Raw genomic sequence first — 72,089 nt, 5'->3', positions numbered from 1 at the left:
AGAGTTTACAAAAATCTCCACACCTGACTAAAGGTGTGGAGGGTAAATCTGCTTCCCAGAGCTTCCAGCTTAACTGAATTAATCCATACTGACAAGCTGGACAAAAACATAGAATGTACCGAACAATGAAGTCCACAACAAGTGGACAGAAAAGAGCAAGCAAGGACTTATCTTTGCTGAACTGGTCAGGATATCAGGGAAAACCAAGCAGATATGTGAATCCAACCAGGAACCATTGACAAGCAGCACAAGCTGAAGGGGAGAGCCAGGCTAAATAGCCGAGCAGAATAGACAATTAGTGGAAGCAGCTGCTGACTGCTAAATCCAAGGAGCAGCCATTCCACTTAAAACCACCGGAGGGAGCCCAAGAGCAGAACTCACAAAAGTGCCACTTACAACCAACGGAGGGAGCCCAAGAGCGGAATTCATAACAGCTCAGTGACTGCAGACAGTGTCAGGTCGGTGCCGTTATACTGATTACACTGATACCTGTGATCAGGAGTGAGCTCAGTGACTACAGACAGTGTCAGGTCGGTGTCGTTATACTGATTACACTGATACCTGTGATCAGGATTGTGCTCAGTGACTACAGACAGTGTCAGGTCAGCGCCAATATACTGATTACACGGATACCTGTGATCAGGATTGTGCTCAGTGACTACAGAGTGTCAGGTCGGTGCCGTTATACTGATTACACTGATACCTGTGGTCAGGATTGTGCTCAGTGACTACAGGCAGTGTCAGGTCGGTGCCGTTATACTGATTACACTGATACCTGTGGTCAGGATTGTGCTCAGTGACTACAGACAGTGTCAGGTCGGCGCCGTTATACTGATTACACTGATACCTGTGATCAGGATTGTGCTCAGTGACTACAGTGTCAGGTCGGTGCCGTTATACTGATTACACTGATACCTGTGATCAGGATTGTGCTCATGGACTGCAGACAGTGTCAGGTCGGTGCCGTTATACTGATTACACTGATACCTGTGATCAGGATTGTGCTCAGTGACTACAGGCAGTGTCAGGTCGGCGCCGTTATACTGATTACACTGATACCTGTGATCAGGATTGTGCTCAGTGACTACAGTGTCAGGTCGGTGCCGTTATACTGATTACACTGATACCTGTGATCACGATTGTGCTCAGTGGCTACAGACAGTGTCAGATCGTCACCGTTATACTGATTACAATGATACCTGTGATGAAATCCGTCGTGTGGTTGTTGTATGAGCTGGATTTGTAGCTTTCAGTTTATGATATGCTCGTGCTCCGGGGTGGCGTGTGGGTGAAGCTTTTGGGGAGGGGCTGTGGGTGATATGTGGGCGGGTTTTTATGTGGTGTTCTGCTTAGCTATTCATACTGATGGCCTATGACAGGTCACTGATCCTTCAATGAGCCACCTTGTTTTACATACTGAATATTATATATATAGAAAAAAAATCACCTTCAGCAGGCATGCATCGGCAGTGCAGCATTATCACATGCATAATGCACATTTAATTATTTTATTTGCTGGTATAAATAAATTCAGGAAAAAAATTCTGTCTCAAAATGGCGCCGAACGCATTTGTGTAGTAGCATCTATGGGCGATTCAATATATGCTACTGCACAGGAAGCGACATCGTGCTAGAGAAAAAAACTAAAGTCTCCACTAAGATGGCGCTGCATCTGCACAGTAGCTTCTATCATATCGCTGATAGGGGCTACTGCGTAAATGCAGCCGGAGCCATTTTGAGACAATTTTTTTTTCTGAATTTATTTATTTATTTTAAAATAATTAAATGCATATTATACATGTGAGGATGCTGCAATGCCAGCGCCGGCCTGGTGAAGGTGATTTTTTTCAATACATATAATACTCAGTATGTAAAATAGGGGCGGGTCAATGTGAGACCTGTCATAAGCCATCAGTATGAATAGCTAATCAGAACACCACATAAAGACCCCCCAGAGCCCCGCACACAAGCCCTGCCCTGGAGCAGGAGAATGCCATTAAGGCTGGGGTCACACTAGCATATGACATATGATGTGAGAGCTGTTATGTCTGCTAATGAAAGGTGTAATGAAGGCAATCCAGAGACACAGTGTGCCTAGCGATCCGAGCGCACACAGTGATCTGACAAATACCCAAAAACAAAAGAACGAGCTCTGAGACGTGGAAACTCTGTAGACTGCACACCTGATCCTATCCTAAACACAACTAAAAGCGGCAGTGGATTGCGCCTAGCAACTACCTATGCAACTCGGCACAGCCTAAGAAACTAGCTAGCCTGAAGATAGAAAAATAGGCCTGACTTGCCCCCAGAGAAATACCCCAAAGGAAAAGGCAGCCCCCCACATATAATGACTGTGAGTAAGATGAAAAGACAAAACGTAGGGATGAAATAGATTCAGCAAAGTGGGGCCCGATAATCTTAGACAGAGCGAGGATAGTAAAGCGAACTTTGCAGTCTACAAAAAACCCTAAAGCAAAAACCACGCAAAGGGGGCAAAAAAGACCCACCATGCCGAACTAACGGCACGGCGGTACACCCTTTGCTTCTCAGAGCTACCAGCAAAACAAAAGACAAGCTGGACAGAAAAAAAGCAACAAAATAGCAAAAAAGCACTTAGCTATACAGAGCAGCAGGTCACAGGAACAATCAGGAGAAGCTCAGATCCAACACTGGAACATTGACAAGGAGCAGGGATAGCAGCATCAGGCGGAGTTAAGTAACGAAGCAGCCAACGAGCTCACCAGAACACCTGAGGAAGGAAGCTCAGAAGCCGCAGTACCACTTGTGACCACAGGAGTGAATTCAGCCACAGAATTCACAACAGAGAGCATCGGATGTGAAATGCTAATGACTCTCGGCTCCTGCTCTGCTGCGAGCAGGAGCCGTGTGTCATGTGTGATGCCCCAGGGTCCTGGTCGTCACAGTGGCATTGCTTTCCCCATGGGGAGAGTGATGTCACGCTTGGAAGCGATGAAGGATATCTTTCACCAGGTAATCACATACACACAACATGTTCACACTCCAGGCCAGAAGGGGGAGCTCTAAACCTGGTTCAGGGTGAACTCCCCTATAAATACAGTCTGGTCTGGAGGGAAAGGGAGATTTCAGTCAGACTGTCATAGGACAGAGAAGAGAGCAGACAGACATAGAGTGTCAGAAGGTCTAATGGGGCCATGTAGCCTGAGGTACTACAGCTCCTGGAGAAAAGAGAACTTAGAAAGAACAAACAACTTGCGGAAAGTGTGCAGGAGAGAAAAGGCACAGGAGAGTGATACCAGCGGGGCAGAGCAGTGAATTAGCTACCTCCCTGGCTCGCGCAGATTCTGGTAGCCAGAAGACTGTGGCCGTGCTGAACTCTAAGTGGCATAGCTGAAACCGGCAGGACAGCTGGACTTCAAGTTACCTGTCCACCTTTACACCCAGGAGACTGTTGTGAATTCTGTGGCAGAGCTCCCTCCTGTGGTCACAAGTGGTACTTCGGCTGATTCTGTCTGTGAGCTTCCATTGGTGGAGGAGAGTGGTACTGCGGCTTCTGAGTTTCCTTCCTCAGGTGATGTGGTGAAGTCGTTAGGTGATGCTCTATTTAACTCCACCTGGTGCTCTGATCCTGGCCTCCAGTCAATGTTCTAGTATAGGACTTGCTTCCTCCTGGATCGTTCCTGTGGCCTGCTGCTCTGCATAGCTAAGTTCCGCTTTTGTTATTTTGTTTGCTGTTTTTTCCTGTCCAGCTTGCGTATTTGTTTTTTCTTGCTTGCTGGTAGCTCTGGGACGCAGAGGGTGTACCTCCGTGCCGTTAGTTCGGTACGGAGGGTCTTTTTGCCCCCTTTGCGTGGTTGTTTGTAGGGTTTTGTGTTGACCGCAAAGTTACCTTTCCTATCCTCGCTCTGTTCAGAAAGTCGGGCCTCACTTTGCTAAATCTATTTCATCTCTACGTTTGTCTTTTCATCTTAACTCACAGTCATTATATGTGGGGGGCTGCCTTTTCCTTTGGGGTATTTCTCTGAGGCAAGGTAGGCTTATTTTTTATCTTCAGGCTAGCTAGTTTCTCAGGCTGTGCCGAGTTGCATAGGGAGCGTTAGGCGCAATCCACGGCTGCCTCTAGTGTGTGTTGGAGAGGATTAGGGATTGCGGTCAGCAGAGTTTCCACGTCTCAGAGCTCGTTCTATGTTTTTGGGTTATTGCCAGGTCACTGTATGTGCACTGACCTCTATGTCCATTGTGGTACTGAATTACCAGCCATAACAGTACTGGAAGCCCAAAAGTACTAATGATTCTCAATAGAGGGAAAAAAGAAGTTCTGAGACCATTTTTTTTCCTTTGCACTGTGTTTTGCCTTTTTTTCCCCCTAGACATTTGGGTGGTTCAGGACACAGGTGTAGCGATGGACATTAAAGGTCTGTCTTCAGGTGTGGATCAGCTCACGGCAAGAGTACAAAATATTCAAGACTTTGTGGTTCAGAATTCTATGTTGGAACCAAGAATTCCTATTCCTGATTTGTTTTTTGGAGATAGAACTAAGTTTGTGAATTTCAAAAATAATTGCAAACTGTTTCTGGCCTTGAAACCTCGCTCCTCTGGTGACCCAGTTCAACAAGTGAGAATTATTATTTCTTTTTTTGCGTGGCGACCCTCAAGACTGGGCATTTTCCCTTGCGCCAGGAGATCCTGCATTAAGTAATATTGATGCGTTTTTCCTGGCGCTCGGATTGCTGTACGATTAACCTAATTCGGTGGATCAGGCAGAGAAAAATTTGCTGGATCTGTGTCAGGGTCCGGATGAGATTGAGATTTACTGTCAGAAATTTAGAAGGTGGTCCGTGCTCACTCAATGGAATGAAGGTGCGCTCGCAGCTATTTTCAGAAAGGGTCTCTCTGAAGCCCTTAAAGATGTCATGGTGGGATTTCCTATGCCTGCGGGCCTAAATGAGTCTATGTCTCTGGCCATTCAGATCGGTCGACGCTTGCGTGAGCGTAAATCTGTGCACCATTTGGCGGTATTATCTGAGCATAAACCTGAGCCTATGCAGTGCGATAGGACTTTGACCAGAGTTGAACGGCAAGAACACAGACGTCGGAATGGGCTATGTTTTTACTGTGGTGATTCCACTCATGCTATCTCCGATTGTCCTAAGCGCACTAAGCGGTTCGCTCGGTCTGCCACCATTGGTACAGTACAGTCAAAATTTCTTTTGTCCGTTCCTTTGATCTGCTCTTTGTCATCCTATTCTGTCATGACATTTGTGGATTCAGGCGCTGCCCTGAATTTGATGGACTTGGAGTATGCCAGGCGTTGTCGGTATTTCTTGGAGCCCTTGCAGTGTCCTATTCCACTGAGAGGAATTGATGCTACGCCTTTGGCCAAGAATAAGCCTCAGTATTGGACCCAGCTGACCATGTTCATGGCTCCTGCACATCAGGAGGATATTCGCTTCCTGGTGTTGCATAATCTGCATGATGTGGTCGTGTTGGGGTTGCCATGGCTACAGGTCCATAATCCAGTATTAGATTGGAAATCCATGTCTGTGTCCAGCTGGGGTTGTCAGGGGGTACATGGTGATGTTCCATTCCTGTCTATTTCATCATCCACCCCTTCTGAGGTCCCAGAGTTCTTGTCTGATTACCGGGATGTATTTGATGAGCCCAAGTCCGATGCCCTACCTCCGCATAGGGATTGTAATTGTGCTATCGATTTGATTCCTGGTAGTAAATTTCCAAAAGGGTGACTGTTTAATTTATCTGTACCTGAGCACACCGCTATGCGGAGTTACGTGAAGGAGTCCTTGGAGAAGGGGCACATTCGCCCGTCATCGTCGCCATTGGGAGCGGGGTTCTTTTTTGTGGCCAAGAAGGATGGTTCGCTGAGACCTTGTATAGATTACCGCCTTCTAAATAAGATCACGGTCAAATTTCAGTACCCCTTGCCGCTGTTATCTGATTTGTTTGCTCGGATTAAGGGGGCTAGTTGGTTCACCAAGATAGATCTTCGTGGTGCATATAATCTTGTGCATATAAAGCGAGGCGATGAATGGAAAACTGCATTTAATACGCCCGAGGGCCATTTTGAATACCTAGTTATGCCATTCGGACTTGCCAATGCTCCATCAGTGTTTCAGTCCTTTATGCATGACAAATTCCATGAGTACCTGGATAAATTCCTGATTGTGTACTAGGATGATATTTTGGTCTTCTCGGATGATTGGGAGTCTCATGTGAAGCAGGTCAGAACGGTGTTTCAGGTCCTGCGTGCTAATTCTTTGTTTGTGAAGGGATCAAAGTGTCTCTTTGGTGTTCAGAAGGTTTCATTTTTGGGGTTCATTTTTTCCCCTTCTACTATCGAGATGGATCCTGTTAAGGTCCAGGCCATCCATGATTGGACTCAGCCGACTTCTCTGAAGAGTCTGCAAAAGTTCCTGGGCTTTGCTAATTTTTATCGTCGCTTCATCTGCAATTTTTCTAGTATTGCTAAACCATTGACCGATTTGACCAAGAAGGGTGCTGATGTGGTCAATTGGTCTTCTGCTGCTGTGGAAGCTTTTCAGGAGTTGAAGCGTCGTTTTCTTCTGCCCCTGTGTTATGTCAGCCAGATGTTTAGCTTCCGTTCCAGGTCGAGGTTGATGCTTCTGAAATTGGAGCGGGGGCTGTTTTGTCGCAGAGAAGTTCTGATTGCTCGGTGATGAAACCATGCGCCTTCTTTTCCAGGAAGTTTTCGCCTGCTGAGCGAAATTATGATGTTGGCAATCGATAGTTGCTGGCCATGAAGTGGGTATTCGAGGAGTGGCGTCATTGGCTTGAAGGAGCTAAGCATCGCGTGGTGGTCTTGACTGATCATAAGAACTTGACTTATCTCGAGTCTGCCAAACGGTTGAATCCTAGACAGGCTCGCTGGTCGCTGTTTTTCTCCCGTTTCGACTTTGTGGTTTCGTACCTTCCGGGCTCTAAAAATGTGAAGGCGGATGCCCTGTCTAGGAGTTTTGTGCCCGACTCTCCGGGTTTATCTGAGCCGGCGGGTATTCTCAAAGAGGGAGTAATTGTGTCTGCCATCTCCCCTGATTTGCGGCGGGTGCTGCAAAAATTTCAGGCTAATAAACCTGATCGTTGCCCAGCGGAGAAACTGTTTGTCCCTGATAGGTGGACGAATAGAGTTATCTCTGAGGTTCATTGTTCGGTGTTGGCTGGTCATCCTGGAATCTTTGGTACCAGAGAGTTAGTGGCTAGATCCTTTTGGTGGCCATCTCTGTCACGGGATGTGCGTTCTTTTGTGCAGTCCTGTGGGATTTGTGCTCGGGCTAAGCCCTGCTGTTCTCGTGCCAGTGGGTTGCTTTTGCCCTTGCCGGTCCCGAAGAGGCCTTGGACACATATCTCTATGGATTTTATTTCAGATCTTCCCGTCTCTCAAAAAATGTCAGTCATTTGGGTGGTTTGTGATCGCTTCTCTAAGATGGTCCATTTGGTACCCTTGTCTAAATTACCTTCCTCCTCTGATTTGGTGCCATTGTTCTTCCAGCATGTGGTTTGTTTACATGGCATTCCGGAGAATATCGTTTCTGACAGAGGTTCCCAGTTTGTTTCAAGGTTTTGGCGAGCCTTTTGTGCTAGGATGGGCATTGACTTGTCTTTTTCCTCGGCTTTCCATCCTCAGACTAATGGCCAGACCGAACGAACCAATCAGACCTTGGAAACATATCTGAGATGCTTTGTTTCTGCTGATCAGGATGACTGGGTGTCCTTTTTGCCTTTGGCTGAGTTCGCCCTTAATAATCGGGCTAGCTCGGCTACCTTGGTTTCGCCGTTTTTCTGCAACTCTGGGTTCCATCCTCGTTTCTCTTCAGGGCAGGTTGAGTCTTCGGACTGTCCTGGTGTGGATACTGTGGTGGACAGGTTGCAGCAGATCTGGACTCATGTAGTGGACAATTTGACCTTGTCCCAGGAGAAGGCTCAACGTTTTGCTAATCGCAGACGCTGTGTGGGTCCCCGACTTCGTGTTGGGGATTTGGTTTGGTTGTCATCTCGTCATATTCCTATGAAGGTTTCCTCTCCTAAATTTAAGCCTCGTTTCATTGGTCCGTATAGGATTTCTGAGGTTCTTAATCCTGTGTCTTTTCGTTTGACCCTTCCAGATTCTTTTTCCATCCATAACGTTTTCCATAGGTCATTGTTGCGGAGATACGTGGCACCTATGGTTCCATCTGTTGATCCTCCTGCCCCGGTTTTGGTGGAGGGGGAGTTGGAGTATATTGTGGAGAAGATTTTGGATTCTCGTGTTTCGAGACAGAAACTCCAGTATCTGGTTAAGTGGAAGGGTTATGCTCAGGAAGATAATTCCTGGGTCTTTGCCTCTGATGTCCATGCTCTCGATCTTGTTCGTGCCTTTCATATGGCTCATCCTGGTCGTCCTGGGGGCTCTGGTGAGGGTTCGGTGACCCCTCCTCAAGGGGGGGGTACTGTTGTGAATTCTGTGGCAGAGCTCCCTCCTGTGGTCACAAGTGGTACTTCGGCTGATTCTGTCTGTGAGCTTCTATTGGTGGAGGAGAGTGGTACTGCGGCTTCTGAGTTTCCTTCCTCAGGTGATGTGGTGAAGTCGTTAGGTGCTGCTCTATTTAACTCCACCTGGTGCTCTGATCCTGGCCTCCAGTCAATGTTCTAGTATAGGACTTGCTTCCTCCTGGATCGTTCCTGTGGCCTGCTGCTCTGCATAGCTAAGTTCCGCTTTTGTTATTTTGTTTGCTGTTTTTTCCTGTCCAGCTTGCGTATTTTTTTTTTCTTGCTTGCTGGTAGCTCTGGGACGCAGAGGGTGTACCTCCGTGCCGTTAGTTCGGTACGGAGGGTCTTTTTGCCCCCTTTGCGTGGTTGTTTGTAGGGTTTTGTGTTGACCGCAAAGTTACCTTTCCTATCCTCGCTCTGTTCAGAAAGTCGGGCCTCACTTTGCTAAATCTATTTCATCTCTACGTTTGTCTTTTCATCTTAACTCACAGTCATTATATGTGGGGGGCTGCCTTTTCATTTGGGGTATTTCTCTGAGGCAAGGTAGGCTTATTTTCTATCTTCAGGCTAGCTAGTTTCTCAGGCTGTGCCGAGTTGCATAGGGAGCGTTAGGCGCAATCCACGGCTGCCTCTAGTGTGTGTTGGAGAGGATTAGGGATTGCGGTCAGCAGAGTTTCCACGTCTCAGAGCTCGTTCTATGTTTTTGGGTTATTGCCAGGTCACTGTATGTGCTCTGGCTTCTATGTCCATTGTGGTACTGAATTGCCTTATCATAACAGGAGACACAGTGATACTTATAGGGCCTGGGTCAAGATAGAGACCCTGTAAAAAGGCCTGTCTCACCCGTCATTCGGGTTGTGTCCTAACCTTTATGGGGGAAAGAGAGGAACAGTGAGGACCTTATCAGAAGCCATAGGCAGTAAGGGACTACAACACCACTGCACTTTGAGGAAGGCTTTCATCTTCACCTGATAAAGGGGACTCTGGATTCGCTTCCAAGCCGGCCGGACCCTGCCTGTCCTGTGATCTGGTGCCCTGGACTGCGGTTGCCTGAAGCTACAGTAAACCAGGTAAAGAAACTGCAAACCTGTGTCATCGTTTTTCACTGCACTTCTCACCATCTTCACTTACTCACCCGGAGCCCTGGGGACATACTTCACCTGGGTGAAGTTATACCATCTAGCTGCCATAACATCACCCTAGAGGACCCCTTTAAGCAGCGTCGGTCCCTAGTGACCTAATACCACAAACATAAACTTTAATCAATATTCCTTTTACATGGGCGCCCAAGGCCCCGGACTGGGTCGCTGCCGTGACACGTACCCTTAAGTACTGGACCCGGTACCGAGTGCCCCCCACGGCCCTGGAGGCTTTCCACATGCGTCTGTGGTCTGAGCCTCTCGTACAGAATCGAAGCACAGCTGCGGAGGCAGAGAAATTAATTTCTCTATCTCCTCCTTTGTCGGGGTTGGCGTATATCACACAGCACTCAGATGATATCTGAGTGATGTGTGTTGTCTCTCTGGCACCCATAGGCTTATATGCGTGCGAGTGAGCCGAGACTCGGCCGAGTGTCGGTGACAATTGCAGCATGCTGTGATTTCACTCGCATGGACAATACTGCCGAGGAAAAAAACGGTGATGTGAGCTGCCCCATAGATGTATACTGGTCCGAATGCTATGTGATTTTTTTATCGCATAACTCTCGTCCGTATCCCTCTCTAGTATGACTCCGGCCTAACTGTAAACTACTAATCCAGATTACACAACAACCACAAGACAGATGTCATCAGCAGGTATCAGTGTAAGGACGGGATCACACCTGCGTCTGCATCGCATCAATACTTGGCGATGTGGTGCATGGACTCAGGACCCACTTTAACCAGTGGATCCAAGGACTGTCAGCAGGGCTGCCACTAGGAATTTCGGGGCCCCATACTGGCAAAATTTTCTCCCTTACACCTCTCATTTTTCCCCACTCCTCATTCCCCCCTAACACTTGTCATTTTGACCTCACATCTGTCATTTTCCGATCACTCCACTATTTTCCCTCACTCCTCTCATTTTGCACTCACACCTTTTCATTTTCACCTCACACCTCATTTTTACCTCACACCTCTCATTTTCCCCTCAGTATATACATGTTTGTCATCTCTCTTATATATAGTATACACCTGTATGTCATCTCCTGTATATAGTATATACCTGTATGTCCTCTCCCTTGTAAATAGTATATACCTGCTGTATGTCATCTCCTCCTGTATATTGTATATACCTATGTGTCATCTCCTCCTGTATATAGTATATACCTGTATGTCATCTCTTCTGTATATACTATATACCTGTATGTCCTCTCCTCCTATATATAGTATATACCTGTATGTCATCTCCTGTATATAGTATATACCTGTATGTCATCTCCCCTGTATATAGCATATACCTGTTGTATGTCATCGCCTCCTCTATATACCTATGTGTCATCTCCTCTTTTATATAGAATATACCTGTATGTCATCTCCTCCTGTATATAGTATATACGTGTATCATCTCCTCCTGTATATAGTATATACTTGTATGTCATCTCCCCTGTATATAGTATATACCAGTGTGTCATCTCCTCCTGTATATAGTATATACCTGTATGTCATCTCCTGTATATAGTATATACCTGTGTCATCTCCCCTGTATATAGTATATGTGTGTGTCATCTCCTCCTGTATATAGTATATACCTGTGTGTCATCTCCTCCTTTATATACCTGTGTCATCTCTCCTGTATATAGTATACACCTGTGTGTCATCTCCTGCTGTATATAGTATATACCTGTGTGTCATCTCTCCTGTATATAGTATATATCTGTGTGTCATCTCCTCCTGTATTAGACCTCGTTCACACGTTATTTGCTCAGTATTTTTACCTCAGTATTTGTAAGCTAAATCCCCAGCCAACAGGAAGCCCTCCCCCTGGCAGAATATATTAGCTCACACATACACATAATAGACAGGTCATGTGACTGACAGCTGCCGTATTTCCTATATGGTACAGTTGTTGCTCTTGTAGTTTGTCTGCTTATTAATCAGATTTTTATTTTTGAAGGATAAGACCAGACTTGTGTGTGTTTTAGGGCGAGTTTCATGTGTCAAGTTGTGTGTGTTGAGTTGCGTGTGGCAACATGCATGTAGCGACTTTTGTGAGATGAGTTTTATGTGGCGACATGTGTGTAGCAACTTTTTATGTCGAATTGCATGTGACAGGTTAGTGTAGCAAGTTGTGTGCAGCAAGTTTTGCGCATGTGGTGCGTTTTGAGTATGTGCAAGTTTTGTGTGAGGCAACTTTTGCATGTGTTGCAACTTTTGTGCATGTGGCAATTTTTCCGTGTGGCGAGTTTTCCATGAGGTGAGTTTTGCACATGTGGCGAGTTTTGCGTGAGCCTAGTTTTGAGTGGTGACTTTTGTGTTTTGACTTTTATGTGGCGAGGTTGGTGTATGTGTGGTGAAATGTGTGCTGAGGGTGGTATATGTGTTCAAGCACGTGGTAGTGTGTGGCGCATTTTGTGTGTGTGTTCATATCCCCGTGTGTGGTGAGTATCCCATGTCGGGGCCCCACCTTAGCAACTGTACGGTATATACTCTTTGGCGCCATCGCTCTCACTCTTTAAGTCCCCCTTGTCCACATCTGGTAGCTGTCAATTTGCCTCCAACACTTTTCCTTTCACTTTTTCCCCATTATGTAGATAGGGGCAAAATTGTTTGGTGAACTGGAACGCACGGGGTTAAAATTTCGCCTCACAACATAGCCTATGACGCTCTCGGGGTCCAGACGTGTGACTGTGCAAAATTTTGTGGCTGTAGCTGCGACGGTGCAGATGCCAATCCCGGACATACACACACACACACATACATACACACACATTCAGCTTTATATATTAGATTTGTAATCTTGCCTGAAGAAGGAGCCACTGTGCTCTGAAATCTCGCAAACATTGTTTTCTAATTAGCCAATAAAGGTATCACTCTGAGAATACTTTTGCCATCATTGAGCAGAAAAGTATTCACATCAATAGCTTATGTAATGCATATATTAGCGCTTTTACAGCTACATAAAGCAAAAAACAAAAAAATTAAATTTGCATGCAAGTCTGTAAAATACCAAAAAAATCTAGAAGATCAGTCATTCTGCTGGTGAAAAGATCTTTTTGCAGTGACTGGCATGGATCCAGGTGGGCTTTCCCTAAAGTTTCACTGAGGTGAATGTGGTCAGCTGGACTTTAAACCGGGCCGTCAAACCGTGGATGTAGGCTCCTTCTCACGTGTCTGTGTATGACCACCAATCACCCGGATTCAGCTGATGTACGTCTGTGTATGACCACCAATCACCTGGATTCAGCTGATGTACGTCTGTGTATGATCACCAATCACCTGGATTCAGCTGATGTACGTCTGTGTATGACCACCAATCACCCGGATTCAGCTGATGTACGTCTGTGTATGACCACCAATCACCTGGATTCAGCTGATGCACGTCTGTGTATGACCACCAATCACCTGGATTCAGCAGATGTATGTCTGTGTATGACCACCAATCACCTGGATTCAGCAGATGTACGTCTGTGTATGACCACCAATCACCTGGATTCAGCAGATGTACGTCTGTGTATGACCACCAATCACCTGGATTCAGCTGATGTACGTCTGTGTATGACCACCAATCACCTGGATTCAGCAGATGTACGTCTGTGTGTGACCACCCAATCACCTGGATTCAGCTGATGTACGTCTGTGTATGACCACCAATCACCTGGATTCAGCTGATGTACGTCTGTGTATGACCACCAATCACCTGGATTCAGCAGATGTACGTCTGTGTATGACCACCAATCACCTGGATTCAGCAGATGTACGTCTGTGTATGACCACCAATCACCTGGATTCCGCAGATGTACGTCTGTGTGTGACCACCCAATCACGTGGATTCAGCAGATGTACGTCTGTGTATGACCACCAATCACCTGGATTCAGCTGATGCACGTCTGTGTATGACCACCAGTCACCTGGATTCAGCTGATGTACGTCTGTGTATGACCACCAATCACCTGGATTCAGCAGATGTACGTCTGTGTATGACCACCAATCACCTGGATACAGCTGATGCACGTCTGTGTATGACCACCAATCACCTGGATTCAGCTGATGCACGTCTGTGTATGACCACCAATCACCTGGATTCAGCAGATGTACGTCTGTGTATGACCACAAATCACCTGGATTCAGCAGATGTACGTCTGTGTGTGACCACCCAATCACCTGGATTCAGCAGATGTACGTCTGTGTATGACCACCAATCACCTGGATTCAGCTGATGCACGTCTGTGTATGACCACCAATCACCTGGATTCAGCAGATGTACGTCTGTGTATGACCACCAATCACCTGGATTCAGCTGATGCACGTCTGTGTATGACCACCAATCACCTGGATTCAGCAGATGTACGTCTGTGTATGACCACCAATCACCTGGATTCAGCAGATGTACGTCTGTGTATGACCACCAATCACCTGGATTCAGCTGATGTACGTCTGTGTATGACCACCAATCACCTGGATTCAGCAGATGTACATCTGTATATGACCACCAATCACCTGGATACAGCTGATGTACGTCTGTGTATGACCACCAATCACCTGGATTCAGCTGATGCACGTCTGTGTATGACCACCAATTACCTGGATTCAGCTGATGTACGTCTGTGTATGACCACCAATCACCTGGATTCAGCTGATGTACGTCTGTGTATGACCACCAATCACCTGGATTCAGCTGATGTACGTCTGTGTATGACCACCAATCACCTAGATTCAGCTGATGTACATCTGTGTATGACCACCAATCAGCTGGATACAGCTGATGTACGTCTGTGTATGACCACCAATCACCCGGATTCAGCTGATGTACGTCTGTGTATGACCACCAATCACCTGGATTCAGCTGATGTACGTCTGTGTATGACCACCAATCACCTGGATTCAGCTGATGTACGTCTGTGTATTACCACCAATCACCTAGATTCAGCTGATGTACGTCTGTGTATGACCACCAATCACCTGGATACAGCTGATGTACGTCTGTGTATGACCACCAATCACCCGGATTCAGCTGATGTACGTCTGTGTATGACCACCAATCACCTGGATACAGCTGATGTACGTCTGTGTATGACCACCAATCACCTAGATTCAGCTGATCTACGTCTGTGTATGACCACCAATCACCTGGATACAGCTGATGTACGTCTGTGTATGACCACCAATCACCCGGATTCAGCTGATGTACGTCTGTGTATGACCACCAATCACCCGGATTCAGCTGATGTACGTCTGCACTGGCATTAGGATCTGGAATGGATGAGAACACACGTTTATGCACCACATTAAGTCTTTTCTGCAAGGCCTGGACATGGGCTGTCATAGCACCGTGTTGCCTTTGTAGCACCTGTAGGAAGTACAGACCAGTCTCTGGCAAACTACCAAACAGGACTTCAGAAGGACACAAGCCTGTCTTTCTATTGTGGTCTATATGGTGCATGATATGCTTGCTGTACTCCCAGGGCCTGCATGACTTCCCTCATTATTTCTCCCGTGAAGTGTGTGCCCCTATCGCTGTCTATGGTTTCTAGGACACCATACCTGCAGATCAGTTCTTTCATCAGTTTGTCTGCAGTCTCTTTAGCATTTGCACATTTTACCGGATAGGCTTCCCGCCAACCAGAGATCTACACATTCTAGGACATTTTCACACACTCCTACCTTGGGTAGTTGTATGTAGCCAGTCTGCAGTCTCTGAAACGGGTAGAGAGGCCTGGGTGCCGCTTTCTTAGGGATTTTTACTGTTTTACCTGGGTTGTGCCGTGCACAGATGAGGCATGACTGTACGAGCTTTGTGTAACTGAAACCAGGAGCGATCCAGAAGGCATCTACCATGGACACGTGACATTTTGAGGTGTGAGTGGGGCCATGTGTTGCTTGCACCATAATTAGGAACAGGGACCTTGGTATATACAATTTATCCTGATTCTCCCATACTCCTTTTGAGTTCAGCTCAGCTCCCATTCTCCCAGTGTTCCTTCTCTGTTTGGGCAGCTGGAGGGATTTCAGGACATCTAGGCTCAGTGTGGCTGGAATACGCTGACTCCCCGCCACCGTCCACTTCTCCCTAGGCCGCGTTGCTACTTTAGCAGCCTCGTCCGCCCTTCTGTTGCCCTCTACCTCCACAGAGTCACCGTCCGTGTGTGCTTTCACCTTGTCGATGCCAACCTGGACTGGTAACATCAATGCCTCCACTAATTGTTTCACCAGCTCTGTATTGTTAATGGGCTTAACGGCTGATATAAGAAACGCTCTGCTTCTCCAGATAGGGCAATAATCATGGGATATTTCCCATGCATAATTTAAATCTGTGTAAATATTAGTGACTTTACCTGCAGCAGCTCTACACGCCTCAGTGAGTGCCTTCAACTCTGCCTCCTGCACCGACATGTGAGGAGGGAGTGGTTCAGCTCGGATTACCTGATGTGAGGAGGGAGTGGTTCAGCTCGGATTACCTGATGTGAGGAGGGAGTGGTTCAGCTCGGATTACCTCATGTGAGGAGGGAGTGGTTCAGCTCGGATTACCTAATGTGAGGAGGGAGTGGTTCAGCTCGGATTACCTCATGTGAGGAGGGAGTGGTTCAGCTCGGATTACCTGATGTGAGGAGGGAGTGGTTCAGCTCGGATTACCTGATGTGAGGAGGGAGTGGTTCAGCTCGGATTACCTCATGTGAGGAGGGAGTGGTTCAGCTCGGATTACCTGATGTGAGGAGGGAGTGGTTCAGCTCGGATTACCTGATGTGAGGAGGGAGTGGTTCAGCTCGGATTACCTGATGTGAGGAGGGAGTGGTTCAGCTCGGATTACCTGATGTGAGGAGGGAGTGGTTCAGCTCGGATTACCTGATGTGAGGAGGGAGTGGTTCAGCTCGGATTACCTCATGTGAGGAGGGAGTGGTTCAGCTCGGATTACCTCATGTGAGGAGGGAGTGGTTCAGCTCGGATTACCTCATGTGAGGAGGGAGTGGTTCAGCTCGGATTACCTGATGTGAGGAGGGAGTGGTTCAGCTCGGATTACCTCATGTGAGGAGGGAGTGGTTCAGCTCGGATTACCTCATGTGAGGAGGGAGTGGTTCAGCTCGGATTACCTCATGTGAGGAGGGAGTGGTTCAGCTCGGATTACCTCATGTGAGGAGGGAGTGGTTCAGCTCGGATTACCTCATGTGAGGAGGGAGTGGTTCAGCTCGGATTACCTCATGTGAGGAGGGAGTGGTTCAGCTCGGATTACCTCATGTGAGGAGGGAGTGGTTCAGCTCGGATTACCTCATGTGAGGAGGGAGTGGTTCAGCTCGGATTACCTCATGTGAGGAGGGAGTGGTGCAGCTCGGATTACCTCATGTTAGGAGACTACTGCATATCCAGAATCGCCCATCCTGGTGGTATCTGGAGCCACCTACAAAAATAAAAACCTCAAAATCTGCATTAGGAACAGGTTTTTCATTAACATGTGTAAAACCCACGGTCTCCTGACTCATCAGTTCTATGCAGTCATGTTCGAGCGTCGTGTCAGAGTACTCTTCCTCACATGCTAATACTGTCACCAATTCCCCTTTTCTGAATCCACAGGCAGATGAGTGGCTGGATTCAGAACATTACATCTTTTGAGGGTGACGTATTCCGGAATTACTATTAGAGCACATTCAAGTCTGAGCTGCCTGGCCATAGATGGGTGTTTTGTTTGAACAGGTACGAGTATGGCATTAATGTCATGTTGGGAGTAAATTGTCAAAGGAAAAGTCAGTGTGATCTCACATGCCTAGCAGTAATACAGCAGCTCTTACAGCACGGACACACATAGGAGACCCTCTAATCACTGGGTCTAATTGTGCGGAGTAGTAAGCGGTTTTCCTCCATGCTGTTGTGTCAGCACTGCCTGTTTTCTCTCTTTAGTCAGGTGTCTTGTACCTTTAGCAATACAGTGGCCTAAAAATGTCACCTTTTGTTTGCAATACTGTAGGTTGTCACGTGAGACTTTGCAACCTTTTTCTGCTAAACAGCATTAGCAAGGAAACATTAGCAGAGCAGGAGGTCATCCATGTACTGCAATAACACAATCTGTGGATGAGGTGGTTGCCACTGCTCAAGGATCTTTGCCATTGCTGTTGAATAGATGGTAGGGGAGTTCTTTCCTCCCCATGGGAGGACCGTCCAACAGTATAGTTTACCTTCGTGAGTAAAAGCAAAAAGATACTGACAATCGGGGTGAAGACGTACAGAGAAGAATGCATTTGCCAAATCAAATATCTGTGACACATTTTAACGTTGCTGGGATCTGTGACAGTACGGTGTGTGGGTTAGGTACAATTAAGGTCATACTTTCTGTAACCTCATTAATAGCCCTTAGGTCATGAACCATTCTGTAAGTGTCAGGGGAACCCTTGGGTCCTTTTTTAGTTAATGGGATACAAATGGGTGTTGCAGAGGGAAGATCTTTGCACCAGAACCACTGCCTTAACATACTCTTTAATATCCCTGCCCAGGACCATTGATTTGACTAGGCTCATGGGGTATTGCTTTAAACAAGGAGTGGTTCCTTTTTTTAATTTTATCAATCTAATCAGTTTTTATGAAGAGGTAAGCTATAGGCTGGACCACGGTAAGTCATTGGACGTGGTATATCTCGATTTTTCCAAAGCGTTTGATACCGTGCCGCACAAGAGGTTGGTACACAAAATGAGAATGCTTGGTCTGGGGGAAAATGTGTGTAAATGGGTTAGTAACTGGCTTAGTGATAGAAAGCAGAGGGTGGTTATAAATGGTATAGTCTCTAACTGGGTTGCTGTGACCAGTGGGGTACCGCAGGGGTCAGTATTGGGACCTGTTCTCTTCAACATATTCATTAATGATCTGGTAGAAGGTTTACACAGTAAAATATCGATATTTGCAGATGATACAAAACTATGTAAAGCAGTTAATACAAGAGAAGATAGTATTCTGCTACAGATGGATCTGGATAAGTTGGAAACTTGGGCTGAAAGGTGGCAGATGAGGTTTAACAATGATAAATGTAAGGTTATACACATGGGAAGAGGGAATCAATATCACCATTACACACTGAACGGGAAACCACTGGGTAAATCTGACAGGGAGAAGGACTTGGGGATCCTAGTTAATGATAAACTTACCTGGAGCAGCCAGTGCCAGGCAGCAGCTGCCAAGGCAAACAGGATCATGGGGTGCATTAAAAGAGGTCTGGATACACATGACGAGAGCATTATACTGCCTCTGTACAAATCCCTAGTTAGACCGCACATGGAGTACTGTGTCCAGTTTTGGGCACCGGTGCTCAGGAAGGATATAATGGAACTAGAGAGAGTACAAAGGAGGGCAACAAAATTAATAAAGGGGATGGGAGAACTACAATACCCAGATAGATTAGCGAAATTAGGATTATTTAGTCTAGAAAAAAGACGACTGAGGGGCGATCTAATAACCATGTATAAGTATATAAGGGGACAATACAAATATCTCGCTGAGGATCTGTTTATACCAAGGAAGGTGACGGGCACAAGGGGGCATTCTTTGCGTCTGGAGGAGAGAAGGTTTTTCCACCAACATAGAAGAGGATTCTTTACTGTTAGGGCAGTGAGAATCTGGAATTGCTTGCCTGAGGAGGTGGTGATGGCGAACTCAGTCGAGGGGTTCAAGAGAGGCCTGGATGTCTTCCTGGAGCAGAACAATATTGTATCATACAATTATTGGGTTCTGTAGAAGGACGTAGATCTGGGTATTTATTATGATGGAATATAGGCTGAACTGGATGGACAAATGTCTTTTTTCGGCCTTACTAACTATGTTACTATGTTGCTATGTTACTATGATGGCAGCCGACCCACATCAGTTTTTTTTCCCTTTGCCCAAACGGCGTCTGGTACCTAATTTCCCTGTCCTCAGACATTCTGGTGTCAGGCGTTACTTTCACTGCTCTTGCCATATACATCATTTCTGCAATCTTACACAAGTTTTTATCTGAAAAGGGGACTTGTGACTGTAATACCCTCAGTAGAGTGCTGTATGGTGGCCTGGATAGCACTCAACACATCTGCTCCCAGCAAATTCATAGGGGTATTGTTACTAGCAATGAGTTTTGCAAGCACCTCTTGGCTACCCCCACACATTCCATAATCTCGTTAGTAATCATATCTGGCGTTATCAAATCTTTGTGTATCACAGTCCTGGCTGCCCCAGTGTCAATCAAAATCAGTCTACTGAGCGTCCTTTTGTCACATCTGTAAAAGTCTTAATTATGTATCGTAGTACGTCATCTGCCTTTGTACACTCCCCAAACTCTCTAGGTCTGCCAGGTGCACTTATATGTCTGTTGTATTGTCTTTGTCTGTAAAATGGGAAAGGTTGGTTCTCAGGGTCAGGCAATTGTTTTAGCGTAGCTAGCTGGTCAGAGGGGCTCTAGGGATACTACTCCTGTATCTGTCTTACCCTACTCACCCCTCTTGATCCTGATGTGGTTGGTTGTCTGGTGGTGGACGTAACCGAATGATCAGTGGGGGTGACATGCTGTTCTACAAATTCCTCCCTCTCAGGACTAACATCAGCCTACTCCCAAAGAGTCAATGTCCCCACTACCCACACTACTGTGTCAGCTTCTCATGTCACTACATGTGATCTTGTCCGGACAGGATTTAGTGCAATTCACTTAGGTCAGTAGCACAGGTCACCCAGTCTGGGTTGTCTAACCACAGTGTTTACAAGTCCATCTGTCTTCTCTGGGTCTCTGGTTATACAAAGGTGAGGCGGCAGCAGTAATAGTCATAGATTTTTCTGCATTAAAACAGTCATAATACACCTTATGTCCTACTGTAGTTTCTTTACTTCCATACTGTTGTATTTCCTCCGCAACACAACACCATTTATTCACTTGTTGCTCTCTTCCCTTGTCTTTTATCCAACCTCTATTCTCTTCTCTGAAACTGTGCCACTTCTATACATCCAAACATCCACACTCCGGCATGTTTGCCTTTTTTAATATTGGTCCCACATCTTTCACTGCTTCCTTTCTTTCTCTGTCTTTTACAATCTGTATAGCTGTTCTAGATCCCATTGGGGCCCTGACTGCACACAGAACAAGTTGCCCATGGCTTTAACTTATTCTCCAGACAGCTCGCCTTTATTCTGCAAATGCCCTTTTAGTGTGCCTGGACCTAGTCTACGGGTCACATGTAGAAAGTCAGAGCGAGCCTGTCAAGGAGTAGCGGGAAGGCTCCTTGCCTCTCACCTGGTAGACCTACAGGATTTAACGAGAAGGCTCTTTGCCTCTCACTCATTAGATCAGCTGACTAGCATAGGAAGGCCCAGATGTGATAGACCTCTAACCTACTAGCCCAGCTCCATGGAACGTGGGAATGTTATTTGCCTCTCACCCACAACAAAAACCCGCTGACTAAAGAAGGCCCAGATGTGTTAGGCTTCTAACCTACTAGATCAGCCGTGCAGTTGGCTACCTCCTTTTGTTCATCCTCAATTAGCTATATATCAATCACACAACTAGAAGCAGGTGACAACACACACTGATGACCAAACAATCACTTACAAGTTTCCTTCTAAAAACAGGCACCATAGTTTACTTTCAACTTCCAACTTTAACTTACAATATTTCTTTCTACTTCAATACAGTACTGTTGCTTTCAACACAAATTTCCCAGTGCGTACTACACCAAGGACAAAAAAATACAGAGAACTCACACAGCGGCATCATTCACCCTTCCCATCAGAATTTTAGAATATAGCGTCCTTCACACAGAAACAGAATGCAGCAGTTATTAGACTTAGGCCGGCGTCACACTGGCGTATTGCATCCGATGCGAGATCATCGGAAGCGATATGCTAATGACTTGGCTCCTGCTCGCACCAGAGCAGGAGCCGAGTGTCATGCGTCTGTGCTCCGATTCTCTCGCACAGGGATCGGAGCACAGCTGCGGAGGAGGCGGAGAAATGAATTTCTCCATCTTCTCCATTGCTGGGGTCCGCTTATAACGCACATTACTCGGATGATATCTGAGTGGTGTGCGCTGTCTCACTCGCACCCATAGACTTATATGGGTGCGAGTGAGCCGAGAGTTTTCCTCGGTCCGAGACAATCGCAGCATGTCGTAGCTTTTTGCGTTCTGACCCAATGTCAGATATGCCAGATCACTAGTGAGGCCAGATCAGGAGGTTACGCCCCTTCATTGACAAGCGCGAATGGAGAAAAAGTATACCGCACACGGATTGTGAGCAAGTAACTTTATCTGATCTAATGGAGCAAGAGGCAGTATTTTATACCATTTACAACAAATGTAACTCAGTGTACTTCATGTATCCCTCCTGTTACCCCAGGTCATGCTGACCTTTATTTACCATGTATCCAGAACATGTTGTTTGCTGACTATTGAAAACATATAAGAAGTATCAAATCCTTGAAGAGGAGACTACCAGACTGCTTGCACAACTAAACACTTACTAAACACATTCTAGCAATTAAAGGCAAAACATTAACCCTTCTATATGAGTGATGACGAGGAACAGGAGGAGGAGGAACAGGATTTTTTGCTCTGCACTACAGAGGGGACTCCCAATCCCAGCTTCATGCCTGTCCAGCAAGGATAGCCTGAAGAGGAGGAGGCTATGCATCATGAGGAGGAGAGGATGGTTGGTATTATTCCCGGTGAGGACACTAAACGTTTGAATCTTTGTAGTCTGCCACACATGCCAGAATTCATGAAAAGATGCCATTCCCAAGTCCCTTGCGTGAAAGACATTTTTTCTACCATGAAATACTGTCTGTGCACCTTTCTTGACCCACAGTACAAGGAGAAATTTGCTTCTAATTGTTGGGGGTACCCAATGTAACTTTGAACCCCCATATCGTCGTGAGGAAAGGTCGGAGAAACTAGCCGTGCGGCTCAATAGAATCGGGGTACATTTTACTACAAAAATATTCCTGACAGTTTGCCGGTGGCGCTTCACCTCAGAGATATAAGGGTACAAAGTGACCCTGTCCCAATATTGAAGTCTATTGCTGGGGCAAGGTCACTTTGGGGGGTCACTGAGTGTTAGTGAAACCTGACAGGAACTTATTGGCAGCCTCCTGGCCGGTGGACTTCGGGAGAAGAGGTTGCTGTAGTAGTCTCTGACTCCCATGACCTCCCCGTCATGTTGTGTTCAGTCTCGTCCTGCATCTCTGTCAGGGACGTGTGTCTGGCGTAAAGTTTCCTGAAAAAGAAAGAGTGATCAAGAGTGTTAGTGAAACCTGACAGGAACTTATTGGCAGCCTCCTGGTAAGTGGACTTCGGGAGTTAAATCGGGGCCACTCACGCATGGTACCCCCAATTTTGAACCCCCAGATCGTCGCGGGAAAGGTCGGAGAGACTTGCAGTGTTGCTCAATAGAATCGGGGTAGATTTTACTTCAAAAATATTCCCGGCAGTTTGCCAGCGGCGCTTCCCCTCAGAGATATGGGGGTTCAAAGTGACCCTGTCCCAACATTGAAGTCTATCGCAGGGTCACTTTGGGGGGTTGATGCTCAGCCCGGTTTGGGGCTATCGACCCCAAATATTCAGGGTGTGTAGAGTACCCCTAGCTCTAGTGGACCAGTAATGTAAAAATTTTGGGTTGTGATTTTGAGGGCACCCCAAAAGTTGTGCCCCCTCCCCCAAAAAATGCCCTCCCAGCCACGTTGACCCCAAAAATTCTGAAAAGTTACCCCATACTCTTGATTTGTTCCTCTACACACCCTGAAAATATGGGGTCAATACCCCTCCCCCGGTTGAGCTAGGACCCCTCAGTCTGCCTACATTTGGGGCCGCTCTCGGGTCGTATTCCCAGCTTTGAACATTTGGGGTGATTACCTCGTGTGTCAGTGTGTCACTCCTTCCTGCATTGTGTCGCTGAGCTGCCGTTACCGTGAGAGCTCCGGGACTTTGCGGTAACGTCCAGCACCTCCGACCGGGACGAGAGTTTGCACTTCGAAGGTAAGTTGTGTAGTGGAAGTGGCAGTCTCTGGGAGCTGCAGCCGCTCATTGGCTGTGCAGCTCCGTGCTATGATTGGCTGCCAGGCTGCAATTGGCCTGACGCTGATTGGTGCATCAGGGCAGCGTGGGGCGGGCTTAGAAGCTGGAAGGCGCCGCGCATTCAGGAGTGCGCTCAGTCAGTACGGATACACGCACAGGTAGGGAAGTGATGCTCTGCAGATACACGCACAGGTAGGGAAGTGATGCTCTGCAGATACACGCACAGGTAGGGAAGTGATGCTCTGCAGATACACGCACAGGTAGGGAAGTGATGCTCTGCAGATACACGCACAGGTAGGGAAGTGATGCTCTGCAGATACACGCACAGGTAGGGAAGTGATGCTCTGCAGATACACGCACAGGTAGGGAAGTGATGCTCTGCAGATACAGGCACAGGTAGGGAAGTGATGCTCTGCAGATACAGGCACAGGTAGGGAAGTGATGCTCTGCAGATACAGGCACAGGTAGGGAAGTGATGCTCTGCAGATACAGGCACAGGTAGGGAAGTGATGCTCTGCAGATACAGGCACAGGTAGGGAAGTGATGCTCTGCAGATACAGGCACAGGTAGGGAAGTGATGCTCTGCAGATACAGGCACAGGTAGGGAAGTGATGCTCTGCAGATACAGGCACAGGTAGGGAAGTGATGCTCTGCAGATACAGGCACAGGTAGGGAAGTGAGGCTCTGCAGATACAGGCAGGGAAGTGATGCTCTGCAGATACAGGCACAGGTAGGGAAGTGATGCTCTGCAGATACAGGCACAGGTAGGGAAGTGATGCTCTGCAGATACAGGCACAGGTAGGGAAGTGATGCTCTGCAGATACACGCACAGGTAGGGAAGTGATGCTCTGCAGATACACGCACAGGTAGGGAAGTGATGCTCTGCAGATACACGCACAGGTAGGGAAGTGATGCTCTGCAGATACACGCACAGGTAGGGAAGTGATGCTCTGCAGATACACGCACAGGTAGGGAAGTGATGCTCTGCAGATACAGGCACAGGTAGGGAAGTGATGCTCTGCAGATACAGGCACAGGTAGGGAAGTGATGCTCTGCAGATACAGGCACAGGTAGGGAAGTGATGCTCTGCAGATACAGGCACAGGTAGGGAAGTGATGCTCTGCAGATACAGGCACAGGTAGGGAAGTGATGCTCTGCAGATACAGGCACAGGTAGGGAAGTGATGCTCTGCAGATACAGGCACAGGTAGGGAAGTGAGGCTCTGCAGATACAGGCAGGGAAGTGATGCTCTGCAGATACAGGCACAGGTAGGGAAGTGATGCTCTGCAGATACAGGCACAGGTAGGGAAGTGATGCTCTGCAGATACAGGCACAGGTAGGGAAGTGATGCTCTGCAGATACAGGCAGGGAAGTGATGCTCTGCAGATACAGGCACAGGTAGGGAAGTGATGCTCTGCAGATACAGGCACAGGTAGGGAAGTGATGCTCTGCAGATACAGGCACAGGTAGGGAAGTGATGCTCTGCAGATACAGGCACAGGTAGGGAAGTGATGCTCTGCAGATACACGCACAGGTAGGGAAGTGATGCTCTGCAGATACACGCACAGGAAGGGAAGTGATGCTCTGCAGATACAGGCACAGGTAGGGAAGTGATGCTCTGCAGATACAGGCACAGGTAGGGAAGCGATGCTCTGCAGATACAGGTAGGGAAGCGATGCTCTGCAGATACAGGTAGGGAAGCGATGCTCTGCAGATACAGGTAGGGAAGCGATGCTCTGCAGATACAGGCACAGGTAGGGAAGTGATGCTCTGCAGATACACGCACAGGTAGGGAAGTGATGCTCTGCAGATACAGGCACAGGTAGGGAAGTGATGCTCTGCAGATACAGGCACAGGTAGGGAAATGATGCTCTGCAGATACACGCACAGGTAGGGAAGTGATGCTCTGCAGATACAGGCAGGGAAGTGATGCTCTGCAGATACAGGCACAGGTAGGGAAGTGATGCTCTGCAGATACAGGCACAGGTAGGGAAGTGATGCTCTGCAGATACAGGCACAGGTAGGGAAGTGATGCTCTGCAGATACAGGCACAGGTAGGGAAGTGATGCTCTGCAGATACACGCACAGGTAGGGAAGTGATGCTCTGCAGATACAGGTAGGGAAGCGATGCTCTGCAGATACAGGTAGGGAAGCGATGCTCTGCAGATACAGGTAGGGAAGCGATGCTCTGCAGATACAGGTAGGGAAGTGATGCTCTGCAGATACAGGTAGGGAAGCGATGCTCTGCAGATACAGGCACAGGTAGGGAAGTGATGCTCTGCAGATACAGGCACAGGTAGGGAAGTGATGCTCTGCAGATACAGGCACAGGTAGGGAAGTGAGGCTCTGCAGATACAGGCAGGGAAGTGATGCTCTGCAGATACAGGCACAGGTAGGGAAGTGATGCTCTGCAGATACAGGCACAGGTAGGGAAGTGATGCTCTGCAGATACAGGCACAGGTAGGGAAGTGATGCTCTGCAGATACAGGCACAGGTAGGGAAGTGATGCTCTGCAGATACACGCACAGGAAGGGAAGCGATGCTCTGCAGATACAGGCACAGGTAGGGAAGCGATGCTCTGCAGATACAGGCACAGGTAGGGAAGCGATGCTCTGCAGATACAGGTAGGGAAGCGATGCTCTACAGATACAGGTAGGGAAGCGATGCTCTGCAGATACAGGCACAGGTAGGGAAGTGATGCTCTGCAGATACAGGCACAGGTAGGGAAGTGATGCTCTGCAGATACAGGCACAGGTAGGGAAGTGATGCTCTGCAGATACACGCACAGGTAGGGAAGTGATGCTCTGCAGATACATGCACAGGTAGGGAAGTGATGCTCTGCAGATACAGGCACAGGTAGGGAAGTGATGCTCTGCAGATACACGCACAGGTGGGGAAGTGATGCTCTGCAGATACACGCACAGGAAGGGAAGTGATGCTCTGCAGATACAGGTAGGGAAGTGATGCTCTGCAGATACAGGCACAGGTAGGGAAGCGATGCTCTGCAGATACAGGCACGGGTAGGGAAGCGATGCTCTGCAGATACAGGCACAGGTAGGGAAGTGATGCTCTGCAGATACAGGTAGGGAAGTGATGCTCTGCAGATACAGGTAGGGAAGCGATGCTCTGCAGATACAGGTAGGGAAGCGATGCTCTGCAGATACAGGTAGGGAAGTGATGCTCTGCAGACTGTCACCCTGCATTGCCCCGTGTGCAGTGCTCTGCAGGAGCTCTCCATACATTCCCCTGACGACCCCTCCCGCTGTGGGTGCAGGTCCTGGCCCGCTGGCCGCTCTCCTCCCTCCCTATTAGGCTCTTTCCCAGGGGCACAATGATATTAGACTGGAGAGCAGCCATCACACATGCGCAGACTAGTCCGGACTGACTGACTGAGCGCGCTCCTGAATGCGCGGCGCCTCCAGCTTCTAAGCCCGCCCCACGCTGCCCTGATGCACCAATCAGCGTCAGGCCAATTGCAGCCTGGCAGCCAATCAAAGCAGGGAGCTGCACAGCCAATGAGCGGCTGCAGCTCCCAGAGACTGCCACTTCCCTGACACTCCCACCACAGAGGACCTTGGAAGTGCAAACTCGCGTCCCGGCATGCTTGGCGGTGACAGACGTGGATGCGCATGCGCTGTCCTGCATCCGCTCTGGTGTCAGCCCTGATGTCTAGTTCGTCGCTTTCTTCCTGTCTGTCTCGGCTGGCGGCGGCGGTTGAGGACCCAGCAGCTCTCGGGAGGGCGCTGAGTGAGTTGCGGAGCCGCCATGTGTCCCGGGCGGGGGGCGCCGAGCTCTTCCGGAAGCGGGGCGGACTGGCGCTTCTGCTTGCGCTGTTTACGGATCCGGCGCGGGCTGCTGTTCTCGGAACCTCACGCAGGAACCTGGAACTCGCCCTCAGTCTCCTGGCCAATGGCTGCACGGAGGCAGGGAGCCGCTCCCAGGTAAGACACGCCCTCTATTCGTCATTGGCTACCTGACTCGGCAGTCACTGGATGACCCGCCCCTTTTACGCAGGGGTGTTACCCTTCTACTGTGTGGTGGGCGGGGCAAAACCTTCTACTGCGTGTGGTGGGCGGGGCAAAACCTACTGTGTGTGGTGGGCGGGGCAACACCTTCTACCGTGTGTGGTGGGCGGAACAAAACCTTCTACTGCGTGTGGTGGGCGGGGCAACACCTTCTACCGTGTGTGGTGGGCGGGGCAACACCTTCTACCGTGTGTGGTGGGCGGGGCAACACCTTCTACCGTGTGTGGTGGGCGGGGCAACACCTTCTACCGTGTGTGGTGGGCGGGGCAACACCTTCTACCGTGTGTGGTGGGCGGGGCAACACCTTCTACCGTGTGTGGTGGGCGGGGCAACACCTTCTACCGTGTAACATAGTAAGGCCGAAAAAAGCCATTTGTCCATCCAGTTCAGCCTATATTCCATCATAATAAATCCCCAGATCTACGTCCTTCTACAGAACCTAATAATTGTATGATACAATATTGTTCTGCTCCAGGAAGACATCCAGGCCTCTCTTGAACCCCTCGACTGAGTTCGCCATCACCACCTCCTCAGGCAAGCAATTCCAGATTCTCACTGCCCTAACAGTAAAGAATCCTCTTCTATGTTGGTGGAAAAACCTTCTCTCCTCCAGACGCAAAGAATGCCCCCTTGTGCCCGTCACCTTCCTTGGTATAAACAGATCCTCAGCGAGATATTTGTATTGTCCCCTTATATACTTATACATGGTTATTAGATCGCCCCTCAGTCGTCTTTTTTCTAGACTAAATAATCCTAATTTCGCTAATCTATCTGGGTATTGTAGTTCTCCCATCCCCTTTATTAATTTTGTTGCCCTCCTTTGTACTCTCTCTAGTTCCATTATATCCTTCCTGAGCGCCGGTGCCCAAAACTGGACACAGTACTCCATGTGCGGTCTAACTAGGGATTTGTACAGAGGCAGTATAATGCTCTCATCATGTGTATCCAGACCTCTTTTAATGCACCCCATGATCCTGTTTGCCTTGGCAGCTGCTGCCTGGCACTGGCTGCTCCAGGTAAGTTTATCATTAACTAGGATCCCCAAGTCCTTCTCCCTGTCAGATTTACCCAGTGGTTTCCCGTTCAGTGTGTAATGGTGATATTGATTCCCTCTTCCCATGTGTATAACCTTACATTTATCATTGTTAAACCTCATCTGCCACCTTTCAGCCCAAGTTTCCAACTTATCCAGATCCATCTGTAGCAGAATACTATCTTCTCTTGTATTAACTGCTTTACATAGTTTTGTATCATCTGCAAATATCGATATTTTACTGTGTAAACCTTCTACCAGATCATTAATGAATATGTTGAAGAGAACAGGTCCCAATACCGACCCCTGCGGTACCCCACTGGTCACAGCGACCCAGTTAGAGACTATACCATTTATAACCACCCTCTGCTTTCTATCACTAAGCCAGTTACTAACCCATTTACACACATTTTCCCCCAGACCAAGCATTCTCATTTTGTGTACCAACCTCTTGTATCAAACGCTTTGGAAAAATCGAGATATACCACGTCCAATGACTCACCGTGGTCCAGCCTATAGCTTACCTCTTCATAAAAACTGATTAGATTGGTTTGACAGGAGCGATTTCTCATAAACCCATGCTGATATGGAGTTAAACAGTTATTCTCATTGAGATAATCCAGAATAACATCCCTCAGAAACCCTTCAAATATTTTACCAACAATAGAGGTTAGACTTACTGGCCTATAATTTCCAGGTTCACTTTTAGAGCCCTTTTTGAATATTGGCACCACATTTGCTATGCGCCAGTCCTGCGGAACAGACCCTGTCGCTATAGAGTCACTAAAAATAAGAAATAATGGTTTATCTATTACATTACTTAGTTCTCTTAGTACTCGTGGGTGTATGCCATCCGGACCCGGAGATTTATCTATTTTAATCTTATTTAGCCGGTTTCGCACCTCTTCTTGGGTTAGATTGGTGACCCTTAATATAGGGTTTTCATTGCTTCTTGGGATTTCACCTAGCATTTCATTTTCCACCGTGAATACCGTGGAGAAGAAGGTGTTTAATATGTTAGCTTTTTCCTCGTCATCTACAACCATTCTTTCCTCACTATTTTTTAAGGGGCCTACATTTTCAGTTTTTATTCTTTTACTATTGATATAGTTGAAGAACAGTTTGGGATTAGTTTTACTCTCCTTAGCAATGTGCTTCTCTGTTTCCTTTTTGGCAGCTTTAATTAGTTTTTTAGATAAAGTATTTTTCTCCCTATAGTTTTTTAGAGCTTCAATGGTGCCATCCTGCTTTAGTAGTGCAAATGCTTTCTTTTTACTGTTAATTGCCTGTCTTACTTCTTTGTTTAGCCACATTGGGTTTTTCCTATTTCTAGTCCTTTTATTCCCACAAGCTATAAACCGCTTACACTGCCTATTTAGGATGTTCTTAAACATTTCCCATTTATGTGGGTGGTGTGTGTGGTGGGCGGGGCAACACCTTCTACCGTGTGTGGTGGGCGGGGCAACACCTTCTACCGTGTGTGGTGGGCGGGGCAACACCTTCTACCGTGTGTGGTGGGCGGGGCAACACCTTCTACCGTGTGTGGTGGGCGGGGCAACACCTTCTACCGTGTGTGGTGGGCGGGGCAACACCTTCTACCGTGTGTGGTGGGCGGGGCAACACCTTCTACCGTGTGTGGTGGGCGGGGCAACACCTTCTATGGTCAGTGGGGTAATGGGGGGTGATATCCTCTTTCTACGGTCAGTGGGGTAGTTGGTGGGGGGCGATAGTGGTTGAGGGGTGAGATATCTTCCTCGGATAGTTGCTTGTTGGGTGATGAATTGGTGTGGGTGTGGTATCCAGTCCAGCACCATGTTTTGGACCGCAGAGGTTGGACTTTGGGGGGCGCAGCCGACGGTATCATTCTTACTTTGTCTTTCAGGTGCGGGAGCTGGATGGGATTCCTGCTCTAGGTGAGTTTTCTCGATTGTCCGGTTCCTGTCTGCTTAGTTGTGATTCTCTGGGACTCTGTAGGCTCTTACTGGTGGGTGGTTGCTCCCTACCTGCAGGTTCTGCCACTTTTCTGCCCTCTTAACGCTGTCGTGGACTGCTCCCGCTGGTGGGTCTGCAGCCTCCGTTGACCTCTTGACCACAGAGCAGCACCTTCACTACAGCTCTACTCTATGGCCGGGGCCTCTTCCGAAGTCCTGATCATTCCTGACTGCAAGGTGCTGGCTACCAGTCAGCATGATGTTGGACATGATGCCCCATAGGCACAGAAGGTGCTGCTCTGTGAGCTCGAGTGAAGCCACAGGAGCGGTCCGTGACTTCTCTGAGCCGGCAGAGATCGGTGTCGGGCACAACAGGTGGGTGGTTGGCAACCACCTGCCTGTATGTTCTTATTCCTCAATTAACCCTTTAGGGATCACGACTCATCCTTCCATTTAGTTAAAAAAATGACTGTAGTTCCTATATAACGTTTGTCAGATGGTAAAACACTGGCCACGTTCCTGGCTAACCCCCCGCCCGTAGTTCTAGTGTAGTGACGGGGTGACTAACGAGTGCAGGCATTGGAGAGGGACGTGTATTCAGTGAGTGCGGAAAATATTCAGACCCCTTTAAATTTTTCACTCTTTGTTTCATTGCAGCTATTTGGTAAATTCAATAAAGTTCATTTTTTCTCATTAATGTTCACTCTGCCCCCATCTTGACTGAAAAAAAAACAGAAATGTAGAAATTTTTGCATATTTATTAAAAGAGAAAAACTGAAATATCACATGTTCATAAGTCTTCAGACCCATTGCTCAGACACTCATATGCAAGTCCCATGCTGTCCATTTCCTTGTGATCCTCCTTGAGATGGTTCTACTCCTTCATTGGAGTCCAGCTGTGTATAATTAAACTGATAGGACTTGATTTGGAGCGGCGCACACCTGTCTAGATAAGACCTCACAGTGCATGTCAAACCAAATGAGAATCATGAGGCCAAAGGAACTGGCCAAGGAGCTCAGAGACAGAATTGTGGCAAGGCACAGATCTGGCCAAGGTTACATCAGAATTTCTGCAGGACTCAAGGTTCCTAAAGCTTCTTTTCTCTAGTCGCCTTCCACGACAATCACCTTGGAGGATGTCTCCCCACCCTAATAGGGGACATGAAGACAAAGAGGTTAAATAAGCCTCTCCTTCCTGCTATCTCCAGTGTTTTTCCTGTCCCCCAGTGGGGCATGAAGAGGTCCTGCAGGTGCTGTCGTGGCTGGTGAACGGAGCACCTGGATTTTCTTACCGCCGGGCAGCCGAGGTCGGGCGGTAATCCTCTCCTCCTCCACGCGCTGCGCTCCGTCTCCATCTCTATCGGTGGACTCGGGCCCTCCTTTCCACCCCTCCCGCGCCTGTTAGGGGCAAAGCGGGGCGGTGACGTGCTGCCGGGGTCCTCCTTCTCCAGCGTGTGTGTGGAGTTCTGGGGTTCGCGCGCGCCGGATGTGATGTCACCACACTTCCGGTTCGCGGCCTGGGGCTCCATTATTTCGGTTGCCGCCGAGGGGAATCGCCAACAGGATAGGGTCGTCTCAAGCCTCCCTATGGACTGAAGGGGGAGGAGTACGTGATTATCGCTGGGGACCTCGATACCTTCATATCCTGGTCTGGGCCTCCAGGTAAGACACGGTTTCCCTGTCTCTCTGTGACTGTATACAGCTTGACCATGGACGGCGACAAACCCTCTGCTTCATCTGCAGATCCCAGTGTTCACCCTGTACGGATGACCTATTACGTGCTGAACAGCCCTCCCTCCTGGACAGCATTAAAAGCTTGATTAAACAGGAGGTACAATCCCCCATGGGGGCCTTCTCCCAACCTCAAGTGTCGCATCCTCCTCCTCCTAAAAGAGGAAAATGGCCCCAGTTAATACTGATTCTGACTCAGGTGAGGTCCATTCCTCTGAGTCAGATGATAATTGGGAGAATGAGGGCTCTACATCCACCCCTAGAGCTGATGGGGAAAAAATATTACTTTTCCTCTGAGGATATAGATGAGCTGGTCTCCATAGTAAGAAGCACCATGGGTGTTGAGGAAGTGGAGGAAAAACATTCCGTGCAGGATGTAATGTTTGGAGGTCTGAAACCCAAGCCTAAAAAAGGGTTTCCTATACATGAAAATGTTCAAAATCTCATTTTCTAAGAGTGGGCTTCCCCAGAGAAGGGCCTTAGTGTTCCTTCAGACTTTAAAAACCGGTTTCACTTAGATGGTGATAATTCTATTTGGGAGGTTCCCAGAGTGGACGTTCAGGTCTCTAAAGTCACCAAATAGATGTCTCTCCCATTTGAGGACTCTTCTCAATTGAAAGATCCAATGGATCAAAAAATAGAGAGCCACCTAAAGAAGTCCTGGGAGTCCTCTTCTTAAAGCAAATATTGCTTCTACTTGCGTCGCCAGGGCCCTGGTCCTCTGGCTTCGCAAATTAGAGGAACATCTCTCCCAGAGAGGAAATCCTGGACTCCCTTCCCCTTCTTCAAAAGGCTTCCGGATTCTTAGCCGATGCTTCAGGAGAGTCCGTTCGTGTGGCCGCACGGTCCCTAGTTCTCTCAAACTCAGCCAGGAGAGCTCTTTGGCTGAAATCTTGGGGAGGCGACATTACCTTTAAAAGCAAACTCTGCGTCATCCCCTTTCAGGGTCACCATGTGTTCGGGCCAGTACTGGATGATATCCTGGATAAGGCCTGTGGTGGAATATGTGTGTATATATATATATATATATATATATATATATATATATATATATATATATATATATATATATATATATATGTATATATGTGTAGTGACCTCTGACATCTGTCTAGTGATAATGTAGCATCTGTCCTGAAGGCCAGTGGCACCTAGGTGTTAATATGTACTTCTTTGGGAAGAGTAGGAATTCTGTCTCCATATCTCACCGGTGGGTCTAGCTAGAGCCAAGAACAAAGGAACACTTGACACCTCTGAGATCTTGGAGGGGAGATGCTAAATGCTGCTTGAAGGAAGGTATCCCTGGGAATCATTTCACACGTGTCTCCAGAGGAAAATAATATATATTCATTAGTAGCGTGGCCGTGGCCCAATCAAACAAGCAGCAGTTATGATATTGGCCTGAGGGGCCATTCTAGAAACCTGACCTCAGACCAAAGTTATAAATTTAGGCTGCAGACAGAGAATTGTGTTCACATGATGAGGGCGGCCTGAAAAGCTGATGTGTTCCACAACTACATTCACCCCCCCTCAGGGAGCAGAAAGCAACTACAAGTTAGATGATTTCTGTAAGTTTCCTCCTCTTTATTTTATACTGTTTTGCATAAGTTGTATGTCTTTTTATTATCATATTTTTATACCTTTTTCTGGTAAGCATTGAACCTTTTTCTATTAAAGTATAAACTTTAATAAGTTGAACCTTGAATGTTCTAAAGAATCCATAGCCTAGAGGTGTGTGAGCCTTATGAGTGATAGGCATATTTTGATTAGTTATTTCTGGGACTCATCGCCCGTGTATTCGATGAGTGGTGGCAGTGTGTATGAGCGGGTGTGTGGCCTGGGTCGGTGTGTGATTTATGCTCCCATTACAGCATAGGACAGAGGTTGAATGCTGGACGGAGAGTGGGGAGATAGATTAACCCTTTCAGGCACAACCCAAAGTCACGTGTGAGAGCAGACACGTGACGAATAAGTGACACCACGGAGTAGCGATTCGTGACAAGGCCTCTGACAGGAAGAAATCGCTTCCTGAACAAAAGGTTGCTAGGAAGCTGTTTTTTGGTCCCCCTCGTGACCAGTCCTCCCAGAAGGACTTTAGGGGAAAAGGTAAAACGGGTCGTTGGAGCTACCCGAAGGGGAGTAGAGGCAGGAATATCCTTGTGCCTCAACAGCAACAGACTCAGGACAAACAGTGACTCTTCGATTGGGGGCCGGCTCTCACGGTTTCTCACCCAATGGCAGTCCAGATCCACGAACCAGTGGCTCCTCCACACATTACAATTCGGGCTGAAATTGGAATTCGAGAGCCCCCCCCATTGCCTGACAATTACCCCGGAACAACCCCCAGACCTCCTCGACTCCTTTCTCCTTCAAATCCAGGAACTCTTGCGAGAGAAAATGATCTCCCATGTACCTCAGCAGGACTTAGGCATTACTCTCGCTTATTCCTCATAAGGAAACCCTCCGGGAAATGCAGACTGGTCATAAATTTAAAACCCTTGAACCAGGTCATCAAGTATCGGAGGTTCAAGATGGAGTCAGTCAAGACCGCAATCCCTCTTATTGGGCAAGACTGGGTGATGGGAACGACAGACCTAAGGGACACCTATTATCACGTTCCAATCCATCCGGATCACAGCGGGTTCCTCAGGTTCGCGATCACTCACTACCAGTTCAATGTGCTCCCCTTCGGAGTATCCTCGGCCCCGAGGGTATTCTCGAAAATCTTGAGAGAAGCAGTCATCTTCCTCCGTCTTCAGGGAATCTGCCTGGTCCCATACCTAGACGATTGTCTTGTCATGGCTCCTTCAACATCTCAGCTGAACCAAGATATATCAAAAACTCTAGGTATTCTCGAGTCCCTGGGCTGGATCCCGAATCTCCAAAAGTCGGACCTACAGCCGCCCACAAGGAAGAAATTCCTGGGGATTCTCTTGGACTCAGAGAAAAGGATGTCCTTCCTTCCTGAAGATCGTCAGCGCGACCTCTGCCAAATAATCTCCAGATTCAAACAACAAAGATCCCTAACCCTGAAGGAGTTCATGTCCATTCTGGGATCCCTAACTTTGTGCATTCAGGCGGTATTCTGGGCCCAGGCACACACACGGACCCCCCAGACTCATGTTCTCCTATATTCTCAAAAGTATCGGAACACTCTGTCCAGGAGAATTCCTTTTCCCGGACATGTGAAGTCAGCCCTGTCGTGGTGGCTAGAAGGCATGAACCTTCGGTGAAGGGTAAGCTGGGATCAGCTCCCTCTGAAAGTGCTTCACACAGATGCCAGCCGAAGAGCTTTGGGTGCCGTGGTTGAACAAACATATTTTCAGGGTCTATGGCCCTCAGACATAAGTTCCAGATCCTCCAACCTGAGGGAATTAAAGGCAGTAGAGGAAGCACTGGTAGCTGCCTCATCTCTAGTCCAAGGCCATCACATTCGTGTCTACTCCGACAACGTGACGACTGTGGCTTATCTCCGTCATCAAGGGGCACGAAGTATACCAGTCTGAAGCTATTGGCAGCTCGGATATTTCTCTGGGCGGAGAAACACCTTTCAATCTCCGCAGTACATCTGAAGGGTTCAGACAACACCAAGGCGGACTTCCTCAGCAGGAAGGACGTACATCCTGGAAAATGGTGCCTGAACCAGGAGGTTTTCCTAACCTTAACCTCGAGATGGGGAACTCCGGAGGTCGACTTTGCGAATGCCCAAAACGCAAAGTCAAAAACATATTTCTCCCTCAGCCTCGTGCAGGGGGCTCTGGGAGTGGATGCTCTCATTCATCCATGGACCTTCAACTTGGCTTACGCCTTCCCACCAATTCTGATGTTGTCAGACGCCTCAGAAAATCCGGTCAGACAAAGTCACAATAATCCTGATTGCCCCATTGCGGCCAGGTCGGAGCTGGTACAGCACCTTGAGGGGAATGACCAAAGAAGGTCCCATTCTTCTTCCTCAAAGATCCGATCTCCTTGTTCAAGGTCCCCTCCTTTATCTGGATCTCAAAAAGATGAATCTAGCTGCTTGGCTACTGAGACCAACATTCTAACAGCCAGAGGTCTCTCTGATGGTGTTATCCAAACTCTCCAGAAGAGTAGGAAACCGGTGACCAATGCCATCTACAACAAAGTATGGAAGAAGTTCTCTTCCTGGTGTCTTCCCAGTGTCCCTGATCCCTTCCACCCCAACATTTCTCAAATCTTAGACTTCCTCCAGAAGGGGTTAAATCTTGGGCTCTCCCAGAGTACTCTAAAAGTTCAGGCATCGGCCCTTAGTTCCTTTTTTTGAACAGGATCTAGCTGGCCATCGCTGGATCAAAAGATTCATAACTTCAGAAAGTAGACTACGTCCTAGTCTCCCTAGTCATGTTCCCCCGGGACCTAAATTTAGTACTCAATAGTTTAACTCATTCACCCTTTGAACCCTTGTCTTCTCTACCCCTTAAAGGGAACCTGTCACCTGAATTTGGTGGGACCGGTTTTTGGTCATATGGGCGGAGTTTTCGGGTGTTTGATTCACCCTTTCCTTACCCGCTGGCTGCATGCTGGCCGCAATATTGGATTGAAGTTCATTCTCAGTCATCCGTAGTACACGCCTGCGCAAGGCAATCTGCTAGGCGCGTAGGAGAATTGCAAGCCTTGTCAGTTCAAGAACCCTTCCTATCTATAAACTCTGATGGCATAATGCTTCGACTAGACCTCGCCTTTATGCCCAAAGTCGTTACGCATTTTTATAGGGGTCTGGATGTGGTTTTGCCCTCATTTTGTCCAAACACTTCCAACGAGAAGGAGGAAAACTTCCATACCCTGGACGTCCGCAGGGTAGTTCTCAATTACCTGGAGCAGTCCAAGACTTGGAGGGTCGACCAGAATCTGTTTATCCAGTTCTCAGGGCAGAATAAAGGGGAAAAAAGTGTCTAAGAGCACGATTGCAAGCTGGATAAAACAAGCCATCTGCCTTGCATATTCGGCAAAAGATCTCCCTCCGCCGATCTTGCTGAAGTCCCATTCTACCTGGTCGGTTTCCACGTCATGGGCAGCAAAAGGGAACACCTCATCAGAACAGATATGCAGAGCCGCCACATGGTCTTCTGTTCATACCTTCACCAGACAATACAGGCTAAATTTCGACAGGGATCTGACTTTCGGCAGACATGTTCTACAGGCCGTGCTCCCTCCCTAAAGAAATTAACGTTCGTATATCTCCAAGGTGACTGTCGTGGAAGGTGACTAGAGAAAATTGAATTAGACTTACTAGTAATTCGGTTTCTAGGAACCTTCCACGACCGCACTAATTTCCCTCCCTATCTGATATTCACTGGATGATTCCTGCACTTTAGTGGGAACTATTCACGCTACTATGGCCAGAAAAAACACTGGAGATAGCAGGAAGGGGAGGGCTATTTAACCTCTTTGTGTTCCTGTCCCCCATTAGGGCGGGGAGACATCCTCCAAGGTGACTGTTGTGGAAGGTTCCTAGAAACCGAATTACTGGTAAGTCTAAGTCTATTTTACACATACACTTTTTTTTTTTTTTTTGCAGCCTGTTATTGCGGGCCTTTTTTGCAGGCTGTATCACCGCAATTTTCACGGTCTGCCGCAATGACTGACCGCAAAAAACTTGCGGATCACCGTTTTTTGGTGTTTCCAATACTATGGAAATAGTCTTTTTTTTCACAGCCAGTAAATACGACCATACGGCGCACCATGGAATTATTGCGGCCCGTTTTTGCGGCTCCATAAAAATCTATTGGGGCCACAAAAACAGGCCACAAAACAACGGTATGTGTAAAAGCCTTAAGGCACAGTGGCCTCCATAATCCTGAAATGGAAGAAGTTTGGGACCACCAGAAGTCTTCCTAGACCTGGCCGTCCAGCCAAACTGAGCAATTGTGGGAGAAGAGCCTTGGTGAGATATAAAGAAGAACCCCAAGATCACTGTGGCTGAGCCCCAGAGATGCAGTAGGGAGATGGGAGAAAGTTCTACAAAGTCAACTATCACTGCAGCCTCCACCAGTCAGGCCTTTATGGTACAGTGGCCCGACGGAAGCCTCTCGGTCAAGAAATATGAAAGCCGCATAGAGTTTCCTAAAAAACATATGAAGGACTCCCAGACTATGAGAAATAAGATTCTCTGGTCTGATGAGATGAAGATAGACCTTTTTTGGTGATAATTCTAAGCGATATGTGTGGAGAAAACCAGGCCCTGCTCATCACCTGCCCAATACAATCCCCACAGTGATGCATCTAGATAAGTTCCTTGAGGGTCTAATTTCCAAAATGGGGTCACATGTGGGGGAGCTCTAATGTTTAGGCACACAGGGGCTCTCCAAACGCGACATGGTGTCTAACGATTGGAGCTAATTTTTCATTCAAAAAGTCAAATGGCGCTCCTTCCCTTCCGAGCCCTGCTGTGTGCCCCATCAGTGGTTTACCCCCACATGTGAGGTATCGGCATACTCAGGAGAAATTGCCCAATAAATTTTAGGATCCATTTTATCCTGTTACCCATGTGGAAATGAACAAATTGAGGCTAAAAGAATTATATTTTTGTGGGAAAAAAAAGTAAGTTTTCATGTTCACGGATCAATTTGTGAAGCACCTGGGGGTTCAAAGTGCTCACTCTAAATCTAGATAAGTTCCTTGGGGGGTCTAGTTTCCAAAATGGGGTCACATGTGGGGGAGCTCCAATGTTTAGGCACACGGGGGCTCTCCAAACGCGACATGGTGTTCGCTAACGATTGGAGCTAATTTTTCCTTCAAAAGTCAAATGGCGCTCCTTCCCTTCCGAGCCCTGTCGTGCACCCAAACAGTGGTTTACCCCCACATATGGGGTATCTGCGTACTCAGGACAAATTGTGCAATAACTTTTGGGGTCCAGTTTCTCTTTTTACCCATGGGAAAATAAAAAAAATTGTTGCTAAAAGTTCATTTTTGTGACTAAAAAGTTAAATGTTAATTTTTTTCTTCCATGTTGCTTCTGCTGCTGTGAAACACCTGAAGGGTTAATAAACTTCTTGAATGTGGTTTTGAGTACCTTGAGGGGTGCAGTTTTTAGAATGGTGTCACTTTTGGGTATTTTCAGCCATATAGACCCCTCAAACTGACTTCAAATGTGAGGTGGTCCCTAAAAAAAAAATGGTTTTGTAAATTTCGTTGTAAAAATGTGAAATCACTGGTCAAATTTTAACCCTTATAACTTCCTAGCAAAAAACATTTTGTTTCCAAAATTGTGCTGATGTAAAGTAGACATGTGGGAAATGTTATTTATTAACTATTTTGTGTCACATAACTCTCTGGGTTAACAGAATAATAATTCAAAATTTGTTGAAAATTGTGAAATTTTCAACATTTTAGCCAAATTTCCATTTTTTTTCACAAATAAACGCAAAAATTATCGACCTAAATTTCCACTAACATGAAGCCCAATATGTCACAAAAAAACATTCTCAGAACCGCTAGGATCCGTTGAAGCGTTCCTGAGTTATTACCTCATAAAGGGACACTGGTCAGAATTGCAAAAAATGGCCTGGTCATTAAGGTCAAAATAGGCTGGGTCATGAAGGGGTTAAAGAGGAAAAGAATGATGTTTTTGAATTTACCAAATGGCTGCAATGATACAAAGAGTGAAAAATGTAAAGTGGTCTGAATACTTTCCGTACCCGCTGTGTATAACCGTCTGGTGAATGACTGGCTGCAGCTGCTCCTCCCGGCTCGTGGTCTCGGCCGTGTTACTCCCTGCGGGGTCCGTGCAGCTTCTTTACACTTGTTCTTTGCTCTTCTTTCACAGTTTCTATTCTGCAGTCTGTTTGCATCGATTCCATATGGAATCGCGTCTCTCGAGCTTTAGGGAACTTGGCTTTGGACCCCCTAAACAGTGTGATAATCCACCAGTCGGGTAAGTGAGGGCACGTCACATTATATGAATGTACGATGGAATCTGTGGCTGAAGGGAACTCAGGGATTCGGCCGCGCTCGCTGCTCATCCTCAGGTCTCTGGGAACAATGGTTGGCACTGCAGTGTGGTGATAGAGATCAGCGATTGCCCTGGTCTTTGGATGCTCTAGCTTTCAATGATATTGGGAAAAATGGTCAGCCGGCCATTAGTTATTCGTGGCTGGCCGCTCTGCACTAGTGCTCACCGCAGCGTTGTACTGGAATGCTGACTGCGCCAATCACAAGTGCCAGGAATTCCTGACATATACTGGGAGCACGGACTGTGGTTGTGCTGCATGCCCCACTGGTGATGGACACTTTAACAGTTTTAGTAGTGGGTAATATTAAAGCGCCTCTCCTGCGTGTGTGGTGTGGGCGTCTGTTTTCTTACGCCGTTAGGGGTCACGTATGTAATGCGTGTAGTTACACTCGCTGGTTCCCACCGTCTTTGCCCTTTTTCAGCCCCGCTCCCGCACAGTAGTTGCTATGTGAAGCGGAGGTCACTTTTTCGGATCTTTTCAATGTCTCTGGGACTCTACAGTGACATCCGCTGACAGCAGGTGAAGATGCCGACCGGTGACTATAACTACTTAACATAGTAACATAGTAACATAGTTAGTAAGGCCGAAAAAAGACATTTGTCCATCCAGTTCAGCCTATATTCCATCATAATAAATACCCAGATCTACGTCCTTCTACAGAACCTAATAATTGTATGATACAATATTGTTCTGCTCCAGGAAGACATCCAGGCCTCTCTTGAACCCCTCGACTGAGTTCGCCATCACCACCTCCTCAGGCAAGCAATTCCAGATTCTCACTGCCCTAACAGTAAAGAATCCTCTTCTATGTTGGTGGAAAAACCTTCTCTCCTCCAGACGCAAAGAATGCCCCCTTGTGCCCGTCACCTTCCTTGGTATAAACAGATCCTCAGCGAGATATTTGTATTGTCCCCTTATATACTTATACATGGTTATTAGATCGCCCCTCAGTCGTCTTTTTTCTAGACTAAATAATCCTAATTTCGCTAATCTATCTGGGTATTGTAGTTCTCCCATCCCCTTTATTAATTTTGTTGCCCTCCTTTGTACTCTCTCTAGTTCCATTATATACTTGACTTTTGCAATGTTTTCTCTTCATTTTTTCCAATATTTAAGATCTAATCAGGACCGGACTGGCCACCGGGCAGTTCTGGCAAATGCCAGAAGGGCCGATGGCAGTAGTGGGCCGCTCGAGTGTGCCGCTGTCTGCACACTCCCCCCGCTGTCGGCACACTCCCTCCGCTGTCGGCACACTCCCTCCGCTGTCGGCACACTCCCTCCGCTGTCGGCACACTCCCTCCGCTGTCGGCACACTCCCTCCGCTGTCGGCACACTCCCTCCGCTGTCGGCACACTCCCTCCGCTGTCGGCACACTCCCTCCGCTGTCGGCACACTCCCTCCGCTGTCGGCACACTCCCTCCGCTGTCGGCACACTCCCTCCGCTGTCGGCACACTCCCTCCGCTGTCGGCACACTCCCTCCGCTGTCGGCACACTCCCTCCGCTGTCGGCACACTCCCTCCGCTGTCGGCACACTCCCTCCGCTGTCGGCACACTCCCTCCGCTGTCGGCACACTCCCTCCGCTGTCGGCACACTCCCTCCGCTGTCGGCACACTCCCTCCGCTGTCGGCACACTCCCTCCGCTGTCGGCACACCCCCCCCCCCCCGCTGTCGGCACACCCCCCCCCGCTGTCGGCACACCCCCTCCGCTGTCGGCACACTCCCTCCGCTGTCGGCACACTCCCCCCGCTGTCGGCACACTCCCCCCGCTGTCGGCACACTCCCCCCGCTGTCGGCACACTCCCCCCGCTGTCGGCACACTCCCCCCGCTGTCGGCACACTCCCCCCGCTGTCGGCACACTCCCTCCGCTGTCGGCACACTCCCTCCGCTGTCGGCACACTCCCTCCGCTGTCGGCACACTCCCTCCGCTGTCGGCACACTCCCTCCGCTGTCGGCACACTCCCTCCGCTGTCGGCACACTCCCTCCGCTGTCGGCACACTCCCTCCGCTGTCGGCACACTCCCTCCGCTGTCGGCACACTCCCTCCGCTGTCGGCACACTCCCTCCGCTGTCGGCACACTCCCTCCGCTGTCGGCACACTCCCTCCGCTGTCGGCACACTCCCTCCGCTGTCGGCACACTCCCTCCGCTGTCGGCACACTCCCGGCCCCGCATTCAACTGTACCGGCGTCATAGACGCCGGTACAGTTGAATGCAATGATGGGGAGAGAGCGTCTGCTGTCGCTCCCTCTCCCATCATTCCCTGCTCTGTCTGCCGCTTACACTGCGGGTGCGCGATGACGTCATATCATCGCGCACCTGCTGTGTGACCGGATGGGCAGACTGCAGCTGCTGAGACCGGAGCCAGGAGCAGCGCGGGGCAAGAGGAAAGGTGAGGAGAGTCAGTGTTTTTTTTTTTTTTTTTTTTAAATTATTACATGGCATGGCTGCATTACATTCTATGGGGCTGGGCAGCGCTGCATTACATTGTATGGTGGCTGTGCTGCATTACATTCTATGGGGACTGGCTGCATTACATTCTATGGGGCTGGGCGGCGCTGCATTACATTGTATGGTGGCTGTGCTGCATTACATTCTATGGGGACTGGCTGCATTACATTCTATGGGGCTGGGCAGCGCTGCATTACATTGTATGGTGGCTGTGCTGCATTACATTCTATGGGGACTGGCTGCATTACATTCTATGGGGCTGGGCAGCGCTGCATTATCACTAAGGATCTGAAATACCATCCTGACCTGCTTCACATGAGACTCCCAATCATCGGAAAAAATCAAAATATCATCCAAATATACAACCATGAATTTATCAAGATAATTGCGGAAAATATCATGCATGAAGGACTGGAACACAGATGGAGCATTAGAGAGCCCAAATGGCATCACAAGGTATTCAAAATGGCCTTCGGGCGTATTAAATGCAGTTTTCCATTCGTCACCCTGTTTAATACGAACAAGATTATACGCCCCTCGAAGGTCAATCTTAGTAAACCAACTAGCCCCCTTAATCCGAGCAACCAAATCAGAAAGCAAAGGCAAGGGGTATTGGAATTTGACTGTGATCTTATTAAGAAGACGATAATCTATACAGGGTCTCAAGGAGCCATCCTTCTTAGCAACAAAAAAGAAACCCGCTCCCAATGGTGACGAAGATGGCCGAATATGCCCTTTCTCCAAAGACTCATTAACATAGCTCCGCATGGCGGCATGCTCTGGCACAGACAGATTGAAAAGTCGGGAACTTGCAGCCAGGAATCAAGTTAATAGCACAATCACAGTCCCTATGTGGAGGAAGGGACCTGGACTTGGGCTCATCAAATACATCCTGGAAATCCGACAAAAACTCAGGGACCTCAGAAGAGGGGAAAGAGGAAATTGACATCACAGGAACGTCACTATGTACCCCTTGACAACCCCAACTAGTCACAGTCATAGTTTTCCAATCCAGCACCGGATTATGTTCCTGTAACCATGGAAAACCCAGTACAACAACATCATGCAGGTTATGCAACACCAGAAAACAGCAATTTTCCTGATGTGCTGGAGCCATGTACATGGTCATCTGCGTCCAGTACTGAGGTTTATCCTTGGCCAAGGGTGTAGCATCAATACCCCTCAAAGGAATAGGGCTCTGCAAAGGCTGCAAGGAAAAACCACAGCGCCTGGCGAATTCTAAGTCCATTAAGTTCAGGGCAGCGCCTGAATCCACAAATGCCATGACAGAAAAGGACGACAATGAGCAATCAGGGTCACAGATAAGAGAAATTTAGGCTGTATAGTACTGATGGTAACAGACCTAGCGACCCTCTTAGTACGTTTAGGGCAATCAGAGATAACATGAGCAGAATCACCACAGTAAAAACACAGCCTATTCTGACGTCTGAATTCCTGCCGTTCTGTTCTAGTCAAAATCCTATCACATTGCATAGGCTCAGGACTCTGCTCAGAGGATACTGCCATATGGTGCACAGCTTTACGCTCGCGCAGACGCTGATCAATCTGAATGGCTAGAGACATAGATTCGCTCAAACCAGCAGGCGTAGGAAAGCCCACCATAACATCTTTAAGGGCTTCAGAAAGACCTTTTCTGAAAATAGCAGACCGAGCATCCTCATTCCATTTAGTGAGCACAGACCATTTTCTAAATTTCTGGCAGTATAATTCTGCCGCTTCCTGACCTTGACACAGGGCCAACAGGGTTTTTTCTGCATGATCCACAGAATTAGGTTCGTCATACAATAATCCGAGCGCTTGAAAAAATGCGTCTACATTCAATAATGCCGGATTCCCTGATTCAAGAGAAAATGCCCAGTCTTGAGGGTCACCACGCAGCAAGGATATGATGATTTTTACTTTCTGAATGGGATCACCAGAAGAACGAGGTTTCAAAGCAAAAAAACAATTTGCAGTTATTTTTAAAGTTCAAAAACTTGGATCTGTCCCCAAAAAACAAATCAGGAGTAGGAATTCTAGGCTCTAAAGCCGGAGTCTGGACAACATAGTCCTGGATACTCTGTACTCTTGCAGCAAGTTGATCCACACGAGAAAACAAACCCTGAACATCCATGCCAAAACATATATCCTGAACCACCCAGATATCAAGAGGGAAAAAAAAGACAAACCAAAGCACAGAAAAAAATGGTTAAGAACTTTCTTTTCCTTCTTTTGAGATGCATTTAATTCATTTTTGGCCACTTGTACTGTTATGATCTGGTGGTTTAGGAACAACATGAGACAAGCTCTGAAGGAGGTGGTAACTGTAGTGACCGCAAACTCTGAACCTAGCAGCGCAACTAGAAATAGCCGTGGGGGTTCCTGACACTCCCTAGACCCCTCGGCACAGCCTAAGATCTAACTTCCCCTAAAGATGGAAACAGGAAACCTATCTTGCCTCAGAGAAAATCCCCAAAGGAAAGATAGCCCCCACAAATATTGACGGTGAGAGGAGGGGAAAATAACATACGCAGAAATTAAATCAGATCTCAGCATAGGAGGCCATACTAGCTAGATAGATAGGACAGGAAAGGATACTGTGCGGTCAGTATAAAAACTACAAAAAGTCCACACAGAGTTTACAAAAATCTCCACACCTGACTAAAGGTGTGGAGGATAAATCTGATTCCCAGAGCTTCCAGCTAACAGAAATAATCCATACTGACAAGCTGGACAAAACATAGAATGCACAGAACAATAAGTCCACAACATGTGGACAGAAAAGAGCAAGCAAGGACTTATCTTTGCTGAACTGGTCAGGAAATCAAGGAAATCCAAGCAGAGATGTGAATCCAGCCAGGAAACATTGACAAGTGGCACTGGCTGAAGAGAAGAGCCAGGAATAAAAGCCGAGCAGAAAGACAATTAGTGGAAGCAGCTGCAGACTACTAAATCCAAGGAGCAGCCATTCCACTTAAAACCACCGGAGGGAGCCCAAGAGCGGAATTCACAACAGTTGTCACATTCTTAGATCCCCGATACAAAAGTAAATTTGGCGAAATAATTCCTGCCATAGAAAGGGATTCACGCATGCAGGAGTATCAGCAGAGACTGTTACAGAATTTTACATCTGCTTTTCCACAAAACACCAGTAGTGCACGTAGTGAATCTCTGAGTTGTAACTTGCCAACCGTGGGACTGTCGAGTCATCACTCAAACCGTAACAGTAACATCGTATCTGGTGGTAACAGCAATTTTTTCCAGTTGTTTCAAGCATGTTTTAGACCATCCGTTGCAAGGCCACAGGAGACAAGACGTCTGACACATAGCCAACCCCTAGAGAGGATGATACAGGAGTATCTCCAAGTTAATATCGATGCCATGACTGTGGAACTGGACCCTTGCTCATTTTGGGCTTCCAATCTGGAAAAATGGCCTGAGCTCGCCACTCACGCCTTGGAGATCTTGTCGTGCCCCGCAGCCAGCGTTCTCTCTGAACGCTGCTGGTGGTGTGCTGACAGATAAATGCACGCGGCTGTCCAGTGACAATGTAGACAGACTAACGTTCATCAAGATGAACAAATCCTGGATCCGCAAGGACTTTTCTACCCCTGTGTCATCCTGGGGAGACTAAAAGCTTGATAATTTTTGAAAATCACCTCACCAACCATTTTAAGAAACTCTGGCGATATTGAAGCCACTTAAGTGGTGTCTGTTGCCCAATTTTTGGAAAAAATGGAGACTCTTTTTGGAGTCCCCTTGCTGTGTTTTACATGATGTTGGCATTGTCAATTCCAGGTGGGTGGGGTCGTCTGCAGAGTTGTTTACTCATACTATGGCCTGGGATTCAGAGGTCTGCTCCAAAGCTTCAGTGTCTGCTAGTCAGCAGAGTAGCCCACCCATGAAGCAAGCTACACCGCCTTCTTCCTTTCTCAATCTAACCCCTCTGCTCTGGGGTGTCCACTCTTCCTCCAGCTCTCTCCTTCTCACAGGTGGACTATCACATGTATTCACACTGTGGCCAATCGTTTGGGCCCAGGCATAAGAAGTCGTTGAGGTAATGGATAATATGTGCCCCCTTGGAAACGTCCATGACGACGCATTCGAGGAAGCAACTAAACGCCTCAAATAGTGAGCAGGATATGGAGCACCCCATGGGAAAACAGCGATCTATGTAGTAGGCTCCTTCACAGAAGCAGCCCAATGGGAGGACACTATTCGGAGGCACAGGTAGTAACCGGAACGCGCCCTCAATGTCTGTTTTGGCCATTAGGGTGCCCCTTCCCAACTTCTTGACCCGCCTGATTGCCTCGTCAAAGGAGATACAGTACATAGTACTGCACTTGGTTCCGCGTCAATGTTGTCGTTTACTGACCTGCCCCTTGGATATGACAAATGGTGGATTAGTCTGAATGTATTGGGTTCCTTTTTTGGCACAACTCCCAACGGGGATACCACTACGTCTTCTAAGGAAAGTGTTCTGAATGGACCCACCATTCTACCTAAAGATATTTTTTTTTTATTTGTTTTTTTTGTCACGATGTCTGGGTGTTGGTAGGCTGATTTTAGATTTTTACTCCAGCCTTTCTTGATTTTAGAAGGGCATGACATGCCTATATCTGTGTCTCCTCCACCTCTTTTCTTTTCGCATGACTATATGTACTTGTGACTTTTCCATGTGTTTGTTGAGTCTTCTGAGCAGTTTGTCAGCTTTTAGACACCTTTTTAAGGTGTTTTCTATGTGTTTTCTATGTGTTTGCCTGCCATTGGTTTCAATGGGGTTCGTCAAACACGCCCCAATTCGACGAACCAAACTCGAACACTAGGGGGGTGGCTCAACACTATCCCTGTATAGCATAATAATCCTCATATGAGCTAACCCCAGAAGAGCAGACTCCGTGGAAAAACACGTGTCTTATATATCTTAATAACCCTCATATATCGGCTAACCGAAGAGGAGCAGACGCCACAGTATTAAATGTGTCCTGTATACCCTAATAATCCTCATATATCGGCTAACCCCAGAGGAGCGGACCCACGGACTAACGTGTCCTACATACCCTAATTATTATTTATTTACCGTATATAGCACCATTGACTCCATGGTGCTGTATATGAGAAGGGGTTACATACAAATTACAGATATCACTTGCAGTAAGTAAACTATCAATGACAGACTGATACAGAGGAGCAAGGACCCTGACCTTGGGGGCTTACATTCTACAGGAATATGGGGAAGGAGATAGTAGGTTGGGGGTTGCAGCAGCTCCGGTAGCTTCAATAGTGGTGAGGAGGCAACTGGGTCAGTGCAGGCTGCAGGCTTTCTTGAAGAGGTGGGTTTTCAGGTTCCGTCTGAAGGATCCAAATGTGGTTGATAGTTGGAGGTGTTGGAGCAGAGAATTCCAGAGGATGGGGATATTCGGGAGAGGTCTTGGAGGCGAATAGGTGAGAAGCGAATAAGGCTAGGTTCACACTTGCGTTGTGCAGTCCGTTCAACAAATCTGTTAAACGGACTGCACTAACGCAAGTGCCGACTTTGGCACTGCGCTAGCGCAGATGGAGCGATCTAACGTAGTCCATTAAACGGGTTCACACAACGCAGTGTGAACCCAGCCTATGGAGGAGAGAAGGAGGTCTTGGGAGGACAGGAGATTACGTGAGTTAAGATATTGGGAGATTAGATCAGAGATATATGGAGGAGACAGGTTATGGATGGCTTTGTATGTCAGTATTAGTCATTTGAACTGGATACGCTGAGGGAATGGGAGCCAGTGAGGGGAGAAGCAGAGGAGAGAGATGAATTAGTCGGGCAGCAGAGTTAAGGATGGACTGGAGAGGTGCGAGGGTGTTAGCAGGGAGACCACAGAAAAGAATGTTGCAGTAGTCGAGGCGGGAGATGATGAGGGCATGCACAAGCATTGTAGTAGATTGAGGGTTGAGGAAAGGACGGATTCTGTAAATATTTTTGAGCTGGAGGCGACAGGAGGTGGAAAGAGCTTGGATGTGCGGTTTGAAGGACAGGGCAGAGACAATGATTACTCCGAGGCAGCGGACTTCCGGTACAGGGGAAAGCATGATGTCATTAATTGTGATAGATAGGTCAGGTAAGGAAGATCTGTGAGTTGGAGGAAAGATGATCAGATTTGTCCACATTGAGTTTGAGGAAGCGAGAGGAGAAGGAGGATATGGCTGATAGAGACTCCGGGATTCTGGACAGCAGAGAGGTGACGTCTGGGCCAGAGAGGTAGATCTGAGTGTCGTCAGCATAAAGGTGATACTGGAATCCATGGGAGTTTGAGTTGTCCCAGACCAAGTTTCTAGATTAAGAATAGTAGGGGTCCTAGAACAGAGCCTTGGGTGACTCCAATAAAGAGAGGGTGGGATGAGGAGGTAGTGTGGGAGTGGGAGATGCTGAATGTGCGGTTGGAAAGGTATGAGGAGATCCAGGATAGAGCGAGGTCTTTTATGCCAAAGGAGGAGAGGATCTGTAATAGGAGGCAGTGGTCAACTGTGTCGAAAGCAGAGGACAAGTCTAGGAGGAGGAGTACAGAGTATTGTCCGTTAGCTTTGGCTGTAAGTAGGTCGTTAGTAATTTTGGTCAGGACAGTCTCAGTGGACGGACGGACTGAGGAAGGAAACATAGTAACATAATTAGCAAGGCCGGAAAAAAGCCATTCGTCCATCCTGTTCAGCCTATATTCCATCAGATTAAATACCCGAATCTACGTCCTTCTAAAGATCCTAATCACTGTAAGATACAATATTGTTACGCTCCAGGAAGACATCCAGGCCTGTCTTGAACCCCTTGACTGAGTTCGCCATCACCACCTCCTCAGGCAAGGAATTCCAGATTCTCACTGCCCCTTGTAACAGTCACCTTCCTTGGTATAAACAGATCCTCAGAGAGATATTTGTATTGTCCCCTTATATACTTATACATGGTTATTAGATCACCCCTCAGTCGTCTTTTTATTTCTTCTAAACTATATAATCCTAATTTTGCTAATCGCTCTGGGTATTGTAGTTTCCCCATCCCCTTTATTAACTTTGTTACCCTCCTTTTGTACTCGCTCTAGTTCCTTTTATATCTTTCCTGAACATCGGTGCCCAAAACTGTACACAGTACTCCATGTGCGGTCTAACCGGAGATTTGTACAGAGGCAGTATAATGCTCTCATCATGTGTATCCAGACCTCTTTTAATGCACCCCATGATCCTGTTTGCATCGGCCGCGGCTGCCTGGCACTGGCTGCTCCATGTAAGTTTATCATTAACGAGGATCCCCAAGTCCTTCTCCATGTCTGATTTACCCAGTGATTTCAGTGTGTAATGGTGATATTGATTCCTTCTTCCCATGTGTATAACTGTCACAAATCCCATTGTATGTCAGGGATCCCACCAATAATATGTCACGGTTCACGGGGAGGATATCTTTATCATCCCCACCACTCACACCAATTTGTCATGAACCGGGGTTGTTTGGTTGCCCCTGGTTCTTTCTGAAGGGGATTTATCTATTTCCCAGTTCCGGTTTGGAACCTGCTGCTCTCTGGCGCCCCCCTTACCCTCAGGTCAGTCAGGGTACTGCAGAAAGGCTGCTTGCAATGTACTGGCTATTGGGCATGCTGCAGTGAGGGCGATATAACTACTTCCACTCAGGTGGGAACAATAATTATCAACGCCACCGGTCGCTACAAAGACTCCCAACCGCACAGGACAAACCCGCTGCCACTAGCTCTGATTTCGTAATTATTAACGGGTCCGGAGCCAACCCAAGTCAGTAGCGTAATTCACTTCAGAGGACGCGACAGTACATTAAGAGCAAGGAGAGACAAGCTAGTAGTTTTATATTTTACTCCAAAAAAGGTTGGCAGTGTTTACAAAGTATATAAAGAAGACAAATATCATATGTACAATACAATTACAAATAAAATGGGATTAAAGTTGAAAAGAACATTTACATTTCATAATGTCTTATCTTATGGCTGGCCGTGTGCTGTGGAGGGGGGGAGCATATATCCAGATGCATCACCCCTGTATAGCAGCTAGACCCTGGACAAATACATGTGAAACCTCCTGCTTCACTCAGTTGTTTCCTAGCCTAAAACCAAAGCCCTCCCCCTGTGGTGACCTAACTTAGAGGCTGGATACACCCTTGTCTTAGCATTATGAAAACCCATCATCTCACATATCTTGGTGTAGGAACCACATAGATAGATGACACAATGATCAGAAGATGCACCCCGTCGGGGCGATTCTTTTAGGGGTAAACACAGCGGGGTTCACGACCCGCTTACGGAGAAACCCACCCTTTGCACTCGTTGGGTTTCGCTTCTAGCGATTTCTGGGAGTTATAGATCCCTAGATGGACGTCGGGAATATATAATCCTTGTATCTCTAGCCCTGATCGGTGCCACAATATATAACCTTACAAGAACAATAGAAGCTCATGGTTTCAACCAGTACCAAGTGGGAGGGGGAATGAGTAGAGTAGGGAGACTTGTCTACCCGCAGCATAGAGCCATAAACTGCTCAGTGGGGGCTGCTACACATTGGTATCAAGTTGCACAGAGTGTGTCTGCTATAGGGCTTTGTTTTTGTATCAGCGAATGCAGTGGGGGAGAAAGGGGAGTCGCATCTGCAGCGTGTGTCTGTGCCATGGTACCTTCTACAACTAAACTTGCATTATGGCATATTTACATTATCGTGACAATAACCTTACACTTATCACTGTTAAACCACATCTGCCACCTCTCGGTCCAAGTTTCCAACTTCTCCAGATCCATCTGTAGCAGAATACTATCTTCTCTTGTATTAACTGCTTTACATAGTTTTGTATCATCTGCAAATATCGATATTTTACTGTGTAAACCTTCTACCAGATCATTAATGAATATGTTGAAGAGAACAGGTCCCAATACTGACCCCTGCGGTCCCCACTGGTCACAGCGACCCAGTTAGAGACTATACCATTTATAACCACCCTCTGCTTTCTATCACTAAGCCAGTTACTATCCCATTTACACACATTTTCCCCCAGACCAAGCATTCTCATTTTGTGTACCAACCTCTTGTGCGGCACGGTATCAAACGCTTTGGAAAAATCGAGATATACCACGTCCAATGACTCACCGTGGTCCAGCCTATAGCTTACCTCTTCATAAAAACTGATTAGATTGGTTTATCAGTGATTATATTGGTTTGACAGATTGTAGATTGTCAAAGAGCAAGTTAGATGAGAGGTGGGAGGAAAGTTCAGAGTGGACGTGCTGCTCCAGGAGTTTGGAAGCGAATGGGAGCAGTGATATTGGGTGATAGCTGGATATAGCGGTTGGGTCGAGGGTTGGATTTTTAAGGATAGGCATGATTGTTTGAAAGCAGAAGGGAAGGTGCCAGAAGTTCGTGATAGGTTGAAGAGGTGGGTTAGGGATGGGATAAGTGTGGTGGTGAAGTTGGGGAGGAGGTGGGATGGGGTCAAGCGCACAGGTGGTGAGGTGCAATTTGGAGAGGAGACAATTAAGCCCCCCTTCAGTGATGTTGGATAGGGAGGTTATGGGGTTTGGGCATTGGTCTGGTATACAAAGGGGTTGTGGTGGTTGAACAATGAAGACTTGCCTTGTTTGACTTATTTTTCAAGTGTGTGGCAAAGTCCTCAGCAGAGATGAGGGAGGTTGGAGGGGGCAGTGGGGGGCGGAGGAGGGAGTTAAAGGTTTTGAATAACTGTTTGGGGTTGTAGGATATGGAAGATACGAGGGTTGTGAAGTAGACCTGTTTAGCAGAGGTGTGAGCAGATTTAAAAGCAAGTGTTGCCTGTTTGACTGTAGTGAAGTCGTCTTGCGAATTTTTCTTCCAACGTTGCTCTGCAACCCTGGGCACTTGCGGGAGCTTTTTAGTTGTGTTATTGTGCCAGGGTTGTCTATTGATTCGTCGCACTCTGCCATGAACGAGAGAGGCGACCGTGTCAATAGCTGATGTGAGAGTGGCATTGTAGAAAGCAGCGGCAGAGTCTGTGTCGTGGAGTGAGGATATGGATGCCAGTGGTAGGATGGAGTCAGAGAGTGTGTGGGTGTCTAGGTGTGCAAAGTTTCTGCGGGATGCGCATGTTGCTGGACATGGGTGACCGGTGAGGAGGACAGGGATGAGAAGGTGAGCAGATGGTGGTCAGACCCTCATATATCGGCTAACCCCAGAGGAGCGGACGCCACAATATAACAGGCTCCACCTTATGGGGGCTGCAGCTTGTACGTCTCAGACCACACTTTACCTCTTGCTGACTGACTTTTTTTCCATTTTGTCTCTCTCACCCGTCTTCCTAAAGGTGCAGTCTCTAGTCTGGTGCAGATTTTACAGCGCTCAAAAGATGTCGGCTGTCTACAGAGTTGTATGAGGGCCCTTCGTATCTTGGGGGATTCTCCAGCACACAGAGCTTCAGTTTGTGCCCAGGGAGGACTGGTGCCTTGTGTCCAGATGCTGAACTCTCCGGACCCCGATGTGGTGTGCACTGCTGTGCGTGCTGTTAGTCAGCTGAGCCATGACTGCACCCTGGACTGCGCAGAGCAGCTCAGCCTCGCTGTTCCCACCCTGGTAATTCTCGCCAATGGAGAAGGAGTGAAAGCCGCTGTACGCCAAGCTGCCCTAGGAACGCTGTCCAATCTCTGCAGTCAGGGAGCCCTGCGCCCCATGCTTGGTAATGCTGGTGCTATTGATCTCCTCATTGCTGAAGTCAAGGCAGTACTGGGTGCCCCTACGCGGTGCCTTCCTCTCGTGCGATCACTGTGTCTGTGCTGCCGTGAAGCTTTAAATCGGCGTCGAGTCAAAGAATTGGGAGGATTGGAACTCCTTCTAGACATACTGCGTGACCCTCACTATCGCTCTGCCCACTACAAGATAATCGCTGCATTTCTGCACTACTGCTATGACACGACTGCCCTCGCCATGCTCAGCTCTGGAGGCCTGGCACCCTTGTTGGCAAAGAGGTTAGAGGATGTGGTGAGGGCTTCAGAAGATAGAGGAGATTCATACTGGGCCAAAGAAATGGATGTAGAGGAAGATCCTGGATCTGCTTCTTTTGATTTCCCATCTGAGCCCAAGAAGAAAGAGGACGTGGGAACATCAGAGGAGAGTCTGAAGTAAGGGCAGATGGGACAGTGTGGCTTGTGTGCATGTGCTGTGTGAGGCTTGATACGGGGACGTGTAGATCCTTCAGAGGTGAGATGTCTATCTAGGGCCATGTGGGTGGCTGCTAACATGGCTCTATGATGTGCACTCCCAGCATTTCTATTGACCCAGGCTTCTCCACCGACATTGATGTTGTAGGTGACGTCTAGCGGAATGTGTGTACATAACCTATGGTGATTGGGTAATTAGCACCGCCAACTTTCCTCCCTTTGTTACAATCAGTTACTCCAATATAATAAGTGCTTCAGAAGTGTATGGGACTCTACTCCCCGCTGCATATAGGGGCCTAAGCTGGACCATAATTTTCGAGTAACCAGATGTTGTTTTACTTCTGGCTAATGCTAACTAGTGCCAATGTGCAAATGCAAAGTCAGAGCAGATGATGGGACATGTTCTTTTCAGCCTGACACCTGACCAAATGCGCCCTGCTGGCACCAGGGCATGTGTTTCCCACTGGTTGGCACCTCTGATTCATTTTTGTCATTCCTCAGGTGTTGGCTGCTGTCGGAAGGCTACATCAGTACGTTGGATGAGCTTCCACCAGACTGGTCCTTGGAGCAAATTCCCAATGGAGAGCCGAATATCAGAACCTCTTCTGACACGCTCAACTTTCTGCCTCAGTCTCAGGCAATATCTCCGACACTCTCCGGACCCAGGAAGGTGCCGGTCTCTGTTCCCTGTCAGCAGTGCCGCTCCCCTCCCTTTTCTTCTACAGCATGTCCATCCCCAATGCAAGAAATACTGCGCCATCAGGAACCATTGGGGCCCAAGTCTCCTCCTTCAGAATTTTGGGGTCCAGAGTTTCCAGTTCTCATTCTCTTGTCTCGTTTTTCTCAGTTGTCTGATTCAAGCTCCTGTCTGGTCTCCCATTCGGTGTTACGGGGCCTATTGACTTATCTCACTTGTCACCCGCAACCTTCTAGAAGTGCCGCCAGGCTTCTTCAGCGTCTGACCTGTGACCCCACCTGTCTGGAAGCATTTATTAGGACAGGAAGTATCTGCACCCTCAGATGCAGACTACTCCTGAGTACATCCCCAGATAAAGATCCAGAGCTGAGGACCAGGCACCCCGAGAGGGCAAAAAAGCTAGGTAAGATCCTGCTAGGATAAAAGGTTTAGTGTGGAAAGATAAATCCAAGTAGTACTTGCACTATTTGGTGACATTTCTTAGCTATTCATCTGCGCTTGAGAATCTTTGTGAACAGAACACCAGTCTATACATTAGTGTTTTACCCACAAAGTGGTGAGGAATCGTGAGAAAATGAAATGGCTCCATGGTATATATCCTGTGTTTAGAGAGCTCCACCTAGTGGTGGCTGCAGACAGGATCTTATCATGTATCTCTGCATACAGGGAGCTCCCCCTAGTGGTGACTGCAGACAGGATCTTATCATGTATCTCTGTATACAGGGAGCTCCCTCTAGTGGTGGCTGCAGACAGGATCTTATCATGTATCTCTGTATACAGGGAGCTCCCCCTAGTGGTGGCCGCAGACAGGATCTTATCATGTATCTCTGCATACAGGGAGCTCCCCCTAGTGGTGGCTGCAGACAGGATCTTATCATGTATCTCTGTATACAGGGAGCTTCCCCTAGTGGTGACTGCAGACAGAATCTTATGTATCTCTGTATACAGGGAGCTCCCCCTAGTGGTGGCCGCAGACAGGATCTTATCATGTATCTCTGCATACAGGGAGCTCCCCCTAGTGGTGGCTACAGACAGGATCTTATCATGTATCTCTGTATACAGGGAGCTCCCCTGTTATGACCTGGTGGTCAGGACAATAATGGACCTGGTGGTTAAGAGCACACGGAATGACCTGATGGTTACTGATAATAAAGGACGAGCTCTGGGACGTGGGAACTCTGCTGACCGCAATCCCTAATCCTATCAAACACACTAGAAATAGCCGTGGATTGCTCCTAACGCTCCCTATGCAACTCGGCACAGCCTAAGGAACTAGCTAGCCCTGAAGATAGAAAAATAAAGCCTACCTTGCTTCAGAGAAATTCCCCAAAGGAAAAGGCAGCCCCCCACATATAATGACTGTGAGTAAAGATGAAAATACAAACACAGAGATGAAATAGATTTAGCAAAGTGAGGCCCGACTTACTGAACAGACTGAGGATAGGAAAGGTAGCTTTGCGGTCAGCACAAAAACCTACAAAAAGACCACGCAGAGGGCGCAAAAAAAACCCTCCGCACCGACTCACGGTGCGGAGGCGCTCCCTCTGCGTCCCAGAGCTTCCAGCAAGCAAGACAACAATCAAAATAGCAAGCTGGACAGAAAAATAGCAAACCAGAGAAATACAAGCAGGCACTTAGCTTCTGCTGGGAAGACAGGTCACAAGAATGATCCAGGAGTGAACTAGACCAATACTGGAACATTGACAGATGGCATGGAGCAAAGATCTAAGTGGAGTTAAATAGAGCAGCCAGCTAACGAATTAACCTCGTCACCTGTGGAAGGAAACTCAAACACCCACAGCCACCCGAGGAAGTCCATGGACAGAACCAGCCGAAGTACCATTCATGACCACAGGAGGGAGCCCGACAACAGAATTCACAACACTCCCCCTAGTGGTGGCTGCAGACAGGATCTTATCATGTATCTCTGTATACAGGGAGCTCCCCCTAGTGGTGGCTGCAGACAGGATCTTATCATGTATCTCTGCATACAGGGAGCTCCCCCTAGTGGTGGCCGCAGACAGGATCTTATCAAATATCTCTGTATACAGGGAGCTCCCCCTAGTGGTGGCTGCAGACAGAATCGTATCATGTATCTGTATACAGGGAGCTCCCCCTAGTGGTGGCTGCAGACAGGATCTTATCATGTATCTCTGTATACAGGGAGCTCCCCCTAGTGGTGGCTGCAGACAGGATCTTATCATGTATCTCTGCATACAGGGAGCTCCCCCTAGTGGTGGCCGCAGACAGGATCTTATCAAATATCTCTGTATACAGGGAGCTCCCCCTAGTGCTGGCTGCAGACAGAATCGTATCATGTATCTGTATACAGGGAGCTCCCCCTAGTGGTGACTGCAGACAGGATCTTATTATGTATCTCTGTATACAGGGAGCTCCCCCTAGTTGTGGCTGCAGACAGAATCGTATCATATATCTCTGTATACAGGGAGCTCCCCCTAGTGGTGACTGCAGACAGGATCTTATCATGTATCTCTGTATACAGGGAGCTCCCCCTAGTGGTGGCTGCAGACAGAATCGTATCATGTATCTCTGTATACAGGGAGCTCCCCCTAGTGGTGGCTGCAGACAGAATCTTATCATGTATCACTGTATACAGGGAGCTCCCCCTAGTGGTGGCTGCAGACAGGATCTTGTCATGTATCTCTGTATACAGGGAGGTACCACTAGTGGTGGCTGCAGACAGGATCTTATCATGTATCTCTGTATAAAAGGAGCTCCCCCTAGTGGTGACTGTAGACAGGATCTCATCATGTATCTCTGTATACAGGGAGCTCCCCCTAGTGGTGGCCGCAGACAGGATCTTATCAAGCATCTCTGTATACAGGGAGCTCCCCCTAGTGGTGGCTGCAGACAGGATCTTATCATGTATCTCTGTATACAGGGAGCTCCCCCTAGTGGTGACTGCAGACAGGATCTTATCATGTATCTCTGTATACAGGGAGGTCCCCCTAGTGGTGGCTGCAGACAGGATCTTATCATGTATCTCTGTATACAGGGAGCTCCCCCTAGTGGTGGCCGCAAACAGGATCTTATCATGTATCTCTGCATACAGGGAGCTCCCCCTAGTGGTGGCTGCAGACAGAATCGTATCATGTATCTCTGTATACAGGGAGCTCCCCCTAGTGGTGACTGCAGACAGGATCTTATCATGTATCTCTGTATACAGGGAGGTCCCCCTAGCGGTGGCTGCAGACAGGATCTTATCATGTATCTCTGTATACAGTAAGCTCCCCCTAGTGGTGGCCGCAGACAGGATCTTATCATGTATCTCTGTATACAGGGAGCTCCCCCTTGTGGTGGCCGCAGACAGGATCTTATCACGTATCTCTGTATACAGGGAGCTCCTCCTAGTGGTGGCTGCAGACAGAATCGTATCATGTATCTCTGTATACAGGGAGCTCCCCCTAGTGGTGGCTGCAGACAGGATCTTATCATGTATCACTGTATACAGGAAGCTCCCCCTAGTGGTGGCCGCAGACAGGATCTTATCAAGCATCTCTGTATACAGGGAGCTCCCCCTAGTGGTGGCTGCAGACAGAATCGTATCATGTATCTGTATACAGGGAGCTCCCCCTAGTGGTGGCTGCAGACAGGATCTTATCATGTATCTCTGTATACAGGGAGCTCCCCCTAGTGGTGACTGCAGACAGGATCTTATCATGTATCTCTGTATACAGGGAGGTCCCCCTAGTGGTGGCTGCAGACAGGATCTTATCATGTATCTCTGTATACAGGGAGCTCCCCCTTGTGGTGGCCGCAGACAGGATCTTATCACGTATCTCTGTATACAGGGAGCTCCCCCTAGTGGTGGCTGCAGACAGAATCATATCATGTATCTCTGTATACAGGGAGCTCCCCCTAGTGGTGGCTGCAGACAGGATCTTATCATGTATCTCTGTATACAGGGAGGTACCACTAGTGGTGGCTGCAGACAGGATCTTATCATGTATCTCTGTATAAAAGGAGCTCCCCCTAGTGGTGACTGCAGACAGGATCTCATCATGTATCTCTGTATACAGGGAGCTCTGTTGTGAATTCTGTGGCAGAGCTCCCTCCTGTGGTCACAAGTGGTACTTCGGCTGATTCTCTCTATGAGCTTCTGTTGGTGGAGGAAAGTGGTACTGCGGCTTCTGAGTTTCCTTCCTCAGGTGATGTGGTGAAGTCGTTAGGTGCTGCTCTATTTAACTCCACCTAGTGCTTTGATCCTGGCCTCCAGTCAATGTTCTAGTATTGGACTTGCTTCCTCCTGGATCGTTCCTGTGGCCTGCTGCTCTGCATAGCTAAGTTCCGCTTTTGTTATTTTTGTTTGCTGTTTTTTTCTGTCTAGCTTGCTTATTTGGTTTTTCTTGCTTGCTGGAAGCTCTGGGACGCAGAGGGTGTACCTCCGTGCCGTTAGTCGGTACGGAGGGTCTTTTTGCCCCCTTTGCGTGGTTGTTTGTAGGGTTTTGTGTTGACCGCAAAGTTACCTTTCCTATCCTCGCTCTGTTCAGAAAGTCGGGCCTCACTTTGCTAAATCTATTTCATCTCTACGTTTGTCTTTTCATCTTAACTCACAGTCATTATATGTGGGGGGCTGCCTTTTCCTTTGGGGTATTTCTCTGAGGCAAGGTAGGCTTATTTTCTATCTTCAGGCTAGCTAGTTTCTCAGGCCGTGCCGAGTTGCATAGGGAGCGTTAGGCGCAATCCACGGCTGCCTTTAGTGTGGTTGGAGAGGATTAGGGATTGCGGTCAGCAGAGTTCCCACGTCTCAGAGCTCGTTCTATGTTTTTGGGTTATTGTCAGGTCACTGTATGTGCTCTGACTTCTATGTCCATTGTGGTACTGAATTACCTAATCATAACAGAGCTCCCCCTAGTGGTGGCTGCAGACAGAATCGTATCATATATCTCTGTATACAGGGAGCTCCCCCTAGTGGTGACTGCAGACAGGATCTTATCATGTATCTCTGTATTCAGGGAGCTCCCCCTAGTGGTGACTGCAGACAGGATCTCATCATGTATCTCTGTATACAGGGAGCTCCCCCTAGTGGTGGCTGCAGACAGGATCTCATCATGTGTCTCTGTATACAGGGAGCTCCCCCTAGTGGTGGCTGCAGACAGGATCTTATCATGTATCTCTGTATACAGGGAGCTCCCCCTAGTGGTGGCTGCAGACAGGATCTTATGTATCTCTGTATACAAGGAGCTCCCCCTAGTGGTGGCTGCAGACAGGATCTTATCATGTATCTCTGTATACAGGGATCTCCCCCTAGTGGTGGCTGCAGACAGGATCTTATCATGTATCTCTGTATACAGGGAGCTCCCCCTAGTGGTGGCTGCAGACAGGATATTAGTACGTATCTCTGTATACAGGGAACTCCCCCTAGTGGTGGCTACAGACAGGATCTTATCATGTATCTCTGTATACAGGGAGGTCCTACTAGCGGTGGCTGCAGACAGGATCTTATCATGTATCTCTGTATACAGGGAGCTCCCCCTAGTGGTGGCTGCAGACAGGATCTTATGTATCTCTGTATACAGGGAGCTCCCCCTAGTGGTGGCTGCAGACAGTATCTTATCATGTATCTCTATACAGGGAGCTCCCCCTTGTGGTGGCTGCAGACAGGATCTTATCATGTATCTCTGTATACAGGGAGCTCCCCCTAGTGGTGACTGCAGACAGGATCTCATCATGTATCTCTGTATACAGGGAGCTTCCACTAGTGGTGGCTGCAGACAGGATCTCATCATGTATCTCTGTATACAGGGAGCTCCCCCTAGTGGTGGCTGCAGACAGGATCTTATCCTGTATCTCTGTATACAGGGAGCTCCCCCTAGTGGTGACTGCAGACAGGATCTCATCATGTATCTCTGTATACAGGGAGCTTCCACTAGTGGTGGCTGCAGACAGGATCTCATCATGTATCTCTGTATAGAGGGAGCTCCCCCTAGTGGTGGCTGCAGACAGGATCTTATCATGTATCTCTGTATACAGGGAGCTCCCCCTAGTGGTGACTGCAGACAGGATCTTATCATGTATCTCTGTATACAGGGAGCTTCCACTAGTGGTGGCTGCAGACAGGATCTCATCATGTATCTCTGTATAGAGGGAGCTCCCCCTAGTGGTGGCTGCAGACAGGATCTTATCCTGTATCTCTGTATACAGGGAGTTCCCCCTAGTGGTGACTGCAGACAGGATCTCATCATGTATCTCTGTATACAGGGAGCTTCCACTAGTGGTGGCTGCAGACAGGATCTCATCATGTATCTCTGTATAGAGGGAGCTCCCCCTAGTGGTGGCTGCAGACAGGATCTTATCCTGTATCTCTGTATACAGGGAGCTCCCCCTAGTGGTGGCTGCAGACAGGATCTTATGTATCTCTGTATACAGGGAGCTCCCCCTAGTGGTGGCTGCAGACAGGATCTTATCATGTATCTCTATACAGGGAGCTCCCCCTTGTGGTGGCTGCAGACAGGATCTTATCATGTATCTCTGTATACAGGGAGCTCCCCCTAGTGGTGACTGCAGACAGGATCTCATCATGTATCTCTGTATACAGGGAGCTTCCACTAGTGGTGGCTGCAGACAGGATCTCATCATGTATCTCTGTATACAGGGAGCTCCCCCTAGTGGTGGCTGCAGACAGGATCTTATCGTGTATCTCTGTATACAGGGAGCTCCCCCTAGTGGTGGCTGCTGACAGGATCTTATCCTGTATCTCTGTATACAGGGAGCTCCCCCTAGTGGTGACTGCAGACAGGATCTCATCATGTATCTCTGTATACAGGGAGCTTCCACTAGTGGTGGCTGCAGACAGGATCTCATCATGTATCTCTGTATAGAGGGAGCTCCCCCTAGTGATGGCTGCAGACAGGATCTTATCATGTATCTCTGTATACAGAGAGCTCCCCCTAGTGGTGACTGCAGACAGGATCTTATCATGTATCTCTGTATACAGGGAGCTTCCACTAGTGGTGGCTGCAGACAGGATCTCATCATGTATCTCTGTATAGAGGGAGCTCCCCCTAGTGGTGGCTGCAGACAGGATCTTATCCTGTATCTCTGTATACAGGGAGTTCCCCCTAGTGGTGACTGCAGACAGGATCTCATCATGTATCTCTGTATACAGGGAGCTTCCACTAGTGGTGGCTGCAGACAGGATCTCATCATGTATCTCTGTATAGAGGGAGCTCCCCCTAGTGGTGGCTGCAGACAGGATCTTATCTTGTATCTCTGTATACAGGGAGCTCCCCCTAGTGGTGACTGCAGACAGGATCTCATCATGTATCTCTGTATACAGGGAGCTTCCACTAGTGGTGGCTGCAGACAGGATCTCATCATGTATCTCTGTATACAGGGAGCTCCCCCTAGTGGTGGCTGCAGACAGGATCTCATCATGTATCTCTGTATACAGGGAGCTCCCCCTAGTGGTGGCTGCAGACAGGATCTTATCATGTATCTCTGTATACAGGGAGCTCCCCCTAGTGGTGGCTGCAGACAGGATCTTATCATGTATATCTGTATACACGGAGCTCCCCCTTGTGGTGGCTACATACCAAAGCTTATCATATACAGTTGTGTCTGTGAAAGAGTTTGGCCACTTCATGACTTCTTTTTCTTTTGCATGTTTGTCGCACTTAAATCTTTCAGATCACCAAACAAATGTAAATATTAAACAAAGATAACACAAAATGCAGTTTTTAAATGAAGGTCTTCAATATTACGGACATTATTTGGACATTATATGTCCAAACTTAAAGGACCCTGTGTGGAAAAGTGATTGCCCCCTAAACCTAATAGCCGGGCTACACTTAGCAGCAACAACTGCAATCAAGCGTTAGTGATAACTGGCAATGAGTCTTACAATGTTCTGGAGAAATTTTGGCCGTTCATCTTTGCAAAATTGTTGTAATTCAGCCACATTGGAGGGTTTCTGAGCATGTTTTAAGGTAATGCCACAGCATCTCAATCGGATTAACTTTGACTAAGCCACTCCAAAGTCTTAATTTTGTTTTTTCTTGAACCATTCATAGGTGGATTTGCTGGTGTGTTTTTGGATCATTGTTCTTCTGCATAAACCAAGTGCGCTTCAGCTTGGTCACGAACAGATGACCGGACATTCTCCTTCAGGATTTTTTGGTAGACAGAATTCATGTTTCTATTTACCACAGCAAGTCTTCCAGGTCCTGAAGCAGCAAAACAGCCCTAGACCATCACACTACCACCACCATATTTTACTGTTGGTATGATGTTTCTTTTCTGAAATGCTGTTACTTCTACGCCAGATGTAATGGGACATACATCTTCCAAAAAGTTTACTTTTTGCCTCGTCAGTTCATAGAGTAATCTCCCAGAAGTCTTGGGGATCATCAAGATGTTTTGTGGCAAAACTGAGATGAGCTTTTGTTCTTATTGCTCAGCAGTGGTTTTCGTCTCGCAACTCTGATGTGCGGGCATTTTTGCCCAGTATTTGTCATGGTGGAGTGATGAGCACTGAATTTAACCGAGGCAAGGGAGGACTGCACTTCGTTGTTGTAGGGGCTTGGATGAGTAGTCACGGCTCTCTTGAGGTAATATTGTTTGGCGGCCACTCCTGGGAAGGTCAACCACTGTTTTGTGTTTTCGCCATTGGTCGATAATGGCTTTCATTGTGGATCGCTGGAGTCCCAAAGCTTGACAAATGGCTTTATATCCTTTTCCAGACTGATGGATCTCAATTAATTTTTCTCAGTTGTTTCATAACTTCTTTGGCCCTTGGTATGATGTCTAGCTTTTGAGGATCTTTTAGTCTACTTCACTTTGTCAGGCAGGTTCTATTTAAGTGATTTATTGATTGAGAACAGCTATGACCGTAATCAGGCCTGGGTGTGGCTATTAAATTTGAACTCTGCTTCCCAAAAATGTGAGAAACCACAATTAATTTGTTTTAAGGGGAGGGGCAATCACTTTTTCACACATGACCCTGTAGGTTTGGATTTCTTTTTCCCTTAATAATGAAGACCTTCATTTATAAACTGCATTTTGTTATTACTTGTGTTATCTTTGTCTAATATTTACTTTTGTTTCATGATCTGAAACATTTGCGTGTGACAAACATGCAAAAGAATAGGACATCAGGAAGGGGGCAAATACTTTTCCACACAAGGCTACGTTCACATTAGCGTTATGCATGTTTGCGTCGGGCGACGCAGCGGCGACGCATGCGTCATGCGCCCCTATATTTAACATGGGGGACGCATGCGTCTTTTTGTGATGCGTTGTGCGACGCATGCGTTTTTTTTTTGCCGCAAGCATCGGGCCAAGAAAACGCAACAAGTTGCATTTTTCTTGCGTCCAAATTTCGGCAAAAAACGACGCATGCGTCGCAAAACGCAGCGTTTTTGCGTGCGTTTTGTTGCGTTTTTGTTTGCGTTGTGCGTTGCGTCGCCGACGCAGCGGCGCACAACGCAAATGTGTACGTAGCCTAAGTGTATCTCTGGAGTCTTTCATTGCGTTGACGCTTTCCTTCTCTGCAGGCCATGTGCTTCTCCGTAATCTTCGTATTCAGGCTGAGTCACCGTTTGGTGTTGGGATAATTACCCACATGTTGGCATCTGGGTCACCGAGCGAGAGACAGCAGTGCGCCCTTTGTCTGCCCTTTATTTACAGGTAAGAGGTCGGGGTCTCTGTCACAGCGTTGTCCTGGGGTCTCACAGCCCCTATTACACTGTTTTGTGTGAGTGGATTCATAGTGTTGAATATAAGCCTTTTCATTGTCTCATACTGATCCGACCCTGCAGCACCTCTTTGGTCTGTACTTGGGGTTCCTGCCCACCTCACACTTGTACATTACACAGAACGTGTGCGGAGGCTCTTGGGTAAGTGGACACAATAAGGAGGGCATAAAGCAAAGCAGTCGTCTTCATGTATAGGAGCAAGACGTAACATATGTGCCCATGTCCATGTGATGGGGGATAGCATGTTCGATGGCAGAACCCCCGCTTTGATGCGGGCTCCGGCGGTGAGCCCGCATCAAAGCCGGGACATGTCAGCTGTTTTGAACAGCTGAAATGTGCCCGCAATAGGCCCGGGTGGAATCACGATCCACCCGCACCTATTAACTAGTTAAATGCCGCTGTCAAACTCCGGTGCATTTAACAAGCGCTTCTGGCCGGAAATGCGCGCACCACTGACCCCCGTCACGTGATCGTGGGTCAGCGGCGTGTCGGCATGACAACCAGAGGTCTCCTTGAGACCTCTGTGGTTGTTGATGCAGGATTGCTATGAGCGCCACCCTGTGGTCGGGGCTCATAGCAATGCTGTAATTCTACTACAGAGGGATCTGAGCATCGCCTCTATGTAGCAGAGGCAATCGACTTATCAAAACTTCTAGCCTCCCATGGAGACTATTGAAGCATGGCAAAAGTAACAAAACAGACAACGTTTTTTAAAAATATGAAAAAGATAAAAAAATAAATAAAAGTTTAAATCGCATACATACACTCATTCGGTATTGCCGCTTTCAGAATCGCCCGGTCTATCAATAAAAAAATAATTAATCTGATTATTAAACGGTGTAGGGAGAAAAAAATTCAAAACGCCAGAATTACGCTTTTCTGGTTGCTGCAACATTGCATTAAAATGCAATAACAGGCAATCAAAAGAATGTATCTGCACCAAAATGTTATCATTAAAAACGTCAGTTCGGCACCCAAAAAATCAGCCCTCACCCGACCCCAGATAATGAAAAATGGAGACGCTACAGGTAGTGGAAAATTGCGCAATTTTTTATTAGCAAAGTTTGTAATTTTTTTTCACCACTTTGATAGAAAAAATCCCAGACATGTTTGGTGTCTATGAACTTGTAGTGACCTGGAGAATTATAATGACCGGTCAGTTCTAGCATTTAATGAACCTAGCAAAAAAGCCAAACAAAAAACAAGTGTGGGATTGCACTTTTTTTGCAATGTCACCGCACTTATAATTTTTTTCCCGTTTTCGAGTACAAGACATGGTAAAACCAGTAGTGTTGTTCAAAATTACAACTTGTCCCACAAAAAACAAGCCCTCACATGGCCAAATTGACGGAAAAATAAAAAAGTTATGGCTCTGGGAAGGAGGGGAGCGAAAAACGAAAACGCAAAAACGAGAATAGCTCTGGGGGTGAAGGGACCATTAGAGAGTAGTTGTTAGACTCTGAGGTGTGAGAAGTCCAGTTGGCTCCACAGCACAGCTTGTCCTCTGCAGATGTCAGGTCATTCAGATCAGGACAGGTCTATCTGTGGGTCCTCCTGACCGTACAGCTATGACAGTGGTACAGTGGTGATGTGCCTCGTATCCTGAGGAAAGTCTACTGAGCCCACTGATTAGATGTCAGGAGAAGGAAGGATGGGACATGTCTCCTCCTGACTGTTATACAATAATCGTAGGACTTATTCCTTTTTCCCACTCTCATCTCCCAATTTCCTATTCAACGAGTTGTTCCCATCTTGTATATTTATGGCATACCCACCGGTTAGAGAGGAGGACCCTGTTCTCAAGGCGTGCAATATGCATAGGAGATAGTTGACAAAAAGGGTTCTTCAAGGTAATTGGAGGGTGTAGGCTTTCCTGAGAGATGGGATCTTGGATTGCTTTTAACTGTGATAGTCAGACTGGCTGTGGTATTGTACGTATCCAGAGGACTTGTACTGGAGATTATGTGTAGAGGTATCAGGAAATTAGGGCAGAGATGTATGGAGAGGACAGGTTATATACTGGAGATTGTGTATGGGGAGATATCAGGAGATTAGAGCAGAGCTGTATGGAGAGAACAGGTTATATACTGGAGATTATGTATGGGGAGGTATCAGGAGATTAGGGCAGAGATGTATGGAGAGGACAGGTTATATACTGGAGATTATGTGTAGAGGTATCAGGAGATTAGGGCAGAGATGTATGGAGAGGACAGGTTATATACTGGAGATTATGTGTGGGGAGGTATCAGGAGATTAGAGCAGAGCTGTATGGAGAGGACAGGTTATATACTGGAGATTATGTGTGGGGGTATCAGGATATTAGGGCAGAGATGTATAGAGAGGACAGGTTATATACTGGAGATTATGTGTAGAGGTATCAGGAGATTAGGGCAGAGATGTATGGAGAGGACAGGTTATATACTGGAGATTATGTGTGGGGAGGTATCAGGAGATTAGAGCAGAGCTGTATGGAGAGAACAGGTTATATACTGGAGATTATGTGTGGGAGATATCAGGAGATTAGGGCAGAGATGTATGGAGAGGACAGGTTATACACTGGAGATTATGTGTAGAGGTATCAGGAGATTAGAGCAGAGAAGTATGGAGAGGACAGGTTATATATTGGAGATTATGTATGGGGAGGTATCAGGAGATTAGGGTAGAGATGTATGGAGAGGACAGGTTATATACTGGAGATTATGTGGGGAGATATCAGGAGATTAGAGTAGAGATGTATGGAGAGGACAGGTTATATACTGGAGATTGTGTGTGGGGAGGTATCAGGAGATTAGAGCAGAGATGGATGGAGAGGACAGGTTATATACTGGAGATTATGTGGGGAGGTATCAGGAGATTAGTGCAGAGCTGTATGGAGAGGACAGGTTATATACTGGAGATTGTGTGGGGAGGTATCAGGAGATTAGGGCAGAGATGTATGGAGAGGACAGGTTATATATTGGAGATTATGTATGGGGAGGTATCAGGAGATTAGGGCAGAGATGTATGGAGAGGAAAGGTTATATACTGGAGATTATGTGTGGGAGGTATCAGGAGAATTAGGGCAGAGATGTATGGAGAGGACAGGTTATATACTGGAGATTATGTATGGGGAGGTATCAGGAGATTAGGTCAGAGATGTATGGAGAGGACAGGTTATATACTGGAGATTATGTGTGGGGAGGTATCAGGAGAATTAGGGCAGAGATGGATGGAGAGGACAGGTTATATACTGGAGATTATGTGTGGGGAGGTATCAGGAGATTAGAGCAGAGCTGTATGGAGAGGACAGGTTATATACTGGAGATTATGTGTGGGGGTATCAGGATATTAGGGCAGAGATGTATAGAGAGGACAGGTTATATACTGGAGATTATGTGTAGAGGTATCAGGAGATTAGGGCAGAGATGTATGGAGAGGAAAGGTTATATACTGGAGATTATGTGTGGGAGGTATCAGGAGAATTAGGGCAGAGATGTATGGAGAGGACAGGTTATATACTGGAGATTATGTATGGGGAGGTATCAGGAGATTAGGTCAGAGATGTATGGAGAGGACAGGTTATATACTGGAGATTATGTGTGGGGAGGTATCAGGAGAATTAGGGCAGAGATGGATGGAGAGGACAGGTTATATACTGGAGATTATGTGTGGGGAGGTATCAGGAGATTAGAGCAGAGCTGTATGGAGAGGACAGGTTATATACTGGAGATTATGTGTGGGGGTATCAGGATATTAGGGCAGAGATGTATAGAGAGGACAGGTTATATACTGGAGATTATGTGTAGAGGTATCAGGAGATTAGGGCAGAGATGTATGGAGAGGACAGGTTATATACTGGAGATTATGTGTGGGGAGGTATCAGGAGATTAGAGCAGAGCTGTATGGAGAGAACAGGTTATATACTGGAGATTATGTGTGGGAGATATCAGGAGATTAGGGCAGAGATGTATGGAGAGGACAGGTTATACACTGGAGATTATGTGTAGAGGTATCAGGAGATTAGAGCAGAGAAGTATGGAGAGGACAGGTTATATATTGGAGATTATGTATGGGGAGGTATCAGGAGATTAGGGTAGAGATGTATGGAGAGGACAGGTTATATACTGGAGATTATGTGGGGAGATATCAGGAGATTAGAGTAGAGATGTATGGAGAGGACAGGTTATATACTGGAGATTGTGTGTGGGGAGGTATCAGGAGATTAGAGCAGAGATGGATGGAGAGGACAGGTTATATACTGGAGATTATGTGGGGAGGTATCAGGAGATTAGTGCAGAGCTGTATGGAGAGGACAGGTTATATACTGGAGATTGTGTGGGGAGGTATCAGGAGATTAGGGCAGAGATGTATGGAGAGGACAGGTTATATATTGGAGATTATGTATGGGGAGGTATCAGGAGATTAGGGCAGAGATGTATGGAGAGGAAAGGTTATATACTGGAGATTATGTGTGGGAGGTATCAGGAGAATTAGGGCAGAGATGTATGGAGAGGACAGGTTATATACTGGAGATTATGTATGGGGAGGTATCAGGAGATTAGGTCAGAGATGTATGGAGAGGACAGGTTATATACTGGAGATTATGTGTGGGGAGGTATCAGGAGAATTAGGGCAGAGATGGATGGAGAGGACAGGTTATATACTGGAGATTATGTGGGGAGGTATCAGGAGATTAGGGAGAGATGTATGGGAGGACAGGTTATATACTGGAGATTATGTGTGGGGAGGTATCAGGAGATTAGGGCAGAGATGTGGAGATTAGGGCAGAGATGTATGCAGAGGAACGGTTATATACTAGCGACAATGAGGGGAGGTAACGTGATTAGGACAGGTGTATGGAGGGAACAGGTTCTAGACGACTTTGCTGTGTTAGGCCGGTTTCACACGTCAGTGTCTCCGGTACGTGAGGTGACCGTTTCCTCACATACCGGAGCCACTGACACACGTAGACACAGTGAAATCAATGCATCTGTGCAGATGTCATTAATTTTTTGCGGACCTTGTCTCCGTGTGCCAAACACGGAGACATGTCAGTGTTCATGGAAGCGCACGGATTACACAGACCCATCAAAGTCAATGGGTCCGTGTAAAACACGTACCGCACACGGACGTTGTCCGTTAGCAGTCCATGTGCCGTGCAGGAGACAGCGCTACGGTAAGCGCTGTCCCCCCCACAGCGTTTGCTGTAGAGAAGATATGAATAATCCGCATATTCATTACTGTAAATGAGCGGCCCCACGTGACCGCTCATACAGTAGAAGGTGCGGCCAGGACAGGAAGCAGCGCCAGCCAGCGAGGGAGCCGGGTGAGCCGGGGGGGGGGGGGGGGGGGGCACACAGGGGGTGGGCACATGGAGCTTTATTTTAAACACGATTATTCATATCTTCTCTACAGCAAATGCTGCTGCAGGGAGGATATGAATCGCGGCTTCAGCACCAGATGCAGGGGACAGCGTTAAACTTTAGCGCTGTCTCCTGCACGGTGCGTGTGGTACCCAGTGGGCACACGGGCGGCACACGTGTGCCACAGAAACGCAGCGGCACACGGATAATTCCGGTACCGATTTTTCCGGTACCGGAATTATCTGGACGTGTGAGACTGGCCTTAGGTGAACTCGATTCTCTGGGTAGTGGTGAGGGAATAGCAGAGGCGTAATAAGATGAATGGTGGCTTAATCTGGCAGCAGTGTTGAGAATGGCTTGGAGGGTACAGAAGTCTTAGATGGGAGTCATAGACTAGGACGTTGCTGAAGTCCATGCTGGAAATCTGTTTTGTTTTTTTTTCCCCTGATTAACTGTTTAGTGGCCATAATTGGAGTTCCTAAATGTGTGCTGTTCACACATGGTGTATATCTTGTAGTTCTGGATTCTCGGTGGTGGTGTTTGGCTTTACTGTGTGTTCAGTGACATTTTGTGGATGTTTTTGTGACGTTTTGTTTTTCACCCCTCGTTTTACTTCCATTTTAGGAAACAATCTCTGCATCGGCAGCAGCTGATTTCTGGAGCTCTTCAGTTGGTATTGGAAACGTTGATGACTTCTGAGGATCCAGCTTATTTCTTCCATGCCTCGGAATGCCTATCCGCTTTAGTAAACGGCGAAGATTATTTGGCCCCTGGTAAATCTCCTTCATTAATTTCCTCCAAATGCTCTTACTTGGAACTCCTCGCTCAGGGCCAGGACAATCTGGTATTTGTGCTAGATGGAGGAGACTGTATAGCTGGTAATCGAGAGAAGATTTCTAAAGAAAGTGATGTGTTCAGAGCTATGTTGCAAGGTGGCTATGCTGAGTCCCAGCAGCATGAGGTCCGTGTTTGTGAGGTGCCAGCCTGTGCCTTCTTACCCCTACTCCATTACCTGCATGGCTGCGCCCAAGACGCCCTGTGTCCTACCCTGCAGGAACTGAGGCCTGTGTCTGGAGAAGAGCTGGCCCAGTCTCCACTAGTGTCCACCTTGGCTGCTGCTGGCAGATTTCTTTTACCGGGTCTACAGAGTGTTCTGGAGAAATCTGTACGAGACAGTCTGAGCCTGGAGAGTCTGCCCTATGTCTACAGCTTTGCCGAGACCTATGAAAGCGCTCAGCTCAGAAGAGACTGCTGCTCTTTCCTTCTGAGAGGGCCTCACTCCCCACCAAAGAAGTCGCACATTCTTCTTCAATTGTATGAGAGAGCTCAAGACAAGCAGCGGCTTTCCCAACTACTGGCAAATCTTGTTCATGCTAGACCCTAATGCTCCTTTTGATCTTACACACCGTGCCTTGTCCTATCTTCCCATTCTTCTCCCACCTGGTGTCCTTCCTACTGTGTGTGATGTTCTCCTGACCGCTCAGCCCCTTGTGCTGTAGGAAGTTGAACGATACTAATGTAGCCCATATTGGGTGTGGAATAAATGGTGAACTATGTTCATTGCTTGTCTCCATTGACTTTTTTTTTTCATACAAAAGCAGCAGCGTCATTAAGCCTAAATGTGGCAAATTCCAGACACTGTCCCAAGTGGGAGATATTGTTATATTTCCTAGCACGATTTTACCTTTCTATAGGGAAGAAATGTGGCATGGATAGCATCATACATCTGACAGATATTAACTTGGAGGTGTTCGGACGGCCTTACGGTGATTTGAGTGAATGCATTATGTTCGTCACTTAGGCTACTTTCACACTTCCGTCGGTAGTCGCCCGTCACAAAGCGTCGGCGCGACGTACCGAGGAAGTGTGTCCTTTCACATTTCCGTCAGAATTCTGGGTGAGAAAGAGAGTGAGAGCGATATTTCCTGCTGGGCATGCACAGTATTAAAATCTGGATGCAACGTACAGAAAAACGTTCCCTGGAACGTTTTTCCCAGACGACGGGCCGCCAAAACCCGACGCAACCAGTGCACGACAAACGTGACATGTGGCCATACGTCACAATCCGTCGGCAATACAAGTCTATGGGAAAAAAACTGCATCCTGCGGGCACATTTGCAGGATGTGTTTTTTGCCCAAAACGACGCATTGTGACAGATACTAATTGGAAGTGTGAAAGTAGCCTACGTCACAACACCGAAAATGAATCTCGCATAAATATTTCATAGATGCACATGCCAATTTTCATCACAAACCACTGACTCCAGACTGAGATAATTCATTTATACAGAGGAAGCTCTTGTTTCAGGAGTTGTACTTCCGCCTTTGAGTATACAAATTCTAGACTTGATAGCGGTCTCTCAGCAGATCTTTGCTGTAACTACCTGTTCACGACAG

The 72,089-nt window shown here is 47.6% G+C and overlaps 1 protein-coding gene and 1 long non-coding RNA gene across 3 annotated transcripts; one reads left to right on the top strand and one right to left on the bottom strand.

The window, feature by feature from the left end:
- Window positions 1-21,845: 21,845 nt before the first annotated feature.
- LOC138646062 (uncharacterized) lies at window positions 21,846-23,610 on the bottom strand. Its single transcript, XR_011314825.1, has 2 exons — window positions 23,465-23,610; window positions 21,846-22,829 (listed from the first exon to the last, which is right to left on the bottom strand). It is a non-coding gene; the product is annotated as an uncharacterized lncRNA (long non-coding RNA).
- Window positions 23,611-27,174: 3,564 nt separating this feature from the next.
- Window positions 27,175-71,252, top strand: ARMC5 (armadillo repeat containing 5). 2 transcript variants are annotated; one of them, XM_069735269.1, is made up of 7 exons: window positions 27,175-27,567; window positions 30,567-30,597; window positions 40,133-40,240; window positions 53,088-53,898; window positions 54,439-55,037; window positions 64,150-64,282; window positions 70,317-71,252. In XM_069735269.1, exons 1-7 carry the CDS (start codon window positions 27,250-27,252, stop codon window positions 71,074-71,076), a joined length of 2,760 nt encoding a protein of 919 aa, XP_069591370.1. In that variant the 5' UTR covers window positions 27,175-27,249; the 3' UTR covers window positions 71,077-71,252. The 2 variants fall into 2 exon arrangements, with proteins under 2 accessions (XP_069591370.1, XP_069591371.1); XM_069735270.1 differs by lacking the exons at window positions 30,567-30,597; window positions 40,133-40,240 and having other exon boundaries at window positions 27,254-27,567.
- Window positions 71,253-72,089: the final 837 nt, after the last annotated feature.

This window comes from Ranitomeya imitator, chromosome 7, assembly GCF_032444005.1.
Source record: "Ranitomeya imitator isolate aRanImi1 chromosome 7, aRanImi1.pri, whole genome shotgun sequence".
Lineage (NCBI taxonomy): Eukaryota > Metazoa > Chordata > Amphibia > Anura > Dendrobatidae > Ranitomeya > Ranitomeya imitator.
The sequence above is the reverse complement of the archived record's forward strand: the minus strand, read 5'-3'. Positions and strand labels throughout refer to the sequence as shown.

Excerpts from the sequence above, each read along its gene's own strand:
- ARMC5 (XM_069735269.1), top strand. The coding sequence starts at position 27,250 with ATGCGCATGCGCTGTCCTGCATCCGCTCTGGTGTCAGCCCTGATGTCT. Across the intron at positions 53,899-54,438 it reads ACATCAGAGGAGAGTCTGAA|GTGTTGGCTGCTGTCGGAAG; the intron begins GTAAGGGCAGAT and ends GTCATTCCTCAG. Across the intron at positions 64,283-70,316 it reads TGTCTGCCCTTTATTTACAG|GAAACAATCTCTGCATCGGC; the intron begins GTAAGAGGTCGG and ends CTTCCATTTTAG.